The 72,089-nt window shown below is 37.7% G+C and overlaps 1 protein-coding gene and 1 long non-coding RNA gene across 2 annotated transcripts; both read right to left on the bottom strand.

The window, feature by feature from the left end:
- Positions 1–15,005: 15,005 nt before the first annotated feature.
- LOC135327378 (uncharacterized) lies at positions 15,006–22,012 on the bottom strand. The gene is made up of 2 exons (XM_064505501.1): positions 19,566–22,012; positions 15,006–16,516 (listed from the first exon to the last, which is right to left on the bottom strand). The coding sequence occupies exons 1-2, from the start codon at positions 21,708–21,710 to the stop codon at positions 15,173–15,175; spliced, it is 3,489 nt and encodes a 1,162-aa protein (XP_064361571.1). The 5' UTR covers positions 21,711–22,012; the 3' UTR covers positions 15,006–15,172.
- A 15,447-nt stretch (positions 22,013–37,459) lies between these two features.
- On the bottom strand, positions 37,460–68,048 carry LOC112991981 (uncharacterized). The gene is made up of 3 exons (XR_003261405.2): positions 67,703–68,048; positions 63,316–63,457; positions 37,460–39,643 (listed from the first exon to the last, which is right to left on the bottom strand). It is a non-coding gene; the product is annotated as an uncharacterized LOC112991981 (long non-coding RNA).
- Between the last annotated feature and the right edge of the window lie 4,041 nt (positions 68,049–72,089).

The following is a 72,089-nucleotide window of genomic DNA, read 5'->3' as shown; positions in this document are numbered from 1 at the left end:
TATGGAATATTCATCATTAAATAGCTCCTAGTCATCTGTATTGATATTCTCACCATTAGTCTTTGTCAGAAGACTCATGCTAAGTAATGTGACAGGAACTCATGTTAAGAAGAAGGACATTTTACAAATGATGTGGCAAGGACAGGTTAAGGCTTAATAGGGTTCTAAACATTGATATAATCTCAATGTCTCGACAACTTTGCTTATAACAGGCAACCTCTGGCTTCTGCTGGCTTGATAGGCATTTGATATTCCTGAGCAAGAGTGAGGTTAATGTGGAGTGTGACTCTGCTGACTCCTCAGTTGAGCTATTGTATCAATTAACAGGGCTATCCATCACATATGCACAATCACACAAAGGTGTACGGTATGTCCTGCTTTAAAGAGCACATCAATTTTTGAGTTGTAGAAAAATGTCTAATGCCACAGCTCACAGGCAGGAAAGAGTACTAAAACTGGCTCATCCCTATTTGTGATAGTGATGAATGTGCTTTGGAAACAAACTGATATCCACGGCAGGCGTATCCTTAGTTTCTCAACTGCTTGAAGGGTTATCCGTTCCATTTTGAAAAGTTACTTTTCCAGCCTCTATATTCAATGGCATGGCCAAAACATACCCAGAACTTTTAAGCACCATGTTAAATCTCCAACACAGTCACTATGCTGAGATCTGCCTACAGCTGCCTACTCAGCAGGAACTCTGTCAGTGCTGTCTTTATTAATGGCTTCAAGAACTGTGCAGAGATAAATACAGAGCAAGGGCATGACCTAGCTTTTTTTCAAGCTATGCTGCCACACATTTTATGTATGTCATTGTCAAATGGGGGAAAAATCTTTCCAACTCTTCCCTTCCACAAAGTAAGGCAGATGGCACCTGTAGTTTTCTGAAACTCTCTGTATTCCATCAAGCTGTTCTAATAATGTGCACCACGGAAAAACAGTGCTGCATTCTGGGGTGCAGTCATCATTAGTAATATGACTTTATTGAGGAAAGATAAGTGTGGATAAAATTTCCTTCTCCAGATGTAGAATATTTTCCAGAGTTTATCAGCCTAAATCATGGGTGGGTGTTGTTAAGCAATGAGGCCAATAATACAAATATGAAGTCCTAACTATAGACATATCCTTTTCTTCAGAGATTGCTTTACTTACAAAAATAAGCAAACAAGCAAATAACTCCAATACAGAGGTAACATTGACACACCTCAAGACATCACAACACATTTTACTTTACTCTCACTTCAGCCATCTGAGAGGGGAGTTTTGCCCATAGCTTCTTACCAACTCTTCATGTCATTTTTGGACCTTAGCAATGATGCAGATATGCTGGAAGAACATTTCTATTTTACCGCAAGGACATGAACAGCCTTTTGAGAGAAAATATCCCCAGTAAATTCCATCTGCAAAACTAACCTAGTGAAACCTGCTGACTCAAAAATACATAAACACCTTTGTATTCATGATAGTCATTGTATAGCAAAGAATTGAAAAGGGAATTAATCACTTAAGGAGAGGTGAACACAATTCTGGAGCATTTTCAATGGATTTTTTTTCCCCCCAACAGAGACAATCTGCTCACTTACAGCCCAAAGTGGTCTATATGAACAAGATCTAATATCCAGATACTGTAGCTAAACAGAGTAAGTCCAGGAGTAAGGTGTCTTCTGAATAATTAGCTTAATTAAAAAATTAGGGAAAAAATATAAATGGATGCAATGGAATCTCTGCCATTTGAAGTCTTTCTCAACACATGTGCTCCATGCCAAAATGAAGTTATGTTCCTCATGTAAGAACTATACTCCATCTTAAGCAGGACTGTAGTTACTAACCTCAGGCTATATAAGTAACTTTAAAATCTTTACTTTTGGCATTCCACTGGTAGATAAAACTTGTACTGCCCTTAACAATCTTTTTTTTTTCCTCAGTAACTATAACCAAAGACAACTTTCCTTCTGCTTTTAAAAGAGGTGCATATGAAAAAGAAATGTAGGTTTAAACAATAAAAAGTCTATTTGATTCTTTAGAAAAAATTCTGATGAGTAACAAACTCAATTATTTAATCTAAATTTAATTTCCATATATTTGAATGAGACTTTTTCAAAAGCTATTTCACCAAATACAGGTTCAGTGTTCTGCCTAATTAGATGCCAGATTTATATTCTTGCTCCCCTGAAGATGCAACTAGATTCAGATTTCCAGGATAAAGAGTCCTTGGAAGGTGGCAAGTGGACAGTTTCACAGAATAAGGTGTTCCACTTAATCTTCTCCTACCTCAATCTTACTCCCAGGGAACCTATTCAATATTCTTTGTATGGAGATGGTGACAAAAGCAGTCTATGAGTTTTAATGAGTAAAAAAGAAAATCACGGTATTGTTTTGTTATTAAATTTGAGAGAAGTAGCTTGTGTTGTTCTTTAAGAAATTTCATGGGAGCTTTCAAATCATGTTTAGAAAGTCACTGTGACATCTCAACTGATTTGAGAACAATTTTAAAAGGTTTGTGTGAATATCAAATGACATAATAACTTCACTCCAAAGTGAGTTAATAAAACTTCAAAATAATTACAGAATAAGCAAGAGCAGCAAAAGCAAGAATGTTTGAATACTAACCAGATAGAAAGTTGTGAAATATATTTTAGGAAACGCTGACATAAATAAAATAATTCTGGATCGAATAAACTAGGAAAAAAAAATCCATAATTCTGGATCAAGAAAACTGAGCCAGTATCACAGCCTTCTGCAATATATTCTTTGTAAAAGTGGATCAAAGTGCTCGATCATCTTTTTTCATTGCAGATGACAATGAAGGCTATTTGAACTATCAGAAAAATTACCTGCTTCCATGCCTAATCCATACATGAATTCCAAAAGCAAAGAGATATCTCAATCACCGATAATTAGCATTTCTAAGGGATTAATTGAGTCCCTCAACAAAGTAGAGGTACTCGAGACATAAATATAGTGAATCTTTGCTATTCACATTACTTAAGCCAGCACACAAACAAACAGTTAAAACCTTTTAAAGCTTCAAATGGATTACACAGAAGAAGAACTGATAGCAAAAATATCAATAGATGAAATAATAAAAATTGTTGAAAGGTATTGAGGAAGATCATCACATAAAAATTCACATGGATAAATATATACATGTTTATTTATCAAAATCTCTTTTCCTAGAAACATAAATGCAAAACTAGCCTAAGATAAAGTTTTCAGGAGTAATATTTGAAAGGCTTTGATTAAAAAATATTTAGAAACTATTCTGAGAATACTTATTGTGGAAGGAAGGGATAAAGTACAAATACATATGATGCATTAACTTATTTTTGTGAATCACAAAGTTGTGACTCAAATGATTCTATAAAAATAACGATTTATATTTATATTTATACAGGAGAAACTCTGAACTAGGTCAGGATTGTGGACAATTTGTGTGTCAATGTTCATCACCATATTCTTTCTTGTACTTCAGGAAGATCTGCCCTGAGCTATTTTCCTGTGCAGAATTCTTCCACTAATGATGATTTTGTTTTTACTCAGTATTGCCCTATCCCTTGCTAAAAGCCTCGCTTCTCTGCTCTTGCAGAATCCTTTATCACCTCTGCCAGTTACACGCTGCCTACTTCTATCTGCACATAATTCCATGCCTTCTTTCTCTCTTCTCTCTTCACATTGGGCCCAAATAACTAAGTACACGTGTATACAAACATATATTAATTACTGTAGCCTTCCTTTTTCCCCACCTCCCTTTCCTTTTTGTCTCCACCCTACAACAATAATGATTCTGTAACTACTTTTCAGCCAGGATCAGCTGTAGATATAGGCAAGATAAGTAGTTGCCTTGATCAATTTGCTGCTGGGGTGACAAAATGTCTATGACACTACCCAGTTTGCTCTGGAGTACTGGAAAGCTCTTTTTTTTTTTTTTTTTTTTTTTTTTTTCTGAAGCAAATACTGAGGGAAAGGTCAGAAGCTGTGAATAATGGCCACTGCTGCTACAGGAGAACTCTCACTTTTCTCAGCAGCAGTAGGAGTAAGCCTGGCACTCCCCATTTATTTGGCTTCATATCTCCAATGTATATTTTGCATCCTTATGTGAACGCTAAGGATGATGTTCTTGGGAACAAACAAATCCGAAAAGCAACCCTTTTATTTTGTGAAGACTTCATCCAAAGGTATGAGATCACTGGTGTTTGAGTAACCTGTTTTTATTCATATTGATGTAAACTGGGCATCCACAGTGTTTAGGCAGATTTGAAATCCTCACAGTAGGACTACTTCTTTCACCCTGTTGCACTGCGTGAAAGCTGGAAAATATCAGATGTTTCTAAGGCATCCATATGAATAATAATGAAAACTAAGACCAATTCAGTGTTGTATCTGTTTGATCTTTATAGACTGCCATTATCTACAGTAAATGTTATTCTGTATAATCGTTCTCCAGCACTGCCTCCAGCATTTTAATTGGTTTCAATTTTCTATCTCTCTATCACATATGATGCTGCAAGATTTCAGCAGGAGTTTTCTCAAATGATCTCAAGCTTCTTGTGAATCACACCTTTTTTCACTGAAAGTTTATGCCAGCATATCTTTGACTTGATCAGATCTCACAGGGGATTTGAGGGGGGTTTGATTGCATAAATGTCCATAAGTACATCAGACAAACTTGCATAGAACATGAACTTCTAAGTACATTACAGCTACTAGAAGCAAACAAGTGCCTTTTGACAAAGTTGTTGTACTGTCTTCAAAATTTCGCAAGACTAAGGACAGCTAAAAATTCAAAAAAATGGCCTAGTCTAGTCTACACTTTCAAAGTCTGCAAGGTAATTAACAATTAGTGACTTCCGATGCACAAAAATAATTATTTTTAGTTACACTACTTGATTCCTGAGCACTGAATCATCACAGAATTTTATATCTACAACTCGAAGTGCCCAAGAACATAAATTATACTTATACAAATTGGCCCATAATCTGACTTCAGTACAATTGTACTCTCTTGTTTTGACAGTTACCAAGGATCATTTAAACATGAAATATTTTATTTCGAGAAATAGGCATTAGTACATCTCATAATTACTTTCTTGAAATTGTGATTCACAGATTTGTTATTGAGATAATAACCAAGTTCTTCAAGGTTCTCAGGCCTAATCGTGTAGCATTAATTAAGATTGTTAGATTATTGTTTTATTGTTAAAGATAGAGATAAATCTAATTTCTCCTAATAGCCAACAGACAAAACCACACCAAGAGTGATTCATCTGACCTATCTTAAACATGGGGTTTAGAATGAGAGGAGCCATCTCCTAGAGAGGCTTTTTAATCTCTACTGAGTAACTGATTAGCAGAGCACTAATGATGATTTGCCCTGACTTTGACATCTAATTTTGAAACCCATGAATCTGAGCAGGTGAAAGCTGTTTTCTGTTTTAGGTGCAGGTTCCAAATTCTTTTTCAAAGAGTACTTCCTTATAATCCAGTTCATGAGCGATTCCATTGAATGACCTGCTCGGACAGGTCTGAAGCCTCTGCAATGATCCCATGGTTACTATCATTTTTTCCTCAGGGAGCCTCTAAGATTGACAGTCACTGAGAAAGATTTTAAAACACAATTCAATTCCATCCAAAGACTCACAGTGCTGAATGACAATAAAAATTGTGCTTTTTGTTTATTATTATATTTTTATTTATTTTTAAGTCAGCCTCCAATATTGGGGACTGAGCTAATCATCCTTTTAAAGCAAACAAAACTCTTTAGCCTTGTTTATGAGCCATGAAGAAACATAAACCAATACAAATTCCTTTGTCCCTGGAGATAATCTTTAGACTGTGGTGATGGGAAGGTTTCCTGACTGAAGCGTCTCAAAACTGAAATAATTTCTCTCTAGAGTCTTTGTGTCTTTGCTTCATGGCTTTGAAAAAGAAAAAGCAGTAAATGTTGTGCTTTTTACCTAGGGTGAGATGATATATCACCTGGTGTAGTACTTGAGGTTAAGCTCAAAGCAAAACTATCATGCCTTATCTTCACTGTGTTTTTACCTTAGGAAGACTAATACGCATTAGCTGAGCTGAGATCAAACCAGATTAAAAATAAACAGCTTTTAGAGCACCAAAACGAAGTTGTCATAGGTTTAAGCTTTGTAGCAGAACAAGAGCAGTGGACACATCAGAGACTTCCTCCCTGGGGATATGAATTGAATGTTCTTCTTTAGGAAGCCAGAGGAACCCTGTAGTGAATGTAGGCCATTTTCCATAGTAGTTTGTCGGGTTCTGTGAAAATTTCATTTAGCAAAATCAACATTGTTTAAATATCTACAATGGGGCTACACACCTGGTCCCTTGGCTTTGGTAGTACACTCCTAGATTCAATTATATCCATCTGATAATGCATCCTTAAGGAAAATTCACTAGTGATAGGGTACTGAAATTGTTGTATTTTCCTTCTCAGAGGACCTAGTCGTTATGTCTCGGCTCACTTGGTTGTTCAAGGATGAACACCCCCAGAGGTCTAAAAAACAGAATTTTATAAAATAGATCCCAGTTTGTTATTAGTTTACTAATGTGTGTAAAGTGATTTCTAACCAGGGAATAGAACACATTAGGAGAAATTCAGCCTTTCTAGTCTGACATACAAATGCCATTAAATGACACTTGCTCATGCATGCACAGGTAATTTACAGCAGAGTGAAATTCATTATGGTGGATTTGGTGAATTCTGTAACCTAATACTATACACAAATAAGGAAGTTCATGAGCTGCTGAGAGTTATTGATAGGCAGAATTTTCTGCAGACCTCAGCCATGAAATCACGCAGCTGCAACCAGCCATAACTCTGAATAATATTACAAGAAACACCAAATACACAGAAGGGAATTGAAAAGATTCAGCAGACAAAGAAGTCATTGAATAGTGTGCATGACTAAAACCACATTAAATAAGGCAAGTCACATCCCCAAGAACAAAAACTCTAACCTCATTAAGCAAGTATAAAACTGTCCGGAATGATGGAAAACTGCTTTGTACTCCACCTAATAACACAACTGAAATCCACTTTGAAGGAAAATTGAGGCAAAAGCTCCTGTACAAATCAGGAAAAGACTGAAAACAAAGAAAGCATTAAAGTAAAATTGCCCAGAAAAAGACAACAATAAGAATCTGTAATACCCTGAGCAGAACACAAGAAGGCACTTAAAGAGGCAATCAGAACTAATGGTGACATTAACTCGATAAAGGAATATACATCCAAAGCATCCCTGAAGCAATTTATATCCAGTGAGTATGACATCAAGGAAGCTGTATTTGAAAAATTAACACCCCATTACTGTGCAATGAGGACAATGAGCTGAAGCTTTATAAAAGCAAGACACAAATCGTGGCAGTTGAACTGAAATGAGTACCCGCATGATAAAAGTTCAGTGGGAAGAATGAAAAGTGAGAATAGGTTGAAATCTGTTCCTTGGCACTGTCAGTAAACTTGTACAAATAGCTGTGGAACTATTCAAATTCATTCCTTGAAACAGATGCAGAAGTAATTCTCTTTTGGTGTTTTTGTCCTAAAGATCTGATCTTCAGACAGCTATAACCCTTTAAACACTCACAGCTTTCACCATGTGCAAGGGGTACCAGAATCTTCATGTGTTTGCAGTGGAAAGAGTGCTGGAGATAGAAATTTATTTTTCGTAAAATTCAGTGGGTGTTGCAAATAATTTTGATGCCTGTCTTATTTTCTGCTAGAAAATAAATCTCAAATTTCTTTCTGAGGTACTTTATTCCTTCCTGAGGACATATGTGATATGTTCTGAGAACTATAGATCAATATTTATTCATTTAAAGCATACATCCAATCCTGTTCAGTAACTGAAGATAACTGAAGGCTGAGTAGCAGACTCTTAATATGTTAATAGAGGTCTGCTTTCCAAAACTTTGGTCCACGCTCAGGCATGTGGTATGCCTTTGTATAATTTTTACTTTTAATAAAGGTCTTATCTGTCCCACTAAGTTCCATTAGTATTTCTTCCCTAAATGACAGTATGTCCATGGCCTATTACAACTAGAACTAGCATTGTTGAATGTGTCATATATAGATTATCATTGCTATGTTCTTAGTAAATGTATATTTTTTCTTATGACCATAGTTATTTTTAGCTCAAATTATATATTTACTAAGAACATAGCAATTGATTTTAATTTCTGATAAAACTTGAGGATGATGATACTTGTTTAGAAATTTAGTTCTTATTCTACTAGCTATGATCCTCCCCATAGAAACAAACAGAATTCTCTGAGCACCAGCAGTGCAAGACAGATATCCGCATGAAAATCATTCTTTTCAGAAAGCTTAAAATTGTATCAAAATCACCACCTCAAGGAGTACCTCCTTGTTTTCTTCTAATTTATTCTGTGACATTTCATAGACATTCTAACAGTTTGGGGGGTTCATAGGAAAAAAAATGCTTTCCATGTAGGTCTGTTTTTCAAATGCAGATAGAAAATAACTGTTCCTCAAGCATTCACTTGTCACTGTACACATATGGTTGATAGGACACTGTTAAATTTTTAATTAAAAGTCCTTCAAGATAGGAAAATGACATAAGTTTCAGTATTGACACTTCAGAGGAGTCTTTTCTTGTCTTTCTCCTTTTTGCTTAATAGAAAGTCATGATTTGTCTTTTAATTTCATGATATCACCAGTATGGAACCCAATGTTATTTCACCTAAGCTGAGGTTTGAAAGAGAAGTTAGCCAAAGACCTCTCATCTCATTTTAGTGCATCAAGTCTAAAAGGATTTTTTCATGAGATAAATCAGACAGTCACCTTGTTGCATCATGCCTTTGGATTTAGTCTGATGAGAAAACCTCCTAAGGAACTAATAAGATGTTATGGGGCATGCAAAACACATTTCTGTTATTTACATTGTGTAAAGTAACTTTTGTTTCTCCCAAATACAGCATTTCTCGCTCCAGCTTGATGCTGATTATGAATACTGGGACATAGACATGGGGGATATTAATGTACTACAGTTCTGGTATGTATTTCCCTTGTAGTAGATTAAGAGCCACTTAAACACAGTAAATCGTACATAAAAAGATCTACTAATATCCGCCTCTTTATTGCCCTTTCTGAAAGTTAGCATCTGGTAGTTTGAATTAGTATGCCTGTTGCATTCTCTTTTTTTTCAATAAAACTCTGCCCAAAATAATCTTTCCATGAACATATCCATTATATTTTGTCTTTCAATTTACATATTTAATATTACATGTTATCCACATCTTTGGCCTACTTTTGACAGAATGAATGAGGAAGCAGAAAGGCTGCTATAGAACAGATTTAATTACTTTATAAAGTCAAAACTTGGGTGTAGTTGTAGCCCACATTAAATTGCACCTATGGACTGGGCCTGTCCTGTTTAACTGTGCTGAAATTCATGACCTTATGACCGTTAACACCATCACAAGACTTGATCCTGCCTTCTCTTCCTTCTCACCTGTCTCCTTGACAAGTGCTCCGTTGCTATCCCTGTTCTGACCTTCTGTTCTAGAGTCTGGACTCACTGACATCCATGGGCTTTTTTCTCTAAGCCCTCTAATACTCTAGCTATGGATAATTTTAACAATTCAGAGTACCCCAGTGTTAACATTGTATAGCTTTGCCTCTCAGCAGATTACAGTGTTAATACTATATGAAGAAGTTCTAATGCTTCACTGAATTCTGCTTACTTGAATTCACCCTAATTTAAGAGATCACACTGGTATTCTTCAGCATTGGTGTTGTGTGGTATTGGGAGATAAGATTTATCTATATGTGTACATCTACATCTTTCTCTCTCTCTCTCTATATATATATAACTATATATATATACATCCATACATATACAGTAAGATGGCTATTTTTCTCCTAAGCATCTAAAAATTTTGGCCCATTTAAAACTAGCTCTTCATGTTGAGCATATGCACCATCTCTCAGGTTCATGTGGACTAGTAATATTCAACTTATTCTCTGGAGAGTGGCCCCAGTTTTACAGTTGATTTGTATGCTGGTTTCCCATTGTCCTCATGCAGAACAGAAACAAAACCAGTTCCTAAGGGCATAGTTGTTTTAAAGGACTGACACAATGTTTGAGTTTAACACCTATTATGCAGCATAGTCCCATTTTCATAGAATCTCTCTGCATATTAAATAGCATAGGTCATAGGTCAGATTAAAAGAAAAAAGAAAAAAAAAAGACCTCAAACCTCATCTTTTGCCTATATCTGCTCTTATTAAAGTCACTGTTAAATTTTAGGGGAGGGCTGACCTTTTTTGGCAGACGTTAATTATGTTAGAATAAGAGTCATGTGAGTGTTACCTCTGCCTCCTCTGCCGGGACTCGAATATTAGTCCTTCTCGCAGCTCCACCCAAAAATCAGATATACTACCAGATATACTACCAGATATACTACTATATCAGCTGTATTCAGAGCTTTCATGACAAAAAACGTTACTCATGACACTCTGTGACTTACTCTATGACTTATGAGTTGTAGAAGAGCGAATGAAACATGAGTGAACTACAACACCGATAAATACAACTGCAATCAGAAACTATTTTCCAGATAGGTTGTCTCTCTGTGATACCAACAAAATCGAGGAGGGATTTGTCAGGTCCTAGATGAAGGCCAGGATTTTCTACTACAGCAGAGCTGATAGCTAATGGGGGGAAAAAAAACCACAGATGAACTATCTTGCTTTAATTTTCAGATATTTTATTTTTTTTTAATTGTATTTCCAGGTGTAGGTAATTTAAGAAAGTGTTATTGAAATGAAGCACTGAAAAGTTTGTCCAAAAACAAGCATTTCAATATTTTTGAAAAGTTATTTTAGAAAATGTCACAATAAAATATTTATTAAAAATAAATCCCTGTCTTTGGTAAATACTAAAACTAATAACAAAATTTGCTCTACCACAGGTTATCCAGGTGATGTAGTTTCCAGAAGCTTTTGAGCTACTGGGGGTTTATGTGTCCTGGGTGGGCAACAACATTCCCTCAGGAGTTAATAGTCAGAAAAAGTAAGGCTGATGTCCTGGGAGACAAATGAAAGCCAATAAAAACAAAACAAAACAAAACAAGACTGGACCTTAAACAGAATCAGCAAGTTGAGGAAATATTAAATTGAAAAAAACTGAAGACACTTGCACTGATCAGAGGTAAGTTAATACTGACTGGGGTCTCCAGGAGCTTCCATAGTATGAAGGGTGTAATGTTGGGCAAGCAAAGAAACAGCACAGAACGAATACTAAGGGCTCTGTGTTACCACAAAGAGGCTAAAACAGGATTTGAACATGTTTTGTTACTTGTGACTAGAAATGTGTGAGATTTTGTATTATGTCTTTCTGACTACTCTAGGATTTTGACTGACATATGTTGATTGAGATTTCATTGAACTAGCTGTGAGTGTTTCATACCCATACGTGTGACAAGTTGTTTTGACAGATATATTTGTCTATTTTCTCAGGTCCTAGGTTTATTTTTCTGAAATATACTTGAGTTTCTAGCACTTCAGAGACACTTTAATGAAAGATTTCTGGCAGTGTGGGTAAAAATCCTAGGTTTTCCTCAATTCAATTTCGAGTCTAGAAGACAAATTTTTGAATGTGAAAGTTTAATCTTCATAGTGTTGCCACCAAAGAGTGCTTTCAGCAGGAAAAGAGGAAAAAAATTCCCTGTTAGTTATCACTCACTTGGGAAAAGTAAAGCCTCTGCGGATAAAATATATTTTCTGTTTCATACAAGCAGAACAGAACTGGGGGAAGGGAGTGGGAAAGGAGCAGCATTAGCAAGGGAATCTCAACTGCAGTTCACTGAGAGCACCATCTTAAAGTCTATATGGTTAAAAACAAAGTTTCCAGGGAAATTGATACTTGGAAAAGAGGTCACTAAAAGTTATGTGTTTAGTATTTCAAAATAAAGTACACTATGTATTTTAAATTACATGCCTAATTCAGTGCTGACACTAGAAAATACTAATATTTCAGATGTCTGAAAATAGAGAATTAAAAAAAAAAAAAAGCCCACTGTTCCTTACATAGTTGTTTTTCCTGTGAAACTCATTATTTCTGGAGCTAATAAAACATTAGGCTAACACTTTTTGTTTGCACTTCCACATCTGGTAAAGACATAAGTAAAGAACTGAGAGTGTTCTTCTGTTTTTTGGTGTGTGTGTGTGTGTGTGTGTGTGTGTGTGTGTGTGTGTGTTTCTTTTTCCTCAGAATAGCTACAGTTAGAATTGGGAGCTCTCTACTGATATATTTATTGACCTCCTTAATGATGGCCTGAGTTGGTTTCCTGCTTTAACTTTTATTTCTAAAGTTCAGACTGGCACATTTTAAGAAGGTGAATAATAAGGTGAAGTGATACACAGTATGAAAAGTGAGTATAACGTTACTATATATTGACCTTGCTTGATGCAAAAGAAATGCTAGCAATAACTCCTACAAAGTCTCTTTTATGGAACCAAATGATTCAAAGAAAATTTCTCTTCATGAAGAGGAATGCAACATGGTAAATAACGTGAAAGCAAATTTACCTAGTAGAGGTCTTGGCCTCATCCCGATTTAGTTACTGAGAGAAAATAAAAACTTAAGTATTTAAAAATAAAATGAAGAACTCTGTAAAGTATTCGCTCAGAATTTTTGTGATATCCGTGTATTAAGATAAGACTGTTAAACATTGTCTGCTGAATTTGTGTGAATGCTATCTCTTTTGGCCTAAATGGCTAGCCAGAAATTGTGGGTTTTGCCTGCCTTCTCATTAAAAGCAGAGACTGATGGCAGTAAAGTCAGATAACAATGATATTTTTAACTAATAGAGAAGGAATCAAATAATTAGGAACATATTCCATGCTTTCTTTCCCAGGCTTTACTAAACATTCTACCCCCAAAATCCCATATCTTGGCTCTTATCACAATGCATTCAGGTTGTGCTGAGGCCTGCTCCTCTTCTTCTTCCAGATTTAACTTTCCATCTTTCACTCCCTGCTTGACCCCTACCGCTAGCCCTACATTTCATACACTCCATTCTAAAACTATTCTCAGCAAAGACTCCAGAACACATCACATAATTTTTCAAGCAGTCTTGTATATCAGCTGGGAATGGAACATTTCTTAAATGTCACTGACCTCGACCTGAATCTGGAAATGTGAGTTAAGCCTACTAGTTTCAGTAATCTATATAGCACATAGCAAATAATATATACCATGATGTGCATAATATAGTTTTAGTTGTTCTGAAAATACGATGCTGAATATTGTTTGATGATGCAGGGTTTCAAAGATTTACAAATTTGTATTTTCTTTCAGTATCTCTCCTTCAGCTTTTCATCTTGGCTTTACAGTTACAGTTTCTCTTTATACATACCTGTTGTTTTTATTTTCCCTCCTCATCTAAACCAAGACATTGCTTGATATGGGAAATTACTGGCACTTTGCAATTTCAGTTGGTCTTTACTGATTAAAAAATTGTTCCATGTGCTATTTGTGCCATAATTGTTTAAGTAAGGGAAGACAGTAAAAAAGGGAAAGAAAATTGTGTGTATATATCTAATTGTGTATATATTTATATACACACACACATACATATACATATATCTATATATACACATATACACACATATATATAATATATATATATGCATATATAATTTGCGGGTGTGTGCGCAAGTGTGTATTTAGTCTAGGAGTCACTGATTTCTTTTAGCTAATAACAATGCTTGAGTACTAGTATTTACTCACCTAGAATGATGGATTTTTCAGTAAGGTGTAAGATAAACCTGAGTTCGTTGTAGTCAATACAAAATACACTCTCAAATAAATTCAGCCAGTTCCACTTCAATAATGTAAACACTAATTATCAGGCTCTCAGAAGAGCTAAATTATGTTTTACTGATGACCTTGTTCTTGCTTATAGAATCAGTGGCCTGGAAGCAGAAACTGGAAGGGGAGGAGGGCTATGAGAAAGAAGTGGACAGAATGATATAGCAAACAAGAAACTCAGCTTCCCCCAAGCTAGATGAATCCATTAACATTTGTTGCATTTCCATATGTCTTCTAGAAAGGTTTGCTACAATCTTCCATAACAGGGATGTTTGCAATAACTTGACATTTTAGTTGTGGGGCCTGGCTCCTGGCAGGGAATTACTGCGACCTACCTCTACCCTGGTCAAGTTCTCTTCCCATCTTTGCGACTATCCATATTTTTCAGCAGGTGGCTTGTTTTGGATGATGTTCAATCTTTTCTACTAGCAGACTTTTCACTATAGGGACACTTGCCAGGGGCAGCATCTGGTAGATTTCTGATATCTGTCTTAATTATCTTTTTTCTTGAGAAACAATTCTTCAAAATACTTCAAACTTTCTGAGACATAAATAGAGCGCTATGCTGAAGCAGGCAGAGAAAGAAATAATAAGAGTTCCTTCATATATTGGCTTAGTCCTGTGGAATTGGGATTCCCAGGAAAGGAAAAGATCAGGGGCCGCTTATTGACAAGTCCGTCCTTCCTTCTCCTTGTACCATTCAGCTGGGAATGGGGAAAGGGAATTCTGCCTGTGCAACAGTACACAGGATGCATAGGCTCCAAACTGAAAAAGGTGAATTGTGTCTGCCTTCCCAGTGCTTTGCACAAGCAAATGACTGTGACTTTCAGAAAAGAGCAGCTAATTTATTCCTCATCCCTTTCCAGGGACAGTATAACTATGAACTGTTCCTTACCAATTACTAATTGTGATATAAAACCATGCAAGTGCATACCTTGCTGACTGCATTCATTCCTTAATTAAAATAATATAGCTTTTGATCTGGATCCACTTCTGAGGTGTTAACTGAGGGAGAGTTCTTTAGAAAAACTTTGTGACTTCTAAGCAGTTCTAACATTACAGTATGTTGCCTTTTAATGCGCAATCTCCCGTCCGTCTGAGACGGCACGGAGGCTCCTCCTGCCTCCGGGCCAATGAGCACTGACACCAATATGAGGATGCTACAAATGGCGTTTATTGGACGTATGCATTCGCTTATATACCTACAAGCATACTGCTATCTCTGCGTCATATCCTTCCTCTTTCCGTGCCATCGCGAGATCTTCCGATCGCCGTTCCCTACATCTCCCCCTCCCCATGCTTTGGCTATGCTATTTGCTTTAAATTGCCGTGTCGCGGGTTAAGTGTTCATAATGTGGGTGTGGGCGGGACCACCCCTTTTCTAGCAGTTGTCTTACCAAGCATCTAAACACTAGTTTACATACTAATATGCCTAGCACGAGCATCAGCAGCAGGCGCAACCCTTCTATTAGTAACTGTCTGGCCCATGGTCCTAGCCCAAGCCAATTACCAAACCAACTATCTAGCGGGTTAGTCATTACAGTAATTTTATGCGTGTGCTCCTTTAGCCATTCTAACTCACTGTGTATTGACCGGCTGTGCTCCGTCGGATTAAAGCAGCACATGCCTTCCACATCTTTACACCCATGACCCTGGGCTAACAGCAGAAAGTCTATGGCTGCTCTATTCTGCAGGACAGCATGTCGTAAGCTATCCATATCTTGTGCCATTTCATACAGTACTTTGGTTGTTATGTTGCTCTGCTTCACCGCCCAACAAGCTAGCTTTCCCAAGGATGCCAAGGCGTGCGCTGTACCAATCTGCGGGATGATTGATGCTCCGATTCGAGACGCCGCTCCCCAGATCTCAACCTTATCATCACACTCGGGACCCAAGCTCGTCAGACTGCGGCGCCTTCGACTCGTTTGATTTGCCATGGTTATCATAGCCGTTAGATTGGGCGCAAAGATAGTTAAGCTACCTAAGTAACAAGGCCCCCCTACAGCACGTCTTGGGATCCCGGGCCACACCCGGTCCCCACATATCAGGAACATTCCATCAGGGAGGGCCCTAGCCGTCTCATTTACCCAATGGGTTGGCCCTCTTCCTTTTGTTTCCACCCCCAAAGAGCCGTTACAATATGATTTTGCGGTATAATCAAACCCCGGTGTGCTTGAGGACACATTGGTCCACCTGGTCCAGTTAAGGTTTCTATAGACATTTATCCCTTGTTGATTATTCCCAAAGTGCACGCATGCCGCACCGGTGTAGTTAATTGGTGCTACCGAACCCAGAAGGTCAAGCTCTTGCGGGTCCCAGGGCAATGATGCATTCAGCGTGTTCAAGCAGTTACTAATATTGCTTGTGTTTGTGCAATGCTCTCTCAGTTTTGGTAGGTCTACGGTCAAATTCAATGGGACCCCTATTAAGCATGTCTTAAAAGGCTGCCCCGCACCCGCCAGCGTCAGGCAAAATTGCTTATTTCCTGTCCGGTTTGCCCAGGTGAGCCATAGATTGTTACTACCCCATTTCGCTAACGTTGGTTCGCCTTTCACCCCTTGGAGTCCCAGTCCCAGCATCGCTACGAGGAGAGCTACTTGGGTTGCTCCCCCTGCCATCTTCTCGGGTTTTCTGGTCATGCGTTCTTCTTGTGGTTTCACGCGCCTTTTCTAATCTGTTCTTCTTCTCCTGTCTGCTGTCTTTGCTGCTAGGAGGGATCATCGGCCATTCAGGGTGGTCCTCCCCTGCAATAAAGCTCAGACATTCATTAATTCATCTGACTCTCTGCTTCCTGTCTTGTCCTTGCCCTGAGGTCTGGGCGCACCCACTTTGCAGGGACCCATCTTACCACTTCTCCCTGCCTGACCGCTGCATACCCTCGTCCTTGGGTTACCAGCTGCCACCCCTCTTCCCATTCCCCTTTTTCCGGGATTCGGACCTTTACGTCTGGTCCCTCGTGCATCGCTCGGACCGCCCAATGCTTTTCCGCTGGCGTCTTGTTCTCCTCCCCCCTGGTGAACTGGTTCAGACCGAATAAGGCCCGCATAATTATTTCTGATTGTGCGCGGGGATCCTTTGTGTATATCCTTCCCCCTCCCCAAGAATCTCGATCCTTTGCTTTAAAGTGCGGTTTGCTCGCTCGACAATAGCCTGACCTGTGCTATTATAGGCAATACCGTGCACTAACTTAATTCCCCACCGTACTGCCCATTCTCTCGTGCTTTGCGCTGTGAAACACGTGCCGTTGTCTGTTTTAATAGTTTCTGGGGCACCCAGCCAGGCCATTGCCATGTGCCAATGCAACTGTGCCGCCCGCGCTGTGACTCGTTTATGTTGGGTCGCCACGATGATACCGCTGTGTGTGTCCACTGTGACAGCCAGCCAGGGCCGTGGTCGAAGTCGCTGGCACATTGTGAAGTCCGTTTGCCATATTTGGTTTCCTTTCAGCCCCCTGGGGTTGATGCCGGCGCCCCACAGGGGGTTTTTTTGGCAATACGGGCAAGCCGCAACCACTTCACGAGCCGTGGTGAGGGGGATGTTGCAGCTTTTTGCCAGTGCCTTTTTGCCAGTGCCTTTGCACCAACATGGAGAAGGTCGTGCACCTGCCTTGCTTCTGCGACTGTCCACACACCTTTGGCCGCTTGATCGGCTTTATTGTTGCCCTCTTGGTACACTCCTTGGATTGCCTCATGACTCCGAACATGAATAACGGAGGCAGTGGCCCGCCGCTGTTGTAGGGCTTCTTCTAGCATTAGCGCAATGGGCGATCCGGCCCATCCAGGATACGACATGTTGTGTAACAATTTAAAGACGAACATGGAGTCTGTCACTACATTCAAATACTCTTCTGGCCACATTTGCAATGCCTGCACCACAGCTCAGGCCTCTAGATGCTGTACGCTACTGTCCAGCTCGCTGATCTTCACTCGGTGCCATTGGGCCTTTTGATCTTGCCACACAACGACCGCTGCCCTGGTCACCGATGACGCGTCGGTGAACACTGTGCGCCCTGGTGCAGGTCGCTGTAGCACTCGGGCTTTCAGATGGGGCCGAAGGACGGAGAGGTGTGTATACATCTCCAGCACAGGCGATAATCTGATTGTTCCCGGGAATCCTTCTAAAGCTATTGCTATGCTATCTTGTTTCTGGATCACGCTGTCCCATTGACTCCTTTTTACTGGCAGGTAAATGGACTCAGGCTCCTTCGCGAAGTGCCGAACAGCGGCGGTTCGTCCCTTCTGTATCATCTGTGCCAACGCTGTTACAATTGTGACGTATGCCGTACTTATTTGGTTCGACACTATCCACCATACGACTTCCGGACGCTCCGGTGTCCCTTGTCCTAGAACGCCTATGGCTCCTGTTCTTGTAACTGCCACGTACAGATTGATTGGTCTGGCCGGGTCGTATCTCGTTACTCCGCCCCTTGCCATGAGATCTTCTATTTTTCGGAGGGCTTCTAACACATTCGGCGTCATCTGCCTCGGTTCCCATGGTTTGCGGCCCTTGAGCAACTCGAACAGTGGCTCCATCCACTCCTTGGGAATACCTATCAGCCCTCGCAGCCATTGGAGAGCTCCAACCAATTGCTGTACATCATGTAACGTCCGTATCTCTCTATTGAGCTTTATCGGCTGTGGGACCACAGCTCTGGGGAGGATGGTGGTTCCCAGATAGTCGACAGATTCTCCCCTTTGCGTCTTCGCTTTCTGGACGTACAACCCTGCTTCATTTAGGCAGTTAATTACTGCCTGTTCTGCCTGATCGGTTTCTTGCTGGGTCTCTGCGGCTATTAGGAGGTCGTCCATGTAATGGATGATAAGCACGCGCGGGAGCTGCATCCTTACCAGCTGCAATACCTTAGCCACTGCCGCCTGACAGATCGTAGGTGAATTCTTCATGCCCTGCGGGAGGACTGTCCATTGATATCGCGCTGCTGGCTCCTGCAGATTCTCTGAGGGCAGTGTGAAGGCAAATCGAGCTTTGTCCTGAGGGGCTAATGGTATAGAGAAAAAGCAATCTTGGATATCCATCACCACCACTGGCCAATTCTTTGGTATTGCTGATGGTAGTGGCAACCCTGGCTGGAGGGCACCCATCGCTTCCATCTGCTGATTTACCGCTAGTAGGTCGTGCAGTAATCGAAATTTAGACTTGTCCTTTTTGTGTATCACAAATATAGGAGTGTTCCAGGGACTGTGGCTTTCCTCCAGGTGTCCCTGCTCTAGTTCTCTACTTACTATTTGTCGGGCAGCCACCAATTTGTCCCCTGTCAATGGCCACTGCTCTACCCACACAGGCTCATTGGAGCACCATGTCAGCGGGACAGTGAAATGAGCCCCGAGGAGGTAGGCAGTGGCCCTTGCCCTAAATTTGTCAGGTGAAAGCCGCTTTGCGATAAGGCATCTCGCCCTAACAATGGTTCCCCTATGGCAGTTATGTACGGCTGCACACGGATGATCTGAGCAGGCCTATCCGGGTCCTCCAATACAATTGTGATATCGGTTTCAGAAATCATAGCCTCCGCCCTGCCTCCCACTCCATCTAACGAGCTTGCCACTTTTGCTGGCCAACTCGATGGCCACAACCACGAGGGCACACATGTAACATCTGCCCCCGTATCTAGCATCATTATTAAGGGGATGCTAGGAGGACCCGCCCCTGGTGGGCCTATCAGATGCGCTTTCACTCGGGGTCTCTTCTCACACCCTAAGACCAGGGCCACACGGGGTTTCCCTTCGGAGTTTGGTCGCTGGAGCTGTCCATCAGCGGTGTGTTGTTGTTGACGGGGGCTACTTGAGGCCGGCTCACCGGGGAGGGGTGGCCCCTTATTTGCCCTCCCCGCTTCTCGTTTCCCGGCCGCCGACAATCTTGTGCTCTGTGTCCTGGTTTTCCACAGGCCCAGCATGTAAGGCTCCCCATACCACCTGTTGGGTGCGCGTAACTTCCCTTATTCGTGCACTGTGCTCTCAAATGGCCCATTTGCCCGCAGCCGAAGCATGGGCCTCCTTTTGGACCTCCTCTAGCTCTAACCTCCGGCATTGCCATAACTGCTGCAGCAACCTGTAGGGCTGTGGTCTTGTCCCGGTGTTCTAATACGTACTTGATCGTCTGCCCTAGACTTGCTCCCTTAGGCGCTGTTCTTAGGATTTCTTTTGTCAACTCGTTGCCCTGCTGTTTGATACATTCCAACATCACCGCTCCTTTTGCAGCGTCTGGTAAAGATGCAAGTTCTACTGCTGCCTGTAGTCTGTCACAAAACTTGTCAAACGGCTCTCCCATTCCCTGCTTCACAGTCGTCCATGGGTCTGCCTGTTGCATCAGTGGCCCAATGTCATCAAAGGCCTTTCGAGATGCTTCTGTTGCCGCCAGTATCTCCCGAGGTCTCAGGCCCGCTGCCTGCTGCTGGGGCGTAGCCATGGCTGCATCATTTCCTCTTAACCGCGCTAGGGTGGATTGGCCCAGTGGGTTCTGCGGGTCTGCCTGCGCGGCCATCAACGCCTGCTGCAGGCGCAAGGTCCACGCCTCTTTCCACATAAGGACCATCGTGGGCGATAAGACCAGTCGCGCGAGGGTGCGACAATCCCACGGCACTAGGCCTCCCGCGTGCGCCGCGTCCAGCAACGTCTGTGTCACCGGGTGTCGCAGGCCCTGTTCTTGCACTGCTTTCAATAGCTGTTGTACCGTCTTTGGGTCGAGGGGCACCCATTCCACTGCCCCCCCCCCGGGGGCAACTCGTACTGGGAAGGCCCCTATTGGCGCACGAAACTTGAGGCCACTCAGGGCACATTCCGTCGCTATCAATTTCCAGTCCGTTAGGGGAATTTCTTTTCCCCCTCCCGCTTGGGCGGAACCTGCTGCCTTTAATAGCCCTCTTTGTTTAGCTATTTCCTCTTCCAGAGCTGTAAGCAGCATAAACATCTGCTCCATATCTCTTGTGACTTTCTTCCCCTTTTTTTCTTCCGCATCTGACTGCGGCGGGGAACTCCGCCCTAGTTGCTGCATCTTCGTCGTTATTCCTTCTAAGGAGTCAGAGTCTGTGCCTGAGTCTTCAGTCCCCTCCTTCCGCAATGCTGGTCGACGCCCACTCCTCTCTCGGCCAGCGCCATCTTTCCCCGGGCGCGGCACCCTCGGTCTTTCCCCTGCTTCCTCTCTTCTTTCGTCTTCCCACTGCACCCGAATCATGGCCCCCGGCAGCCAGTCTCGGGGATCATCCACTGTAAGCGGTCTTTCCTTTTCTTCTGCCTCCTCCACTTTCACCTTGCCTTCTTTTCCACTACCTGCCACTGGCTTTCTCATATCTCGGTCCCCATAAAGGTCCCCTGATTCTCCCCCTTCCATCGCCCTCATCTCTTTCCACGGGTACCGTGGGGGTGGTGGGGAAGAGGGTATTACTGGGTATGCCTCTGGTGTTTCCCCCTCTCCCCGCTCTGGTTCCTGATAAACCGCCTCCTCCGTTTCCACATTCTCCGTTCTCACTTCATCCCCTACTATCGTCTCTCCCTCTATCACCTCCGTTTGCTCCTCTGCGTTCGCTGCTGTCTGTGTCACCATTTCCGCGGACATGTGCAGCGCCGCGCGAGCAGCCTGCCAAGTCTCACGCTCCTCCCTAGTCCTTTGTAAAATGGTCATTACGTCTCCCCATGTCTTGAGCTCTGCGGCCTTCTTCGTGGCCATGGCTCTCTGAGCGAGCGTTCGAGTGCATTTCTCCCAGTTAGAAGGGGAAGGAATGTCCCCTGGTCTAACTATCGCTCCTTCTTTCAGGAGCCGCCCGACGCAGTTCGCAACTGCATCCGCTCTCATAGAGAGCCCCCATTCCCGGGCACCCACACGTACAACCTTGACTACCGCGTCCATGATCCAGATCCTCTCGACCGCCTGCGGTCCGCCGTCTCAGCTATCACGTCGGGGTCACCACTTGTTGCCTTTTAATGCGCAATCTCCCGTCCGTCTGAGACGGCACGGAGGCTCCTCCTGCCTCCGGGCCAATGAGCACTGACACCAATATGAGGATGCTACAAATGGCGTTTATTGGACGTATGCATTCGCTTATATACCTACAAGCATACTGCTATCTCTGCGTCATATCCTTCCTCTTTCTGTGCCATCGCGAGATCTTCCGATCGCCGTTCCCTACAACAGTATATGGTTGCAATGTTTAGCAGGTATGCCTCATTGCTTATTACAGAATTATACCAAAGAATTTGTTTTATTCACAGGAAGGGCTAAATTATGCCTTCCTCTACACAGGTTGGCTACGAGAAATAGAAAACACAAGGGAGATGTTCTTCCCTTATACCTTTAATAGCTTACCATCTTCCCGCCCCCCTCCTGCCCCCCATATTAAAAAAGGGATTTGGGTTGGGGGTTACATCTGGTTTTTAACTCATTTTCAGAATGATATATAAAGTGTTAAATGTAACCTTTTTTTTTTTTTTAATTGTTATTCTGTAGATTTAATGCCTGTATATCTTTTAGCTTCCGTGTTGCTTTTCCATCTCAAATAACAAGCAAAACCTCCTGTGGTTAAACAGCATTTTGGCTGCTCCTCCTATCAATCTAATAGAATGGGCCATATACTTCTCTCAATCTGCAGCAAAACTCCCACTGATACCAATAGCCTTGAGTCTTCAAATATAATCTCAAAGATAAACTCTGCTTGTGCATTTAGTTTCCTCACACATTTTGTTAGATATTGGAAAGCTATATTTTTACATTAATTTTGGCTTTTTCTAATCCAAACTAGTAATGAATGAAGCACTAACACAAAAGGAATCTGACACGAAGAAATAATTTTGGAACTTCCTGATATACATTTACCAATGTTTTAATTTTGTATATGGATGATCGCTCCCTTCTTTTTCAGTCTTCTTGTCTCTTTGACACAAATACCAAAGGTATAAGTCTATTCCTATCTTCCTTTTTTTTTACAACTATTACAGGTTATATGTTTCTGTATAGGTGAAAAAATACAGCATTTATAAAGTATTTCATTTGCCACCCATTCACCTGATCACAACAGCCAACCTGTATTTATAAGAAATAAATAAAAATCCAAAATCTTCACTTTCAAGCATAATAGAAAGTTACTTATGATTAGCATTACCAGAATGCCAATGTTAGGCACAAAAATAGTTTGTGTCAAAATGATCAAGAAGTTAATTTTTTTATGAACAAATAAATATTTGGACTTTTTCCAGAGCACCTCTGAGAATAAATGAAGTAACTTTGCAGGAAACTTGATAGAAAAATCCACATAAAAAATACCCAGCTGTCCCTGATAAGAAGTGAAATGCAGTAAGATTACTGCATTGCCATATTCCCACATTGTTTCATTTTAGTGTTAGGACAATCCTAGCATTAAATATTTTAATTCCTAGTTTCTTAAAAAAAATGAGCTTTTTAATTTATCTTATTTATTTATTTTAATTCCAGAGGGATCTTGTTTCAGATCCTTACCTTAGATGTAGTGGCAAAACTGTACTGGCAAAACAGAGGTACTGTGATTTGCACAAATTGCATATTGCACAAGTTGCATATCTGGCCTTTACTTGGCTTTAGGCATTACTCAGATACTCTTTTACATGACACTGGTTCAGCTAAGTACTTTGATTTCTACATCTCTGAGAAGCAAACCTTTCACGTAACTGTATCTACTAAAAGTAGAATTTTCAAGAATACTAAAAAAGCTACTTAAAAACTTTTTGAGATTTTTTCCCAAACTTATCTCTATTCACATGAAATAGTCTTGTTTCTAGAATTGTCTCATTTAGATTCTTTTTTAAATGAGAAGTAACTTCTGCTTTAGCTTGGTATTTCTTATTTTAGGTATTATGACATCACCCAATATCTTTCCCACATTTTTAAATGCTTTTGATATTTCATAAGGGTTTTTTGGGGGGATACAAAACAAAGTCTGAAATGATTGGACTTTTTTTCTCTCTGAAAATTCTGAATATTTTTAGATTCTCTAAAGAGATTGTCTAAATCTGTTTAGATTCTTTAAATCATTTCTAAGTAGAATTATAAGTGTCAGGAAAAAATCTAAAGATTAGATTGCTTAATCATGTTATGATGTTCTCTGAAGTTCCTTTTGCCATATGAATAATTAATTTGGCTATAAGCATACAGGGATGTAGAAGGAATACCATGACATTAATTTTCTTTCTTTGGACTCTGAGTGCAGGAGCTGGTGGAGATCAAGAACTGTTTATTTGGAAGCTCTTCTTTTTCATTTCTCTTGGGAAGAAGTGTATGTTCAACAATGAGAATGGGAGAATGTATAACCAGTATTAAACCTTTGTCCAGCACTTTAACTAGTGCTGAATTGGAAAATAATTTTCCTCTGGCTGAAACTGTAACAGAATTTTTTTCCCTAGATAAGTGCAAGAGGGAATAGAGCAATACTGCAATAGGGAAAATCTCCCTTGTTTGGGACGCTCTTCATGGGCAGTGTTGCAATATGCTGCCTTCAATGATATTTAAGACTCTATTAAAAGAATTAAAGGACTACATAAAAGTTATTTCTCTCACTGAACAGGTGCAGCACATCCCCTTGCTCCTTCCAGCCTACTTCCCTGACCGAAAGGGTTGTTGCAATGTGGGATGAGAGAATAATTCTTTCTCTGTGTCCATTCATTCCTTGGCTTCTCTGCAGGGACTTCCAATAAAAGAATTAAATTATTGTAGTGTTCTCCATGATGTGCAAACTTGCCTTATGCCTACCTACAGAGGGGCAGCAATCAATTTAGCCCACTAAGATGGGCTAGTAGAATTAGCAGCTCTCCAATGGCCAATGGTGAACTTAAAATAAACTCAAACAAGAAGGGGGAGGTTCCACAGACTGCTGCTACTTCTAATGTTTTGTCTCTCTTGTCCCTTTGTATCCCTCTAGTCATGTTTTACAGAAAGCTCTAAAACCTATGTAAGGGGCTGTGACTCTTCTTTTCTTATTCCCTTCAACCAACAGCAATGTTACTATAGTTAAAAATAATGCATGCCTATATCTACCTAAAGCAATATCTACAATTCCTGTGGTAGCCAAGCATCTTTGTGAAATTAGCAAGCCCCAGGAGTAAGTGATGGGTGATGGTGGTTAGAGATGAAGTTCTGCAGGGATTAGAAACACAGCTGCCTGAACAGATTTGCTGTCTTGGCACGTTTTTCACTTGCCAGTGGTTCAGATCTGGAATGTTACAGAAAAACTGCTGAAGCTCATCTAGTCCCAAACTATTATCCCTTGTTGGTCAGCCCTGCAGAGACAAATCATACTGCTAGGGCAGACCTTTAGTGTATTTAGAGTGATATCAAGGCTCTTGAGGTGGTGATGAAGGGCATCAGAGTACAGGTGGTGTTTGTCTTGATCTTGCTGGTAAAGGGGCAAAGTCCTGCAGGTAAATCCTGGCTGCATGGTGGGTGCTGAAGCAAGCCTTTGGCTTGGGGCCATCTTTGAAAAATAAAGCTACTGGGGAGAAAGAGGGATGGGAAGATGTAAAGTAGGACAAAGTCTACTTTGCCAACAGGCTTGATAGTCTATTGAGGAGGGCTTTAAACTAGATTCATCTGGGCATGGTAATTGTAGCCTGAAAGCCTGAAGAGACAGAGAGAAATAAGAGGCAGCAAGAAAGTGCTCTAGGAGAAAGAGGAGTAAGTTCTCCAAATCCTCCTGGGCAAGCAGCATGACTAAGGGCCCATCACAAGTTCCTGTACAGAAATGCATGCAGCCTGAGAAACAAAAGAAGGAAGTAGAAGTCTGTGCACCATTGCAGAGCTATGATCTCTTTGGGATTAAAGAGTGATGGTGAGACAGCATGACTGATGCATTGCATGAATGGATACAGGCTCCTTAGGAAAGATAAGCTGAGGTGGTGAGGAAGAGCAGTTACACTCTCTGCAAAGGAATGGCTCGAATGTATGGAGATTTGCCTTGGGACAGGTGAAGAGTCAGCTGAGAACTTACGGACAAGGATCAAAGAGCAGACAAACAGCTGACATTATGGCAGGTGTCTGTTATGGTCTGTCTGATCAAGAAGAAGTAGATAAACTTCTTTTGACAGTTGGAGGAAAGCTCAAAAATGTAGACACTGGTACTGATGGGAGACTTTAACCACCCTGCAATTCATTGGAAGAGCAACATGGTGGGACATTTCAGATTTCTGGAGTGTATTGATGAAGCAATGGATCGACAAGTCCACCAAGGGAGGTGCCCTGCTAGTTACTTACAAAATAGGGAGAGCTGGTCAGGGCTGTGAAGACTGAGGGCAGCCTTGGCAGCAGCAACCATGAGAGTTTAAAATCCTGACAGAAGTGAGAAAGGCTAATAGTAGAATTACAGACCTGGACTTGAGGATTTTGGATTGTTAAGGATCTGCTTGGCAGATGTCTGTTACATCCTCTGTTAAGGATCTCCTATAGGAGACTGCCCTGAAGGGCAAAGAGGCCCAGGACTTGATCCTCAAGAATGACCTTCTAAAATCACAAGAGCAGACTGTTTCAGCTTGTAGAGTTAAGCAGTTATGACAGAGGGCCAGCGTGGATGAACATGGAGCTTCTGACTGAGCTCAAATACAAAAAGTAAGTAATCAAAAAGCAGAAGCAGGGATGAGCTACATGGAAGTATAGAGACATTGCCTGAGCATGCAGGGATAGAATTAGGAAAGGCAAAGATCAGTCAGAGTTGAAACTCGTATGGATTGTGAAAGGCAAAGAGGATTTCTGTAAGCAAGCAGAAGGAAGGCTAAGGAAAATGTAGTCCTATTGTTCGACAGGGCCAGAGACCTAATGACAAAGGACATGGAAAAGTCTGATGTACACAATGCCTTTTTTCCTCCTTTTATATCGGTAAGTTCTTCCCTCTAGCTTCCTAGGTCCCCGTGACTAGCGGCAAAGTCTGTGGGAGTGAACCATTAATCACAGTAGAGGAAGATGAAGTTAGCGGTCACTCAAGCAAATTTCACATACAGAGATCCATGGGAACAGATGGGATATATCTGGAGGTGCTGTTGAAGCTGGCCAGTGTCACTGCCACACCACTCTCTTTTATCTTTGAAAGATGATGGTAATCAAGGGAGGTTCCTGACATCTCGAGTAAGGCAAATGTCATGCTCATCTTCAAGAAGGGCAAGAAGGAGGATACAGGGAACTACAATCTGGTCAGTTTCATCTCAGTCCCTAGAAAGACTATGAGACAAATCCTCCTGGAAGCCACAATCCAGCATATGAGTGATAAGAAGGTGTCAGGGGACAACCAGCATGATTTATCAAGGGAATCTTGTGTCTCACCAGCCTGATAGTTTTGATGATAAGACAATCACATGATTGGTGGACAGAGGAAGAACAATGCATGTTTTCCACTTGACTTTCACACTGCTGCCAAAATACACGATAATACAAAATACACATAATATAATAATAAAATAATACAAATAATACAATAATACAGAATACATGAAAAAATACATATGACTTCCCAAACTGTTGTTATAGTTGAACTGGTGAGATATAGACCAGATATGTGAACTATAAGGTAGGCAGAAATTGGCTGGGAAGCCAGTTCCTAAGAACATCCTTCAAGGGTCTCTACCAGGGCCAATACTGTTCGATGTCTTTATTACCAGTCTGGGTGACTGGACAGACTGCATTCTCAGCAAGTTCAAAATTACAGTGAAAGTCAATGTGCCAGAGGGCAGGGCTGCTATTCAGAAGGACCTGAGCAAGCTCCAGAAATGAGATGACAAGAACTTCATGAAGTTCAACAAAAGCAGATGCAATGTCCTGCATCTGGGATGGCATAACCCTATGCAACTGTAAAGGCCATGCACTGAACTGAGACTAGCTAGAAAGCAGCTTTGCAGAAAAGGATGTAGCAGCTTTCGTGGACAAGCTGAACATGAGTTGGCTGTGCAAGGAAGGCCAACTGCATGCTGCATTATGTCTGCCAGCATAGCCAGTGGCTCTTCCTCTCTATTTGGCACTTAAGAAAGACTGCATCTAGAGTACTGTGACTAATTTTGAGCTCTACAATACTGAAAGACATTGGCATGCTCAAATCCAGTGGAGGGCCACCAAGAAGGTCTAGGGTACATGATGCATAAGGAGGGTCTGAGAGAGTTTGTTTGCTCAGCCTGAAGAAAAGGTAAGATCTTGCTGCTGTCTATATCCAGTGGAAAGTTATACAGGGCAAAGCCAGACTTTTCTCAGGTGCACAGCGAAAGGACACATTGCAGAAGGGGAGGTTCCAGTTAGACTTTTTTTTTTTTTTTTTTTTTTTTTTAATGATGAAGATGGCCAAACAGTGGAACAGAGTTACAGAGTTGTGGAGTGTCCATCATTGGAGATACTCAAAACTGACTGGATACAGGCCTAACAACCTGCACAAAGTTGCTCTTTTGAGTGAGAGGTGAACTAAGTGATTTCCAGAGGTGCTTTCTAAAGTAAATTATTCTATGATTCTCTGATAGCAAAGAATAAAATAAAACTGAATGCTCTTCTGATGTTAACAGCAACTGTATACTTAAATGTAATGGTTTTTGTACAGCTCTGGACTGGGATTCCATAAAAATAGTGTGCAATATATTGGACATTAACGTCTTTAGACACCTCTTCCAGGAAAGTTATTTTGGTCTCCCTAAAACTCAATGAAAAAAGTAGCTGCCTAGAGAAAGATATTTTTATTAATGCTTAACTTCACTTCTGGAACTGATTCTGGTCTCCAAAATAGATGGTGAATAAATTCCTAGTGTAAGAAATCTGACCCTTTTTGTGTCTATTCATCTGATTCATCTTAGACATTGATATAGAACCTACAATTAATTTCCATGGAATATATATTTTTGTCAGACCATATCTATGTTAAACAGTAGTAATTTTAAATTAATTATATAAAAATAAATAGATAGATAAATTAAAGTTACAGCAATAGGTATATACTTAAGTCCTGTAGAGAAGACAGAGAATGAGTGTATACGTCATTTTTTCATCTTCATTAGAACGTTATTTCCCTGGTCAGTGTTGAAGCAGATTGGCAGCAGCAAGACATACACATGAATATACATTTTATCAATTTCTGTAAAAATATAAATTTAAATGAATATATAAATAAAATAAGTGTATAAATTATATTCAATAACTGTATAAATTGATAAAAGTGAACATATTAGCTAAAATGCTATGCTGCCAGTACAGTACTTCTTTTGTACGTGCAGCTCCATAATCTGCAACTGAATAGTTTTTACCTGCAAAGAAAGGCTTGCATTTTATATTAGCTCTATTAGTTGACAACTTTTTAGCTATTAGAATATCATTTATAGGCAACATTTTCTGATTCCTAAAGGAGTAAATAGAACTAGCTCAAATTTAGTGCAAACAATGTTACAATTTGATACATAGAACCCCGTCAAGTTACAGAAGACTCCAAATTTGGATATTCATCTATAAAAACAAAGCTTAGGGTTTTTTTACCACTTGAAGATATTGAGGATTAAGGGTTCCGTCTCATCCTCTGTCTTGCTAAGACTTAATGCTGCCTATGCTCTTTAATTAAATCTGTTCTCATCCTTAGGTAACAGATATTCACATTTCTACTGGCTACTGGTAATAAACTCTACAATTAATCATACTGAAATGTAGCTTTTGTATATAAAGATTTATGAACAACTATTAATTTTCAATCATTTACATAAAAGCTCTGGTAGGTATGACTGAACACTGCAGAAGAAACTGACATAAGTAACATTTCTTCAAAAACACTCCATGAAGGGTGATATTCAAATGTAGATGAAACAGCTGATAAAGTAAAAATTCTGGAATAAGTATATTAAGCAAAATGCTGACCACTTTAGAATGTACTGAGTCATTAATAGTTATCTGTGTAAATCAATGCAGAAGTTTAATGGAGCAGAGAAACTGATCAGCCAGTTTTATGAGCCTCACTTTTAGCTTCATCCAAGATATTAATGATTTCCCGACTTAAAATGCTGTTCCTCTTGAAATCAAGTAGTATAATGGGTTGCCCAAATTTTTATCTGAAGGTAAGGAAGGATGGAATTGACTGTCTTCTAGCCATCTGATGCTGATATGATTTTATATTTCTGTTCTAATTTCAAAGATCTCATGAGCTATGATGATGCATGATTGCCCAGCCTACAAAAAACTTCTCCCAAGGAGACTCAGGCATAGTTGCCAACCCATTTTTAGAATAAGAAAGGAATAGTGGTCTCTGTGGCTGTTTATCCATCTATAGTTGATTAATAACTCTTTTGAACTGTGAAATCTTTCTGTGTCATTCATTAACAGGCACTCGGATAGTAAGGCCAGGAGAGATCATTAGCTAATCTAGTTTGGTTGCTGCATAACATAAGCTATATTTTGCTACTAATTTGTCATGTCATTGAATCTTCCAACATGTGTTTGGATAAAACAGATCACGCAGACAGCTCCAAAAACTGACCTGAAGGCATCAAAAATCTGCCACGTGCTCTCATATTTTTCTCTAATTGTCTTCCCTGTTGAAAAAGAATGTTTTCTGTCTCATAAAAAGTTTTGAACTTCATAAGAAAGCTAACGTCTTTTGAGGCATTTGGACTTTCTCTCTTCTTCCTCAGAAAAAGCTTGATTAATACTGTATTGCAAAACTGTGAAGGTCAAACTTTTATTTATAAATCGTGTTTTAAATGTCAGTGCAATTGTCAACATCTTGCAAAGTGTCAGATCGACCTCCTTATTCAATAAGTCTGCATTATCTGGAGAAAATCTCATCAAGCACACTTCCATCAGTGATATGAGGGTTTTGTTTTGTTTTGTTTTTCTATATTATTCTCAGCTGATCTCTCTTCAGCCTGCCTCTCCCTTCTAAACAGTAAAATATGACAACATGCAAAAAAACTGACTATTTTCACCTGTTTCTGTTTTACTCACTAAGCACCCAGTACATCCTCCATTAGCATCTGTTAGGGAGCAGTTTCTGGCTGGAAGTTGAAACACTCATCTTATTTGCAGTAGTGAAATGGAAATAATTATGGATTGGAGTTTTTTTATCACTACACATGCAGTTTCAGTGAGAATGGGAGCTTCCCCTTGTTGTTTGATGGATGTGCCCTCTTTGATAAAATTGTGTCACTTCAGAACTGCTAAGCAACCAAGGACGGAGACCCACCGGGCCTTTTCTTCTCCAGCTGTCAGAAATGTCAGCCAGTAGCACGGCTAGGATGAGACTGCATTGCAGGTTGCATTAGTTGTCGTTTACATTACTTTATAGACAGTTCTTTTACGAGCCAATGGTGGGATTTTTTTTTTCTTCTTCTTTTTGAGGGCAGAGATTAGTTTACATCTCTGTACTAGGGTCTGATTTTGTTGAGTTTATCCGTTAAGAAATTATATTAGGTTAGGGCTTACTTTTAGTTATACAATTGAATCTGTAACATTTTATGTAATGTAGAAAATTATCAAGTATAAATTAAGATTTATACATTTTTATTGCCTTCATTTGCAGTATCAATAAACTCATGTTATCTAATAAGTTTTTGTATCTTTTTCCTAGCAAAATGATTCCCTTGGCTCATGTGTTCCCAAATAGATGTCACTTCTTGGTGAAACACCTGCTTCCGAGAAGAGGTGTTCAAGCTGTTCTGTTGCTATTAGACTGCAAAAATGCTTATTGCAACTTGTCCTTGTTATGAATTATAATTTTACTTCTTTCTAGAACTTTTTGCTCATATTCTTTTCAACTAAATTCACAACGATTTTAGGTGGCTGCAATTAAATCTAGATCAGTACATTTACTACATCACTTTAGCAATGGTGTCAGAGCAAAAGATAACAAAACCTGCTGCTCCTAAAAAAGAAAAAAAAACCCTATAATTTTTCACACTGTTACACACAAAGTAAAAGTAATAGTTTCTGCTTCAAAAATGCTACAGCATAAACTATCTGGATCAACTGGGATCAAACTGTATGTTTAGTTCCTGAGATGGACAATATTATCTTCCTGCCTTTCCTTCCAGACTTCTATTCCATTTAAAGGAAAAGTTTCTGTGTTTTAAGGAATAGCAATATGCGTAAGGACTTCAGTAAGTCAGAGTTTTTGAAAACTCATATGTTCCTAATTGCTTTTTTAATCGTTGTAATATACTTATGCTTACTGTCAACATTTGGCAGATGTAGACAAAGGCAATATGATGGTAAGCATGCTTTCAGCAGCAGTTGAGAAGGCAGAATCATCATTGGTACTGACATTTTGGAGTTATAGAGATTTTGAATGAATTATTATTGTGTTATTGTGAATTGTGTTATTATTGGCAATGATTATTGTCCTACTCAAAAGAAAATAACAACAACAACAACAAAAAGATATAGAGAGTCCCCTATGGGCAGAAAACTAGCCGAAACATTTGCATTATTTTTTACTGAATTGACAGACTCTTTTGGGGGGGTCTGCTTTGCATCTGGATTGCACAAGAAAATTATGAAAATGCAGAGAATTGTACTAATGCCCAGAAAAGATTTTAGCCTTTGAAAAAGGATTCTGCTTTGTCTTACCCAGTTGCACTTAGCTCCCTCTCACTGTTTTTAAAATTCTGGGCACATTCATCTTCTCCTGAAACTAGTTTATTTATTAACTCACTGACTCCAGTTCCAGATGCTGAGATTAGATGGATTTTGAGTATCTACTGTGTTCTCTTCCATGAGCTACCTGTTTGTCATTATAGTTGTTGGAACTGGATGAGGTTTTGGAGGTGAATTAGGACTCCGTTTATATGTTTAATTTGTATATAGTTCTGTTTAATATATAACATGCACCTAATCTGTATACAGTTCAGCTTTTTATATAGTAGGTTTGCATATTTTATGAGGCAAAATCTACAAATTATTCTTACTCACTTTCAATAAATCTTTTCCTAAAGCAGCTACAATGACCACAAAAAGATAATATATTTTCTTAAGCAAATGTAACAACAGTATTTCATATGCCTTCTATGACATATAGAGCTGTGTATGCGAGTGTATGGGTGCACAGCAAATCGTGAGAATATTCTATTTGAAAATGCATTCAGTCTTCCACAACATATTAAAGTTTGCTGTTTTCTGTGTTTAGCATTATCTGATTTTTTTTTTTTTTTTTTTTTTTTTTTTTTTTGATAAGAAGTAAGGTTTGAGAAGGGAGAATGCTTTGGATTCCAAAGTACATGACTTTGCCTCAGAGATGCTCTGGTTCAGCTTCATGTAGAACTTATTTTAAGTCTAGTATTTATGTATTGGGTTGTACTGATAATTTCTCTCTCTCTCTCTCTCTCACATCCTCTCTCTCTCTTTGTTGCCTTTGGGTTTTGGTGATTAATTCCTTTTATTCTTTGATGCATAAATGAAATTACTAACAAAATAGCCAAACACTTGTACTGATTCTACAGAACTTTGGGTCAAAGCATCTCGTTTGAAAAATATGTGGTTTCATTAGAAAAGACACTTAGAAAAAAGATTCACCTTTCCCTGACTAATGTTTCACACCCAGATTTTGTCCAGAATTTTCTTCTTTTTAAACATTTTACCTTTTTTTAAAACACCAGTTAACTAGTGCATTTAAACAATTCACAGGAGATTAAATCTCAGGAAAAGTGGGTTACTTCCCTCAAAAAATCAAAATGCTCTACATTGAGTTATACCAATTGGGAAGAGTTATCTCAAAATATTTCTCTTATTTTTTTTATTTTTTCAAAAATATTTTACAGCTTTTTTTCTTCATTCCTCTGTCCTATCAGTGATTTACCAGAAGAACATACTATGTGGCAATAATGAGAATTAGTGCTAAGTGCTAGGTTTCTTAATATTTTTAGCACTCACAAACATTTTCCAAAAAAGAAAAATAAAATCAATAAATTTAAAGCTATTACACCAGGAAAATACATTTGCAAAGGACTGGAGCCAGTGGGTTGGCTCTTTTTATATGAGATGTCTGAATTATGTTGACAATCTAATAATGCGCCTGAGTAGCTAAAGGCTGATACAGGCCTGCAGGAGCCGGTAATGTTGCTGTAACATCTTATAACATTAAAGACATCATGGAGATAGATAAATGAAACTAATGTAGTCTGAAAATGATTGTATTCCTTGGTTTAAAAGAGAAGGTAACTATATAAATAAATATTGTGCATTTACTATTTATATCTAGAATCTTGTGTGCAATGTATACATATTTCTATACAAAAGTTATTGAGCTAAATGTTATATGAAACATTCCTGTCTGTTTTCAAAGCAAAAAACATAATTAGCAGAGCTGGAAACCACCATTTTCTGTTGTTATCCGACCATAGCTATTACTTTAAGCAAAATCAAAAAAAATGACATTATATGGCAGAAGTAATGAACTGTGGGTGGAAAATCAGCTCAGTTGACATGCAAAATGAGACACTTCATGACTGTCTGTGCTTGTAAACGAAATACACTCAAATTATTGCTCTATATGGAATTTCAGAAAGCAGCTGAAAAACTTATTTTATCTGATTTTGAACTGTAACATTTATTAATCACAATGATTATTAGTAAGTATTGCTATTTCATGTTTACTTTGTCTTTTTCCAGCTACAGAGGACTGTTATTTGAGGAAAAATATTTATTATGAATAACTCACAGACTTATTTATGAGACTACAATTTCATTTTTTTTAATCTCCAAACTACAAATTATGACTTCGTTTGTCAGGATGCTGCATAAACACTGTTAGAAACTCACTAGTAAAATAGAGATTATTTATATTATGTCAGTTATCCCATTAAATATAATTATAAATATAATATCACATGCCACAAGATTTACACTTGCTTTCAAAATTTCATGCCAACTATTATGCTTCATTAGCAAAAGTGACAGACAGGAAAAATAATAATTAGAGCACATAAAATACAGATGCAGGGCTTGCTTGACAGTTTTTACCTGTTCAGGCACATGCAAAACAATCCTGAACACAGAATCACAGGGTCACAGAATAGTTGGAAGGGACCTCTGGAAACGAGCTGGTCCAAACCCCTACTCAAGGAGGGGGCGGCTAGAGCAAGTTGCCCAGGACCCTGTCCAGTCAAGTTTTGAATATCTCCAAGGATATTCAAACTCCACGACTTCTCTGGGCAGCCTGTTCAATAACTGTCACCGGGGGGGGGGAAGTGTTTTCTTCTGTTTAAGTATAATTTTCTGTATTTCAGTTTGTACCCATTGCTTCTTGTCCTGTCTCTGGGCAACACTAAGAAGAGTCTACCTCTATCTTCTTTATTCTCTAAAAACTCCTATGATAACATGTCTGTTTTCATACTTATATTATTCTTGTTTCAATGAGAACCAATCAGAGATAGACTGGGACACAAAGACAAATCAGAAAAATAGGGGGGAAAAAACCTAATGACTCAATTTTTCAAATTAAAAAAAAAAGAAAAAAGAAAAGGAGAGTGAAAATCATATATCACTTGAAGATACCCAACCTCTCATTGCCTCATTAGATTTTTCCTTCAACACCTTTGGAAGGGGGAGGGATAATGAAGAAAAAAATATTAAGGTTCCTGTTCCATTAATTACTATTGCATATCATATGGTATTAATAGTTAGCTGTCCCAAGGAAGGTGAGAGCCCTAAAATACTAAGCTTTGTTTGATCAGTGCAAAAAGTTAGCTTCCTACTGCCTGAGGTTTCACCATAAATAATTTCCACTGCATGCAGTCATACACAAACTACATTGGAATTATTTTTGTGACTGTGTGTGGAATTGCTTACACATACAGCACTAGGGTTAGTATGCCATGGAAGAAGTGCTATATTTGCTGGTCTTGCCAAGAATATGAAATCATTGAGCTGAATTGAAAGCTATGAAAGTGAATAATGAGAGAGATAACATTGAGAGAGTTGCTATTCTTGATTAATGTTGTATTGGATTGCATGTCATTTATTGTTATAGAAGGGAGCTGAAGACAAAAATTAACAATTCATCAGTGGAGACCAAAACTGGCAAAACTGTAGGAATACTATTAGTATGACAAGAAAGTATTAGTAGGATGTAGCCTGCAGCTAGGAAGAAGGGAATTATGTACTGGTTCACTGACACGTCCCTAAAATCAGCTCTGTTTTCTAGCAGCCTGAAACAAAGAGATAAATGAGGACTATTTCAGTGTATTCAAAAGTCAGTAAAAATGCACTTTGATTCCTTACACAGAAAACATACTAAAGGTTATCACATCATACTCCATATCCCATACCTAAGCCAGATGATATATATTATTGAACTACTGAACTGTACCATGTAAAGGCACCCATTATGTGATCAAGTGATATACCCAATCTATAGCCTGTTCTAAGAAATAAGCCCATAGCACAGATTTGTGCTGTTAGTTGCAAATACATGACCTTAAATTTTGTATTATTGAACTTTCATCTTATGTTTTTATATCTTAAATCTTCTGTATTTTAACAATATCCCAAAAATATATATGTATCATCAGCTAATTTCCTTGGCATACTCACATTTTATGCATCCAGCTCACTGACTAAAACATTAAACAAGGTCTATCTTAACACAGATTGCTGTGAAACTCAGCTTGTAACCTTTTTCTCTCTTGATTATTTCTCTTTCCAGCATATTCCAGAAACACTGCTGTTTCTTCTTTAACCAGTTCCCCATCCTTTATCTAATGCCTCCACTAAATCACAGCTTCTCCTGCGTCATGTCCTTTGTGACATTCTTTTCTTTGATTCTGTGCAAATTTAGAGATTAAATTTGCCTGCTATCACATTCAGCACTATTTTTATTAGTAGAATTTCCTCTGGAGCATGTATCTAAGATGCTAAAGTCTACCGTAATAGGGAGGACTCTCTGGGCTATTAGTCTTCCTCATAATATTTCAGTTTTCTGTCACCTATTGGAGCCTATAGACTATTCCCATAACTATACGTCTTTACTATCCTTCCCTAAAGAGATTTAAAACCACCTCCTGTTTTATTCATGCTGTGTGGTTGTGCTTTATTAATCCTTAATATGTCATAGGAACCTACCACTATTACCTTCACTTCTCTCTTCCCTGAACAGGATATATGCATTACTACTACATATTTCATTCATATTTATTTTTCTTTCCTTTCATCTGTTATCCCCTAAAATATCTGGGTGCTCTATTTAAAACTAGTAATTCAGATTCCAACATTTTGTATATTATTTGGCTAATGTTACCTGTTTCTGACTGACTGCGGTCTTTAATCAACAAAGCCTTAAATGCCCCACACCCACATCCCTTTGCTTTACCCATGCTTTGGTTAAGATCTGACTTGCTAATAGTTTTGAATGAATCTTACAAATCTTCTGTAAAGACTCCAACTCTGGGAAAATACAATTGCTTTACACAATTCAAATGCTTTTAAAATCAATTTGCACAATTCCTTTACACTTCTTTTTTTCACAATAATTTCTTTACAGGATTACTAGGCAGCTTAACTGAAAACCTTGTACCTGACACTTCCACTGGTGAAAATATGTGCTGAAATAGTCCCCTGAAGGGTGAGTATATTTGATGATTTTTCTCTCAAGTTTAACAGGACTGTTCATGATTCTATGAGCAAGAGTATGACTACAGAAGACAGTATGTGTTTAGATTTCCTTTATTGTTATTTTCATAGATTTCAAATTTCATAATGGCAGAATGGATTTGCAGACCTTGATGAAAAGCACAGACTATAAGCACTTATCAAAAGCAATGTCCTAAAGACACTTTAAGCTGTCACATAGCAGTTCTGAACAGTACAGTTTTCAAATATACATTTTAAGGAGGATACCAATTTTAGTACTACTATTACATTAGCTTCAAATGTACATAATGTCAGGTTGTATCTTGTCTTTCTACATCCAGTTAACTTCTTCCGAGTGTACAAAATAAAATTAAAGTTGCTTTGGTAGAGGGTTGTTATGATGGAGAACAACCTACTCTTTCCTTTATTACACTGTTAAAGTGATTTTGATATTTTTAGCAATGACACAGTGTAACAGAAGAAAGTACACAATAGTGCACTTCTGGAAAGAAACATGGTGTACTTTTTTCTCCTGATTATTTGCTCTTCTTATTTCACACATAGATATCTTGATAGATATCAATGCCTAGGCAGGCAGTCTTTTCCAGCCAGGTACAAAGAAGTCTTTAGAGAAGTTATGTTTGCTTTCTGGTAACAATCTTAGGACAACATCTCTCCATAATGAGTATGCATCCAATTCTGGGTGTCATATATAAGAACAAAGCAAAACTTTAAGTGAAAAAGTATGAAAAGATAGCAATGAATACCTTATTTTGAAAAAAAAATTAAAAAGTTATGCTATTTCTATTATCTTCTTATCTGAGGCCTCTCTTCAACACAGGCTAGTACAGAAAGTCTCAGAAGGACAGGTGTGGCACACTAACCTGACTCCAACTTGCTCCTAGTATTAGCCTGAGAAACTGTGGCCATAGCATTGTTCACTAGCATAGAAGTTCTCTGGTCCTCCATTGCTCTGGCTCGCCTCCTTCGTCTAGCTTTAAGCAACAGGTACAGCAGCAGACTGCAATATCTCACATCAACAGAGAGTTTCCAAAAGTTATAGGAAATTTATGGTGACTTTTTTTCCTGAAAGAACCAATAAAGTCTAAGCCTTAGTGCTGGAGAGTTGGGTTTTTTGTGTGTTTCTCATTTATCTGTTTGTTTATTTTAAAGCCAACCACCTGATTAAAAAGACCTGTTATATATTCAGCCTTTCTTCTATTCAACTGTTTTCCACATTGCTAAAACTCATGTTATAGATTTCTTAACTGATAACTGCAACATGGTCAGGTCCCAGATCCAGAGAGGTTAAAGTCTACCTATTTCAAAAGACCTTTCCCACCCCTGCCACCACAGGCTGGCACTGGGCCTTCAGAAGCATCCGCCTAGGACATCCAGTGTTTTAAGTGGACTACTGGACCCCCAAAAGCAGAAACATTGTAGACTTTCAGTTGTTGTAACAACTTTTAACAATTATCATAAACAAAAGTGACTGCAAGAAAGAAAATGCTTTGATGAAACAACAGATCAGATATGGAGATTTTATTCTGTTTTTGTTTTATATGCTGAAAACAAGTCCTGGGTGTAAAACTGCCAAAGTATCACTGAATACTGAATTGGCCTGAGTATTGAGTTCTACCATTTCATACCAGCTTAGAATCTGGCCTAAAATGTATTAATTATACCTGTTTGTCAGTTTAATGACACATTTGGATCACATTACTTTTTAAATAAAGGCTGTTTTGCTTTAACATGCGTATATTTTTTCCTGTAAAATATTTGATAGACCAGACAGGAATAAAATTGCTAGTCGTTTGAACTGAAGATATTTGCCTGCCCAGAATTTGCATGTAGATGATATATATCCCCACTACTCTACCTACCCACTAACACCAGAAAATAATTTGTAGGTACAAGGCCAACTTGTTCCCTTTTAAAAGTCTAAATCATGCAGATGTTGTTTGATGAGGCAGCTTGTGTGCTGGTGTTAGGATCCTATTCTGCTAGCATAATCCTTTTCTCATTGTGCTTGTCTGCAAAATCAACACTTTTTTTTTCTTTTTAAGCTGGCATGCTAAAGATGTGCAGGATGCTATAGACTTCTTAGCTTCTCCAATTTATGTAGCTGTAGCACTGCAAAATCCCCCACAAAACTGAGCTGTTGTTGTGCCAGACGCTGTACAAACAAACCTCTCAGTAAGGCTTTTTCCAGACGACTTGAAGAGAAGCCCAGTGACAGCACTTATAGTGACAGCACTCATCTGCAAGTGACAAAAGAAAGGTGAAGCACGATTAAAGGAACAACAGACCCATGCCACCTGCCTAGCCCCCCCCCCCCCCACAAGACATCAGTGTTTTCCAGGCACTGTGGCAGAGATAATAAACTGGTTAATCCATATTGTTTGCATATGGTGTCTGCACAGAGAGTTTCCTCTTGAGAATAGTTTTTCAGTTTCTTTACAGCTCAGATAGCTCAGATCCAGGCGGAACTGACAGCTTGCGCGGTAGCAGAGTCATGCCCTGGAGGGACAAGATGTGGCTGTTCCTTTCCTGAGTTTTAGGTGATGTCACTCTGGTTGGAGGCAGCGGCAGGTATTCAGGCTATGGCACGTAGGGCAGAGCTAGGCCTGCTTACTTAGGAGAGGCTGTCTGACTGCCAGCATACCCAGCTGGCAGCAATGCCAGCATTTCTGAGTATTTTTTATTATAGTAAAGCTTTTAAAAATATATATATACATATTTTTAATATATATAAGCTTGTAACTTTTATTGTTCTCTTATGCAGTATTTTGGTAAGGAGGAGGAGGGACCTCTCTGGGGGCAGGGAATTAGTTCAAAACTGATGATTTATAGGGAAAAATGTAAGTAACCTCGGGGCGGGGGAGGGGGAGCAGTGGAAAGGGCAAGTTAGAGTGATGACTCTCAGAGGCTTTGCAGCAGAGCTCCTCTGTACTGCTACTATAATTTGCTACTCCTGCTGTGGTACAACTGCAGGTAAAAGTTGCTTTTTGATCAGGTAATTGGGCTCAGAGAACATCCAGTCATGAACATACAATTATTTCTTGTGTTTTTTGTGTCTGCCTACACCCCCTGAGAAAAGGCATCTGGCTTAAATGTGCCATTATATATAAATTGTGCATTTTAAATGCCCCCTGTTGCTGCTGCTGTTGCTGCTGAGTCTTCCTGACCAAAGGCAAACAAGCAGCACTTCTCCTGGGAGGGCACAGAGCACCAGCGGGCGGTCTTTACAGCTATGTAAATTAAAAAGAATGCAATGAGGTTTCAAGCCGAACAGGAGCTGCTCTGCTGCCCCCTCACCCTGCGCTGAAGCAACAGAGAGAGCTCCTTGGCCCACGTTGGATGCTCTCGAGCTTTCAGCCCCCAGGAGCTGCAGCTTCCATGAGGACCTGCAATTGTCTCTTTTGGATTGGTGTGAGCATCCCAATATAGTCATCTGAAAGCTCTGAGTACATATGTGGTCCTTCCACCGTGAAGTCTGGCTCTGCCATGCAAGTTCTGCTTGACAAGAAACATGTAAAGGAAAGCAGGATGTTTTCTTTCCTAACAAGCCAGTGTTAAGTCTTAATAGTCAGTAATGCCTTTACTCATTTTAACTGTCCTAAAAACAAAACTGAGCAATCCCACATTAATATTTTGAATCGTCAAACAGCATTAAGCCAAATAGGTTTTGTTTATTGTTTTGTACTCTAGTAAATGACGTGGATTTATCAGTATTTTAATGCCATGATTTTAAAACTTTCCTAAAACACACATCCTTACTGTTTATGAAAGATGGTCTTTAAAAAGAATCTCTGTGGTTTAAAGAAGCTATTGGAGCAGTTGAAACCTGGAATATCACCCCACCTGGAGTGATTACTCATAGAATAGGATTATCTGCATACAATATTAGTCTTTGAAATGTGTACAGATTAAATAACACCTTTGGGCTGAATCCTTTACCAATTTGTGTAAATTCATAGTGCTGTGAAAATTTCTTCCAGGAGCAAAGAAATGTAAAAGGAAGTAAGTAGAGCAAAATGCTGTAAACACTGGATAGCTTTTCCAGTATTTTTCTGATGTCCATGGATTCCTTCCTTAGGGGCTTACTCAGGTTCTGTCACTAAGGGCAATCCAATGCAGTGTCTGAGTGTAAACTGACTTTGGCCTCAGCACAGATAGCGTGAGGTATTATCAAGATTAGCAATGTCTCCCTGTGGAAGACAGGCTTCCTACGAAGTAAAGCTGCTTCTTCCTGCAAAGCAAAATAGGAAGGGCTGTATGTCCCTTTTTCTAGAAAGGAGCAAGATTACTATTGCAAACTAAGGAACAGAGTCTTGAACTGCAAATTTTTTACTTCTTGACCTATGAAAGGGTCAATCCCTTCATTGAGCTATTTTCTCTAAAAAGCTGTGCATTGTAGAAAGTATTATTTCTAATAATGGATTTCATGAATGCAAAACAATATAGGTAAGAAAAAAAATCTACATTTGCTTCACACACTTCTAGGATGATGCCCTGAGAATAGTGCAAGCAATGGCAAAGGATTCATCACCTCCTCACCAGTGTGCTTTAGCATCCTTAGATGGAAATATATCCCCTGTTGGATAATTGCACCTTGTTCCGGCTGGGCGCTATGGTAAGTAAGAGATCGTTGATTTTGCCTTTTGCTCCGCTTCCCTTATGATTTCTTTTCAGCTTGTGTATCTTCCATTTTTTTGTCAAAGACGACTTCTATTTCCATTTTAGTGATGAAAAACTATGAATTTCATTCTGTTTGATTTTTACTGAAATCTTTTATTTTCTATTGAAAAATAAAATTTGGATGGAGAAATTTATCCCTATGCAGCAGTAACTATTTCCAGTCACTCAAGTTCAAAAAATTTAATGAACATATATTTGGAGATCATTCATTTTGAATGTATTCATATAATGAAACAGATATCTGATATCCCAGATATCAGGCAGTTTTATGGCAGATTTTTACTTAATCTTTATTTAGTCTTCCTATCGTATGTCAAGAATGTTCTAATTTTATTTTACAATTAATTACTTCAGTTGGATGTAGAGGTCGTAGTTCTTAATGATTTCATTGAAAACAAGAGCAGAAGCAATGCAGAACAGTAATACTGCCAAATTTTTGAAGGGATCTTAGGGTTAGGATAAAAAAACTCAAAAAACAAACAAACAAAAATGATGATAGCTGACTGTGAGTTTTCCAGACCAATGAAATTACTAATGGAACATGTTGGTGTATGAAAAAAGAAGTATGACAGATAATTCAGTAACAAAATATGTGTTAATATATACCACTGTATTCATAAATTTTAATAGAACTATTTATCAAAGCAAGAACTGTTAAAGAATTCTGTGGGCTTTCTGCCACTGTGGTAAGATGAATGATGAATCTGATGCAACGCAGGGCTTTTTAATAATTTATTGGGTCATGAGTTATGGTTTTATTCAATTGAAAATTATTAGATGGGTTTGCCCCAGGCAGAGAGCATGGTATATGAAAAAGGAAAATAGATTAAGCAAACACTCAATGAGTTTAATCATTTCAAACAGGGCACTGGATTAAGGCACTGACAGATTCGTCATTAATTCAGCAGACGTTTTTACCTCCACGCAACATAATCACAAGATGGGAGTTGTCAGTGAAGCCCTGAAAGTGTGATGTTCATAATGAATAGTCTGCATAATCTATTATTTTCACACAAATGATTTGTTTTCTCCATGAAAAAGAACAAGGGACAGAACAGAGAGCAGAAGGTCCCTTTCCAGAATGGTGGCATAAAAGTAGCTTTCTTCATCCCAGAATCCGATATCCGTTCCTGATTGTATAGTGCCATTCAGCATAGTGTTACCTAAGGGAAACGGGAATGAGTGACTGTTTCTGCAGCTTTCCTAGATTCAGATGATGCCTTCACCACAAAGAGAATTCACTGAACTTTTTGAAGACCATTAGCACTGGCCTCCCACTCAAAGCCCCATCTATAACATGCAACTGAATCCATTCTTGTCACAATAAATACTCACCTTCTTTGAGAGTAAAAAAGGGATTTGCACCATAATGTAAAAAGCTGTATTTCTTCTACAGTTTTACAAAAAATTATGATCTCTCAAAGCAAATAAATGTAGGCAGAGATCAAAGAAATAAATTTTGCATGATGTCAGACTGATCTTGATATCTAGGGACACCTTTAGAAATTCCCTATAAATCACCACTAAATCATGAAGTCAATTGGCAAATCCTCTGTTTATTGAGAGTACTTAAAATGTGGGAAGTTGCCATTTTCTTTGAGTGTTATTACCATGTAGTGTATATGAATATAATTTTACTTAACTATTGGTTAAGTAACTTAACTATTGGTCAACAGTCATTAAGCAGTGGTGTGCCCCACTGAAATGAAAACTGTTTCTATTATTACTGCTGTTATAAGAAAATATCAGTCAGAAAACTAGTCAAAGCAGGAATCTTTGAGTGTAAGATGGTAGTCTAATCATAATTCACATTCACTTCAACATTGCATTCAAAATTCTGTAAGGAAACAACGTTATTAAGCTTGCAAAGTCAATCACTGACAAGTTCGGAGGTACCAAAACTAGGACTGCCCGCTTCTGCATCTGCAATTTCAGTTCCAGATTCTAAGAGGATAAAAGCTGGTGTACCTCCATCAGAAGTACCATATTGAATATTTGTTCAAAATAGTCTTTAATTGTTTGTTTTCAGAAATCATTTCTATAGGGTCCCTACTGCATTCCAGATGAAGATTAAACAGTGCTTAGGGTGTCTAGTGGCTACTGCAGTGCACATCTTTTCACCATTCTGTGTATGACCCAGTCTTTCATGTACTATACATCATCTGTTCTGTTCTAGAGGTATGAATTTCCAGGGGACTGTGTAAATGACGCCAGTGTTATCATATATAAGCTTTACAAATTTTAAATTTGTAGTAATAATAATAATAATCATCACAGATTTATTTTGATCAGTTGATTTATTCGTTTATATGTTCTTATGCTGCTTGACTTTCCACAGAACTGCTTTTTCACCAAAAGAACAGTTGTGTGTGTCTGCTAAGTCTGATTTTCTGTTTCTCTTGATGATGCCTCCAGCCACAGAAATGTTAAGCATTGTCACTGATTTCACTCATAGCTGCAATTGTTTAATACTTAATCAAAAGTCTCTAAGCACAAGAAATTGCTTTTATAGAAAGCATCAAGCATATAGTTCATAAAAAAAAAAAAAAAGTTTGCCTTTGGTGACTTGCCTGAAGTTGCATAGAAAGGATCTGATGGAGCCAAGGGTAGTAACAAATTCTTCTAGGTGCTACTTAGCCGCCAAAACTGCAAATTATCTTTTTTTTCTCTCAGTTTCCTGTGGTAAATTCCAGCAGTTTTGCTAATAACTCAGTCTGAGTACAATCCTGACATTTCCTCGATTCTGTTTCACTCCCTAGAGTTCAGCAGAGAATCCAAATCTGAGTGGATCACAGAAGTAGAAATTCTAGGCATAAGCATTAGGAACAGGATCATACCAAAGACAGGGAAAAAACTTTTGACCTTTTTTATCACCAGAAAAATATACTTTATTTTTTTCTAAACAGTGTCATTGCTAAACCTCCAATGCCTGACTAAGCACTTTTTTCCTAAGGAAAGAGAAAGGAAAAGAAGACTTTAATAAGGTCAACCTGGAATTTTATTTTCTGCATGTAGTTATTCTGTGGATGAGCAGCCATTATCACCATTTCAGTACATACTTTTCCCATAAGAAATGTTTATAGGATTTAAGGTTAGGAATATTTTGCTTTCAAATATTGCTTCATTGAATGATTTAATTTGGCTCTTTTTTTTAAGTGGTCAAAGAAAGGAATGTTAAATTATTAACTCTTCTCTTCTCCTCCCACCACACTTAATGGTAGCTTAGACAGATCTATGAAATAGCATTTGAGCTCCTTTGCATCTTTAGAGTCTTCCTTTCTTTCTGAAGTGTTGCAATAAAAATGGCAAGGAATAAGCAGCAGGAAAATGAGTTATTCATCAAGAATGGATGTAAGGTTTCCATACTCTGTACTGCACAACTGCTAGTGAACATTTCAAAAATATGTAAGCTACTTAATGACTCTGTAAATCACATCTTCCATTCCAAATCAGCTGTAGTTTCTGCAAGAGTGGGTGGGCATAAAAAAAGGGAACATACCTGTCACAATGAGAAAAGACATCAGTATTCATCTAAATTAAAACAGCTCTGGAGGGAGATGTATACTTTCAACATGCTAGACAACAACAATGGCAGCAGTAATAGTAATAATAGCAATGCCTGCATGCAAGTTTTGTTCAGAACTTTGTAATATAACTTTTATATTTGCTCTCTTATTGGCATTTCCTTGGTGTTTTTTGTTTACTTTTTTCTTAAGAATACTGCTGCCAAGAACAACACTTTCATAATAGTATTGATTTTGATGCTCATTTTTTGTAACATTTGATGCTATTTTAATTTCATATGAAACCATGTAAATGTTAGTCTACATTCTGTTACCTTTTTCCATGTATATGTTATAGTAAACATATTTTTGACTAAAAGAGGAGGGAGGGGAAAAGGACAAAAATGCCCAGAGCTAGTGAGCAGAGGAGATAGGATAGAATGCGAGATGGCAGCCTAGAGTTTGCTGCTGCTGTGCATGAAGTAGAATGGTCATTAATGTTATTCAGTAAGGAGACTTGTATAAAATAATTAAATGAACCCTAAGGAGGCCTGTCAAACTGTCATATACTCACAAGCAATGAAGTCACCATGTAAAGCTGTCAGTCAGTGTCTGACATTCTAAAATCCTTCAAAAATTGTTAAGCATTCAAAACTCTGCTAGTAAAAAACCTGGCAGCAGTAAGATAAGCTGGCCTGCCACAGCCTTGGGATTCTTTTGCAAATGACTCCATGATATGACTCATTGGAAGAATCTAATTTGTTTTTTTATTATTATTATTATTTGTTCAAGAAAGAATCAAAAGCATGCTTTACTCTTGCCTGCAGCAAAGACACTTATTTTCCAATTTTAAAATAAGTGAATATTGCCTTTCAGTGAACTGAAGTTCATATTGACCAGTTAGTGTAAAACAACTTAAGAGTCAAGTAAGCTATGACAATTTACATCAGATAAAGATGTATCTGATGCTTTTCTTTTCCTGTTCAATTTAATGTGATAACACCAACAGGTCTATGAGACACTTTGGCTGTTGGTGTTATATCAGCAGACCAAGTCTTCACTGGAATTAGGGGCACTTGTAATTACTTTAAACAGAAAGCTAATGACGATCAAAAAATGGTCATTGCCTAATCTAGCATATTATCCCTTTCATTTCTAAAGTGCTTAAGAACACAGCATCTTTGCACTGACTATGCAGTTTAGAATTGTTAAATCTCAGAAAACTACTGCTCCTGGCTTTTCTTAAGTTTGTATACATCTACTAGATGGGCTTTTCTTCCTCCTCCTCCTCCTCCTCTGCTTCTTTCTTCTTTCTCTTTCTTCTTTCTTTGTGCTTTCTTCTTACTACTTACTACTTTCTTTTTCCTTCCTCCTCCTTTCTTCTTTTCTGTCTCCTCTGGTTCTTTATTCCATTACTTTCTCTTACCTCCAATCTTTTTTTTTCACTTCTTAGCGTTGTTAATTAGGCAGGGCTATTGAAAGAAATTTGTTGTACCTCATGCACTAGCTGGGAATCTTTGTTTCCAATTAGGTAGTCTTCCTTCAAATAACAATTCTTTTAAAGGAGGAGCTTGCAGGAGATCAAACTATTCTAGATATTTGAAGAAAGCCAGAGGTCAACCAGTGCCAAGACACTTTATCTCAGATGGCTTATATATGTAAAAGATAGAAGGTCAGTGTCTAAGTTGGAATTATTCACCTACTCTCTTTTGGTTAGACTGAGAGAAAGCAGCATGTCTAGACCTTCAGTCAATTCATCCTAATCAGGTTGTCTAATATAGGTCAAAAAAACATTTTTGGAAGACATCTCTTTCTTTCCATTGTGTGTGAAGAAGCCTAGGATGTCTAGCATAATTTAGACATCTGTACATCATTTACACATCTGAAACTAGATGATTTTAAATACACCTTTCATGAGTCCTCTCTGTTCAGTGGGGTAGAATAGTAATAAAATCTGTGCTCCTTTCTCGTTCTTATGCAGCAATAGCGTAACTCTGCTTATAACTAAAAATGCTGACTTGATTTTCTTCAGTTGTAGCTTCTCATCATTTGAGATGTCTAACTTTAAGTTACTACTTAAGTAATGAAGCTGTATAATTTAATCAATCATTGCTATTTAATTAATGAAAATATATAGCACCCTTTATACGAAATCCTTAAAGGTTTCTGATTAATGGATTTGTTCTTTCCTGCAGATAAGTGTAGACAAAGAAATTCAAGCATGGGGATAAAAGGACAGTCTCAAAATATTGATAGTCCCGATTTTTAATATGAAATTTGAGTTAACACTCATGATCCCAAATTTCTTGTGCTCAACTTCAGAAATTTGTAACTGGGGACCCAATAAATAAAGGCCACTTCTGAAAATCTGGATCTCAGTGATTTCCCAGAATGAGAGAGGAACTGTACCAAACCAAAGATTAGAATCCAGATTTCTTAACTATCGGAGATTTGGACTAGTGATACACAGATTATACGAAGCATTTGCTTTCAGGTCTTGCTGAGTTAAACCTCTAAAGGTGAGTTGTATACTCACAATGAGTAAAAAGATACATATTGCTGCTTAGTCTGTGTAGTTTTCTATAATATTTGCATAAATAATATCTCATCATAAAATCATATTTATCAGAGGGAAGGGTAAAGACCTTAATAAGACAGTGCTAACAAAACATCAGTGCATATTAGATAAATAGAGTGGTGACTGGTGCATTTAATTCTAATCTATCGCCACATAATTCACTAATATTTTGTGACATGGAAGATGAAAGTGATCTGGCACTGGTAGTCATTGTTTCCATCCACGTCATATTGCTTACTGCTGAATTAGAAAACTGATCACAATCACTCCCCCTTTCTCACTTTCTGAAATTATCTTAGCTTCTAACATACATGTTTAGCCTATCATCACTTTGAAAAGGTACTAAATTGTTTTCTGAAGCTCTACATCTCATCTACACAGAAATTTGATTAAGTTTCTATATCAGTAATGTTTCATGGTAAGCTTTTTGCATTCCTTTACAATCTTATATATGCTTTTTAGTTCACATTGATCTCCATAGGGTTTTTTTAACGTCTATCTTCACTATAAATACATGTTTCCTAGCCAGTAAACAAGAACTGCAATGTTTTCTTGCTGAAATAATCACTTTTGGGGAATGAGATTTCAGTTTATTGTAAACCTTTTAGCCTGTGGCTATTTTTCCTTAGTCATTATAACTCTAGCTTAAGTTTACTTTAAGCAGTTATTTATGCACATGTATCTTTCTAGTCCAATCCATTTCCACCCCATTTTTCACCAGCAGTCAAGCTTAGCTCATAGAAAACAATGAAAAAGATGTTGCTTTAAGCACTGCTGAGTTTTCTATTACATCCCTCATTAAAACAGAATCAAAAATAGATAACATTATAGATATATGTGTTGGCATTTTCAAAGGGTTTATATTTGTCCTACAAATATATTCTTCAAACACTTGAGCTGGCAATCCTTGTAGTCTTGACTTAGTTGTCATTGGCTGTCTAGATTTTTAGGAAATGATAGTGCGTGACCTCACTTTACTTATGATGAGCAGATATAAACAGATTTTTCTGCCAAGGATCCTGTACACCTGCCAACTGATTAGGATAAAAGAGCAGAGAGACTCCGATGAGAACACGCGATCCCACTTGGCAGTTGGACAATTCCAGTAAATCTCCCTGCAGTCATCATTACCTTGCATCTTTCCTTGATTCTTTTTGTAATTGATTTTGAACATTACAATGGAAGTAAAATTCCACTACCTGAACAAATGCCATGCTGCAATATGCTCATCTGCTCAAAAAGTTGTCTTTGTATTTCTAACCTGCTTTTTGGTCAAGTTCCAGCAGATTACAACACTGAAATACAAAGCCAAACTCAGATGTCTTTTAACCTTCAATGTTGAAATGACTGAATGTCACTTAGCACAAGAATTGTGTCAAATAGTTTCAGTTTCTTTGTTTTGGATGTGTGTGCTGGTAATGTTCAAAATGCTTATCACTAAGATCTGATGGATATGATATCACCTGACTGAGAGGAATGTTATACTGACCAGTACAGGACTCTACCCTAAAGAAATCAAAGGCAGTTTGACACATATTTCGACAGCAGCGGGCCTGCAGTTTAAAAGCCAGCTCTGAACTAGTTTAGAAACCCCACAAAATAGGGCTAATGACAACAGGGAAACAGGCAAGACGTCTCAGAGTGGTGCCACCTTAGCATTGGATTCAGGGCCTGCTTTAAGGATCTTTTTCTTTATTAGTACTAAGGCTAATATCATAACTTAATTTTATCCTTCCAAAAAATTTAAATAGTGATTTAGTATTTTTGGAAACATGTTTATTTTTCCCAGATGAAGGCAACATCTGAAGTATATAGAACAAAAGAATTCTGTGCTTCATCTCTACTCACACAGACTTAAGCCGGCAGTAGTATAAGACCTGAAGAGTGTGTTTCTTTTGTTTTTCATTAAGATTTTAATCTCATTCATTCATTTTCATTTCTCTCTCTTTTCAGCTTTTATCATAGTTCCTTGTCTACCTATTTCTTATCTTTCCCTCACTTTGTATAACTTTTCATGTTTTTTTCCATCATCCTCCCCCCCTTCTCTTTTACCCTCCCATTCTCACTCTCTTTTTTGGAATCTCTCTCTGTATATATAGTTCATTTTTCTCTAGTCTGAACCCAAGTACAGCCTCTGGATGTCACAAAGTAGAATATAATCTGCTGCACTGAGAAAACTCTAAAAATTTTGAAGGTACGAGACCTAAGAGAAGATTTTATGTCATTATTTAGGGAACCGACATAAGTGACTTCATTTCAGAACGTTTCAAATGGCTGCAATAGTCTTTCAGCTCTTTGCCTACTTATTGAGTTCATTGGAAAATTAAATCACCATTTTAGAAAACATGTATGAACAAATAAATAAGTAGACAGATAAACACGTATTTTTTAAAAATTCCATGATGTACATCTAATAAGTTATTATCATTCTCATTATCACCCTTTTCTGGAAGCAGAATTCTTTGTTTGGTAGTAAAAACACTTTGAACTTATCTGCAACCTTCAGCTTCTAAAATCAAAGTTATCTCAAATTTTGATTAATTGTTTTATTGACATTCATTTATGGAAGGATTCAAAACATTTTACATATGTACATACTTCAGCATAGAATAGTCAAAAACTTGGGGTCAATAAGAAGATCTAGGATTAAAGTAATTACACTTCCAAACCTCTCTTTTTGTTATTGCTCCTTTGAAAGCTATAGCATTGCAGAATATCAGGATTTCTGAGAATTTATGCTTGGAAAGAAAAGGCTGGTATCCAACTACCTCCACAAAATGTCAGTGGGAGGACAGAAAGAGGTAGATGGTTTCACCTCCATGTACATACTAGCCAGCAGAAATGATGACCACAGAGGGAAAAGCAAATGGCACCCTTTGAAAACCAGTGTCTTCTCCACTGAGAGAATTAGAGAAATGTTGTATGTTTCGGTGGTGATAAACTGATGAGGAACCTTTGAGAGAAATGCAAAAGTACTAAAACAAATTTCAGAACAAATGGCAGAATCCCTGTATAGAGCACTGGGTTTGCCATAAATTCCCAGTATTTTCTACAGAAAATGTGTTTCCTATATTTCTGTACTCCTCTATCTCAGTCTATCTTGTATTGGCTCACAACACTTTTTGCTAAGGAAGCAGGGTGCAATAATTTAGTGGCCTAAATAATGAAAGGGAAAGAGGAAGGAAAGAAGAAAGAGGAGAAAAAAGTAAGGGAAAAAAATCAAACATGAGATGAAAGATGAATAGAAATGAAAGAAATGATGAAAGAAATAGGGAAATTACCTAGAGCTTCTCCTACTGAAAATATTTTAGTAACCCACTGTTATATAGAGTTCAAAGAGCCAACAATCTTTCTGCAACAGACATAAACCTGAGGGGTAAGGGGAGAAGAGGGTATTTTTCTTTTCTTCTTCCTCACTTTTTTTTTTTTTTTTTTTTTAATATTAGTTCAGGATCTCTTGTGGTCTATAAAGACTTCTGAAGACATCAAACTTAATTTCCTGTGAAGGGAATAATGTGTGTCTCTATTTGCTATGAAGGCAAAATTAAACAGATGGGACATGCATCTTAAATGGTCGGTAAGGATAGAAGGAAAGAATATAATTCCTAAGAGATTTCAGTTAAAACCAGTTAAATTAGGTCTTTCACTTGGACAAACCTGAACAGACATGACTCTGATTTCAGGAGTATTTTAAATAATAAAGAGTATGGGAAAAAAAAGCCCCAAATCATCATTTTCCCCGCCAGGAAAGTCCCCAGAGAGTCTGAACTGCAGTCTTTTAAAAATGACTTATGTTTACTGGGAAACTATCATGGGAGATAGTAACCTTTACATCCTTGAGGCTGTCTGTATAGAGAGACTTTAAAGTTTTACACAATCTAATAACCATGTGAAGACTTTTGGACAGAAAACAATGACTTCTACCAACCTCAGAGAGGTGAAAATGATCTGCAAAGTCAAATTTACACAGTGGGCTAAAGAAAGTCCTGAAGACTTGCTGTTACTGAACCTTAGGAACTGTAACAAAGCATGTCCTGAAGAAAAGTAGTTCTTGTCTGTCACATAGCAAATTTGATTTCCAAAGTCTCAAAGAGGATAGGGAAGCCAGTTTTCAGATAGGCAACAACATGCCATTCACATAGGCAAGGGACAACAATGGACAAGTGACCTCTGGGACAACACTACTGTTAGTATATACTGAAAAATAAACAGCGAAAGCAATAAAGTTGCTTCAATTTATACCCAAGAAGTTTTTAAAAATCACATAAATGTATTTTTTGTTTTATTTTTCATACATGCTCCAAATGGACAAGAAATTGGACAATTTACTCCCTTGATACGTTGAAGAGGAGAGATAAGAAGGAATATCAGAAGCAATGTTGTAATCAAGATGATCTATTGGTATAAACTAGATAAGTGAAGGCAACTGGGAGGTTGTATCTCTTGTGCCACTGCAATTTGGAAACAAAGACAAGTTTTTGAGCACCTAGGACTTACTCAATAAAATCAATTAATCAAACAAAACCCTCCAAAACAAAAAAGGTCCCTAGGCTGAAAGGTATAATTTGAAAGGTATCTCCTGAAAATTAAATAAAGGAAAGAAGCAAAAAGAAAAAATGTTCATCCAACTTATAAAATAAAATCTTGTGGATTTTAATACAGTTTGGACTTCACTCTTGAAATGACTGGAAGAGAGAAAATAAGAGGAGTCACACATATTAAGCTACCCTTTCAGCATCTGTTATCACCCTTATGAGGTATATGGGGAGAATTAGGCATCTTAAATAGAATAGAATCCTAGAAACAGTGGATTCACTAAAATCAGTGCTCATTTAATAATGCTGAAGCTTGGCCTTTAAAGTTACTTGTCTCTCCAAGGGACTTTATATTTCTATCCTGTCAGGATCATAAGCTTTTCAATTATTTATCTGTGATCAAGTACCTACTTTTAATATTTCAGATTGGATGAGCCCTGTCTTTTTGAAAGGATAGTCTGCACAGATGTTATTGATGCCCAAGCTTAGCAGGTAGGAAAGCTAAGTTTTAGCAGTTACACCACAAAATACTTCATGTACGTGATATAAAAGGTCTGACCTGAATGAATGATTCAGTTCATATTAGAAAAGACATGAACACACTCCTCTGAAGAGGTAGGAGTAGGTCATTTTTGTGGGAAGGGTGACATTCCTCCAAAAACAGTAAATTTTTGCATATATCACTTAAAATACTTGTTTTAAAGTAGGTACAAGAAGGTAACTAATTAGAGCCTGATTTTTGTCCCAGTTTGAAGTCAAGCTGGGGAACACTCCAAACACAGCAGGGAAGTACTCATGAGGTCTTTCTCAGAGTGAAATAAAGCATTTAGGTCCTTCTATGGAATCTAACTTATAACTATTGAAGGCAGAATACTTTTAGTCCACTAATTAGCCCTGCAGTGAGTGAGAAAACATATTTAGCTATATAAAATATTTTTGTGTAACCTACTGATGTACTCTTTCCTCTTGTGTTTGCATGCAGTTTCCACTGACCTCAGTAATGGGGAAAAGTCCAAATGTAGTAATAAAATTTAGACAGTTCTAGAGACAATAGAATACCAACCAAACAATGGAAAAAGCAAAAGCAGGTTTTTCAAAATCATAGTAAAATATAGTGCAATAAAACTGCAGCATTTTTAAAAGCAGCTGTCATTGAATATTTGCTCATATAATCACCATAGTGCTAGATGGTAGATTTTCTTTCTCTAAAATCTGAATATACATATTTAAGCAAATGACTGTTACTACCTGCCATCTCCTCCATAAAAACAATTGAACATATGTGCACTATTATAAAATGTTATATCTGCTAGCAGAATGCTAAAGACATTTGGCTCAATTTGAAGCTTCCAGCGGGGAAGAAAAATAATTACTTCTATTTAAACAATAAACACATTTACAAGAATAACATGAAAGTTTCACAAGTTTCTGGTTACAGATGGGCTGGATCACAAATACCTTCTGCTCTTTTGTATCCATAGAGAACAAAAAGACAATGCACCTTTCTCTGATCTTCTATATTCTATTGTAAACTAAGTTAATTTCAGAGACAAAATTGTCAGCTGCTTAGAGACAAAGGACTGCGAGAAGGCACAAAGAACTGCATAGATCATGAACTATTTTACATAGCTCAGGATTTGGGAATACTTCTGAGCTCTCAAACCTGGATAAGATTTCTTTCTGAGCCCCAGTTCCTTACCAAAGTGAAACACTGATGCACCCACAGCTTGCCTTGTTATTTTAAAGAAATTTAGCCATATGGGCAAAAGGGATGTAAGGCAAGCTCTAGGTAAATTCTCAGTCCAAGCAACTGAGAGACCGACTCTAGGCTGCAGAGCTGCTGTGAAGTCTGGAATTAGCAACCAAATTCAGGAGAACGTAATGACCTGTAAGACAGAAAAGCATTTGAATGCATTTATCTCTATTCACATGTCCTTGTTTCAGCATGATTGGAGACACTGCATTTGGGGGCTCGTATGCTTCTACAGCTAGAAATTCTCAGAGGTGTCACTATACCAGGCATTATTTTGTAGTGGCTTCCAGCATCACCAAGCCCAAATATGCAAAAATTGTGCTGTTACAATCATTTTCCCCATTTCTGCATTCTTCATTTGGAAAAAAAGGAACTTCTTAACAAGGGTTTATCCCAAAGGGTAAGGTTTACATTTAGCTTCTTTATATATCAAAGATCACATCCTACAAAGCAGAATAAGACATTTTCTTTTTCTTTTGGAGGGCAAAGAGGAGGCAATACGACTTCACGTTATACTATTGAATTTTGTAGGCATTGTAACTATTGCACATTTGTTTTCCATGTATTTATTAGTCTAAAGATTCTTCAAGTTTACATGGTTTTTTTACTTTTAAAACTCAGAATGATGCCTTTAAAACTTAGAATAAAAGTTAATATTCTATGCCAAAATATTTGTTGATGTTAAATACTTCCCTAAATTGGACAAAATTCCACAAAAGTGAGAACAGAAAACAATTTACTGTGATTATCAATATATTTTCTCTGGAAGACTTTAATCAGAGCATTGACAATACAATTTGCGACAAGTAGTGAGACTGAGAAAAATGAAAAAGTTTTGAAAAACTCATTTTGCTGACTTCCAAAAGGTACGTTATTTTACATAGAGAAACTTGTCTTCAATAGACATCTAATAAAGAAAATAACGGTGTGTTTCCAAGTCTGAGATAGGATTTTAGTTTGAGTTATAAATATAGTTTTCTCCAACACTTAGTTTCCACAACCTTAGTGGGATAGCAGGCAATGGAGAGAAAATAAAAAGCTATTTAACAATAATCTGCAAAAACTGACAGAGGAAAATAAATTATTTTGGTTATCCTATAAACCATGTGAGCCTGCTTATCTTTCCAACACCAAACTCTTTTTCCTTCACCAGTGCCTTCATGGAACTGTGGGACTTTATGAGACTATTTATGACATATGCCATGATTCACTAGCATTAACGGTATTGCATCTTGGCCCCAATTTAAAAAATTCATGGTCTTCCATTGTCTCTTACTATGGATGGGGAAAAAAACACACACATAAGAAAAAGAGATGAGGGGCAAATTATGGCCTTTTCTTGGCCAAGCTCTTTTTTTCTACAAATAGTCCTTCACTTGAAGACAATGTACCTTTGTTTGCTCTTTTTTATACACAGCATTTCTATATTTTAGATTTCTTGTTAAGGAAATTTATTAAAGGTTGTAAGTCAGATAATAAAACATTGGGTGCAGACCCGTATGCGCACAAGATAAAAAGCAAAATATAAGCCAGTGTTTTGAAGTGGTGGAAGGGACCATATTGCATATTTACACACTTCTTCACTTGTTGAAAACAAGTGTGAAATTTCAAGGAAGAACTATCTTTGCTACTTTCTACCATATATTTTATGAACAGCAATGATCATTTATTTTTATGTGAAACTAGTTACCCTGTGCAAAAAGTTTCCAACCTTGTTTTTTTTTCCCCTAAATATAGGAATTATATCTATGCATGTGTGTGCATAATATATATGTATAATAATATATATATAAATCTGAAGAAGATGAAGTTGTCTGACTGAAATGCAGAATACCAAACTGAGCTAAGTAATATGGTTAACACAGATTTGTCTTCTCCTTTTTGATCTTGTATACATACAGACTAATTTAATATTTCTGTAGCAAACTCAAAATCTATTCATTCTGATTATGAAAATAGGGTGTGGAACTGCAACATTGTGCAGGAAAGATATTAAATATGATATGATTTTGCAGTTACAAGTTTAATAGAATTCATTAGGGTTAAATATAGGGTTGTGAAATCCTAGAAAAACTGCCAGACTAGTGAGAAGACCCTCTCCAATTTTTTTTATTGTTTTTAAAGGCTTAATTTTATAATCCATGCATAATTAGAGAGAAAACATTAAACTATTATGTTTTATACTGACTCACACACCTTCTCATCTTCTCAGTGCCTGATCTCATATGGAAAACAACATACAGTAGAATTATTTAGGAATCCTTTCAAAAGTATACAGATGAACACGCTACAGAATCCAGACTTTTATGCTTTGAAGCTCAAACCAACTGTACTGACATTAACTCCTACTGATTTTAATTGGGTTGAGCTCTGAGATGATACTTTCAGAGTGTGAAACAGGAATGGTGGGACAGAGACAGCTCTATGAAACGTTCACATCCTTGTCTGCTGAGCGTGTCACAGGTATCACAAGCAGCATGTATTTCATTTAAATTGAGCACAGCTATGAAGAAGCTTATTAGCACATCTGATGTGACCTTATCAAGCACAGTATCATGCATATTGCCAGCTAAAAACTGATCTCAGTAATTTTAAACTTCATTCACCAGTACAATAATGAGCAAAACATAAGCAGTTATGTGGACTTAAGAGCTAGCAAATCGAGAGGAAGCCTCACTCTTTAATCTCCTGTGTATAAAGTCTGGTTTATAGATTCTCCCTCAAGCTTTTAATGAAAGATACATTTTAAGCCTAATTTAAGTAACCATTGTAATTGACAGAAGTTGATATTTATACCATATTTAAAGCCAGTAGCTTTCTTCTCACCGACTGTATTTATGCCTCATTCTCCAGAATATGTTTATAGAAATCTTAATTAAGAAATTTATAATAAAGCAAAATTAAGCAGCAGAAGCCAGACATCTGGAAGGGTAATATTTCTGAAAACAGATAAAATAAAATGAGAATAAAAGGCAAATATAAATAGCTGACTTCAATACTTTACCAGTGTTTACATGACTTCCTCTTTAACTCTTTCCTCAAAGATATATCTTGAACAACATAAATAACTGCTTATAGAATAACAATTTCAGTATATGAAAACAATCTTAGCAGAACCTAGGTCTTAACATCTATGATTTAAATTTAAATATAAAAAATTAAACTATAAATGTAATACAATATTAAGTTCTTTTATAAAAGCTATATTTTCAGAAAGGAAGTAGGTTGGGGGTGTTCTTCCCTCCCAATACATTTTTTAAGGAAAGTAACAGACATAAATTTATTAATTTCCTTCTATATGTTTTTCTTATAACAAGATTTAAGAGAATTTACTTGTGCTACTTTTCTTACAGCTCAGTGGCAGAGGAGAGTGGTTTTGGTGCTAGGTTTTGGCAGTTTCTTTGAAGGAAGACGACTTTCAGCAGTGATTACACTTCTTCGTAGCTACATATACAGGTAAAATTTTTTACAAAATATTTCAGAGCCTCTTGTTTAAAAAAGCCAGAAGGGGAGAAGAAAGAAGAAGTGCTGGATGGAGGAATACACCTTTGAAAGCCTTGAGACCTTTTAAGATTCAGGAATCATAAACTCTTCCAATATAGATACACAGTTGATATGCTAAAAATTTTCAACTAGATTAGGTTATATTAATAGTTAAATAAATACTTTATCTTATGCATGTTTGGATTTTACCACTTGTTATAATGTGAGTATTAAAAAGTCTTTATAATTCTGAAATGACACTTTTATTATGAGGTATGTTCCATTGTGAAATATATGAAATTGCAATTCTTATGTTCCGCATGATATATTCAAAGATAAATGTTCCAGTCTTTTCTTAATGAACATATAGAATTAATATACATAAGAGGTGTCTTGTGTCACTTTCCTAAATACGCAGTGTTTGTAGGCACTTTGTCAGTTTACTTTTGCAATGGAGATCAGATTGACATGAAGGTTGGTAGACAAGAATTGCAACTTCTTCTGAAAACTTCACTTCTCAAATATCTTCTGAACTAGGTTTTTAGACAAACTGTTACCATAACCAACACTGATCAAAACCTATATTATAATGCAGAAAATACTGATGATCTTGAAACCGTGAAACAAGCAGGTTAAAGGACTCCTAATATTTCTTTTCATTTTCAGTATCTAATCTATAAAGAGGGCAAGGTGAGAAAAAGACTTGAAGTTGTATAAGAGAAAGTATAATTATATTGGAATAACACAGATTTCCAATATCTGCTCCCTGAGTCCTGACTAAGGGGGTCTAATCTTTTTTCTGTCACATTTGATGTATTTTGACATCACCTCAGCGAACTTACAATCAGATCAATACACTTGATCAGAAAATAAACAGGGTGTTAACTGCCAAACTGATTTGGAATTCCAACATAAAGAGATGACTGCCGTAAAATCATAAGGTAAAGGTACAAGTCACAAAGTTTTAGTCTTTTCAATTTTGGTTAAAACCAATATATTTTTTTTCAAATTAAGATTTTTTTTTTTTTTTTGTCAGTGAATCAGTACTAAGCAGGTAAGGAAACCACAATAAAAACGCAAATCCAACCAACATCACCCCTTATGCAGATGATAAATTTTAAAATCATAAACACAGCATATATGATTGCTGCAAACTCCACAGACTTTAGCTATCTTGTTTAGCAATAGTTTTGATTAAAAATTTGAGCTAGGCAGTAAGAAAATCAGTCTTTAAGCTATGACAGTTCAAAGTCCAATCAGTAGAATGAAAATTTCATATTATTATAAATTTTATTGAAAAAAAATCAAATACATGTATCATTATCTATCATTTCACAGGGAATGTTGAGGCTGGACAACTGGACAACTGACCTAACTTTCTTCTTTCAGTTACACTATATCTTTCTTGGATTAAAAAAAAAATAGTATGAATAGACACAAAGTATATATATATATGTATATATACACACAAGTGTATACATAAAAAAATTGTGTACAAACTATAGAACAATGTGTTTACCTGGTACAATAAAGAGACTTGTCCTTTAATTTGGGGACGTTCCACCTTTGCAATCTGCCCTAGGTGCAGTGGTCTGACATGCTGATGGACCATGATGTCATATTGCAGGCTGACTGCCTTGCCGTTGAAGTCTGCATACTGAAGGCACAGCTATGAAGGGCTGTGCACAGAGTTGGGAAGGACACAATAGAGTGTCCAAGCAATTTCTACCCAATGATTTGCACTGAGGCGAGTGAAAGTGAAATTACTCCAAAAACACATCTGAAAAACCCAGTTAATTGAATGTAACTAACTTGCTGATTAAGTCTTCTGAGCTGTTAGTTGCAAGGAGGTAGCAGAGGAGTCTGACTTTGAGGAAAGATTTCTCTGACAAGAAATGACATGCTCTGGGGCAGGAAGAGGATGCGAGGTGAAGCATTTATCAGTAACAGACTGGCTATCACGCTGAATAGACTATGCGTTGTGCCACAGAAAGTACAAATCACACATAAAACTTGCCTGGACCTTCACCAAGTCAAGCACTCCTATCACCAGTGTCATCTCGCTTTCTAGTGAATTATAACAACAAATAACACAATTTCCTTTAAAACTGAACTGATTTCTGATTATTTCCATTTTTTTGTGTGTGCACTTTGTACAACAACTTGTATCTATTCCTGCAAATCATTGCGGGGAATGTTGTTAGCTCTTTTATTGATGTATTGGCTTCCATGGCTTATACGTTATTGTCATGTCTCAGGATTTTCTCAGTCAAGACAGAATATCAAAGTGACACGGTACATATTCAAGACCCTTGAGTTAGAAGTGATGACTATTAAGCTTTGGTGAGCGTATAGCCTGCAATCCAGAATTGTTTTATAAGTGTATTATGGAATGCAGGGTGTCCAGGCAGGTGTACATGTCGCAACTAAGAGACAAAGCAATGTAGGTGATATTCCTCCTACATATTTTTGCATTAAAGAAAGAAGGGTACCACCATTCTAATACCAACTTCTGCAAATATAGAGGAGAAATACACCGATCTGTCTCCTCTCTTCATGCTGACTGGACCTCAGACTGACTGTGGATATTACAAAGATAAAATGAGATCAACAGCAGGCAGCTCAGAATTTAATGCTTGAACCCTAAGATTTCACTGTGATTTCTTGCCGTGACTGCTAGAAGTCATTTCAATTTACCTCCTGACTATGAAATATCACTTTGTGTATAGTGCTCCTTTGAAAGCTAAAATATAAAAGTGAAATGATGGCAGAGGCAGGTAACAGGTAGGAGATGTAGTCAAGGAATGCATTTTAAAGAAGAATCTAAATGTATCCAAAATGGAATTCATGTTAACTTTTAGGTGCCTAACACAGGTGCTTAACTTATGAGCCCAGATATTCTGTGTAGCCAGTGAAGAGAGGTAGTAGTTAGAAGCCTAAGCTAGAAACGCATCACTCTTTACCAAAGACATTGGACTAGTCTAACGAGACTAAGGGTAAAATGCTGTCAGACCTTTATCAGGTAAATTATGATATAGTATGCATATAATAGTATATACATATGATATAGTGTTAATGTAAAGTATGAATATCTGCACGAAGGATATTCCCAGTGGCAGACAATGCAGAGAAAACAGTCCTTCCTCCCAAAAAGGCAAGTAGAAAGAGATGTGACTGGAAGATAAGGACCATAATTTTCTCCACTGATGTGGATGAAAGCTTCTCTACTGTCTCCAACAGAACAGATTTAGTCAGCATGTACCTAACCATGGGGAATCTTAACTGCTAAGTCAGTTTTAAATAAGATTCTGGAAATATGGAAGAATTTTTGCAAAGGATTGCAAAGTGAATATATAGTAGCATTAGGAAGCTTTGCATTACCGCACATGCAGGAAACCTAAAACTTTAGTGACAAATGAGAAAGGCATTGTAATAAACTGTTATAAGCTACATAGTCTTATTGTTGATAATTTTCTGAGAAAGAATGAGGAGGTGATGGCAGTGGAAGGAAACAGGACCAAAGAGCTCTATATATTTGTAGTCTTTGACACAACAGTATTTGAATATCTTACATTCATTTAATTTAATTTTAATTAAATAGATATAAAGCCTATTCCTCATTTACAAGTGAGGAAGGCACCGAGAAGGTATAGTGATTAGCATAAGATTAGAAAGGAAGTCTGACCTAAAGCCAAAGTTTCAAAGGTTAATACAGCACTCAATCCCCTGGGTCATGCAGACCAGGGTTTCTCAACCCTGGTTTTACAACAAGGCAGCACCTTTTTTAACTCTCTCTATATATTTTTTTAATAAAAAATATAGATTTTCTCTTATATCCCAGTCCTGTTTGGCAATGAGATGCAGAAGACAGTAAATGAAAAAAGTATTTTCAAGTAAATAAAATGTTAGTGTTATATTTTTTCTATTATAATTACATCCATTTTAATGCAAATATTAAGAATAAACAAAATAAATGTGTCCCTAAGGCTTTTGCCTCACTACTGAAAGGTTCTGGCAGTCTTTTGTTTGTCATCTCCTGATATATCAAGTATCATCATTTATTCAGGCACCACAGCTTGAATAACATTGATCTGCACTAGTCTACTGAGCCAAAGGAAAACTTATATAAAAAAGAAATTATTTCTGAAGAGTGCAGGGAGAGGTATAAAGTTTATTTGCTATATTAGCTTTAATGATTTGTAATGGGGTTAACTTTAAGGCCTGTGTCCTCAAATGAACTTTGGTGCTGAAGCCTGTTGAAACCAATAGGAGTACAATGTCTAAATATTATAAATGAAGATTTAGAGTAATATTTTTCATTTTATTTTTTGGTGCACTACAGTATGTGATGCATATAGTCTCTTCAGGAAGCTGAGGCAAAACAGGACTTTTATATTAGTTCTCGTACGTCATTTACAGCTTGCACTTACATGGTCCTATACAGTCAGCAGCTATTTTATTAACATAAACTGAATGAAGAAGGAACATTATTTGGCATACTAGTTTGAAGGTTTTATGGCATTTCAGTGCATACAAGCACACTGACAGCATGATGCCATATGAGTTTTCTTATACTGCTATGCATTTTTTTTTCATATCACATGCATGTAAGTGAGAAACAAGAAGCAAAACAAGAAAATCATTTTTCTTTCTGCTAAAAAGCCATTGCAGCATCCAAACTCATCACTTTCTTGATCGCCTAGGCCTGCCCTGTATATGACAAGACACTCCAATTAAGAATCATTCATTACTAATAAATAAAAGGAATTATCTGCAGATCTCTAATAGGACATTATTGTAAGATGCATCACTATATGAAACAATAGAAATCTTGCACACAAGCTGCAGTTGATTTACTGACATCATTGGACCTGTTGCTTCTGTCATTCAGTGTGTTGCCATGTGTGAATCAATAGTATCTGAGATCAGCTGAACCTCCCAGTGTCTTCTATGCAGTAACTGCCTGAGTGCTACCATCAAAAAGGTGTGTAGTGGTGCTACATTAGAATAAGTATTTTCATTACTTGAAGCCAAAAGGAAAATAAATAAATTAATCAAAAATTTGCAGAGTAACTTCTGCATTTGAATTAAAAACAAAAAAACAGAAAAAGAAAGTTTTATGATTTTACTATCCTGTAGAACAGTCAGAGGTAGCAAAGACAGGCTTGCCTGCCTGAACAAGTAAGCTCCCAAGTCATCTTTCTCTTGACTGACTGAGGGCACAGACAAAGCAATAATGACAGAAAACTGATCTTCTAATAATTCCTTTATAGCTGCAAAGCATTGTACAAATATTTAGGAAAGAAATGACAAAATCATATTAAGGATAATAAATATGCTTTCATTCCATTTCACAGTTGATAAATTATTAACAGCTTACCTTTCCCAGACAATGTGCCTGTGCAGGGAAGCTTCACTAGTTTTCAAGACTCTCCAGACTCACTTTCTGGCAGAGGCCTCCAGTTACCATCCCCTGGTATCTGAGAACCATAACTCAACAGGATGACTGTCACAGCAGAGGACTAAAGGACAATTTAAAATATGTCATTAATTAATGAGTCCATGTGTGGTGGAGTAAATGTGTTCTGTGCAGTGACTGGAGGAAAAATTTATCTTTGTTTCAGTTGAGCCTTTGCTCTGTGTAGTTACAAGACGGTTTAATATTCAGGCCAGTCAGACTCTTGTATGGGACCTAAAGACTATTATCTGTGTAAAATAAATAGCTCATGACTGGTCAGACCAAAGGCTTTATTCACGTGAGTAGAAGAGTACCCTCTGCTAATTTCCAAAACTTGTAACTGTCTAATTAAAATAACTAATGCTTTTATTAGCCCACAAGATGCTAATGAAAATAGAAGTAGTCCACAAAATAGTAAATATACTGGAAGTTGGATTTTACATATTTCTACTTTGCTTTTCTTTGGATTTAAGAATCTTCATTTATATTATCAGTAATCACTAGCCATCACATATGTAATGATGAGAAGCAACAAGACTATATTTAATGCTTCGAGAAGTAGTTTGTCACAGAGATCAGATAGCAGCTTTCTTTCCCATGTGCAGCACTATGAAGTTCAGTGAACGGTATCCATATTTCTCTTTAATAGCTGTGCTGACATCATTTACCAAAAAGGAATGTGAAATCATTTGCAGAATATTCAAGGACTTTTTTCTTTCTTATAATTGTACTTGCTGTGTATTTCATATGACAGACAGTACTAGTACTGCATTTTCATGAAGAAAACATTCTTTCTCTTAATCTTCCATGTGCAATATTTCAGCTCTCTATTTTTCACAGATAAGTAGGGCCTTTGGAAGAATTGGTGAATGATTCTCATTGACATGTTCTCAGATTCAAAATCAAACTGTTAGGCCAGATTAAATGAAGACAGACATCCGGGTGCCATCAATGCACTAAATACTCTATAATCCAGTCTCCTAACAGATCTTCCCTAGCAGCCCACCTCTTAAATAAAGGAGCAGGCTAGATAGAGATGTAAAGAAAGTTACTAGAAAATAACTTCTGGGAGAAAGACTACCTGCTTGCAGTTATACTTTCCAACCACTCAAGAATTAAACTAACCAAAATCAAGAGTAGTAACAAACTAACTTTTGTACTGTGCAGAAGATCCCATGGCTAGTGATAAATAAGTAATATCTGAATTGACTTCTGGTCTTCATAGAACTGTTCTTCAACAAGATGAGCATTTGCCAGCATAATCAATGCAGTCAGCATGTCATAGGTGTACCAATATTTAATAGCTAAAGTTACAAAAGTATGAAATTAAGAGGAACATTTTTGAAAGAGGACATTGAAACTACTTGCAGTGCTATCTTAACCAAAAAAAGACTGTCCGTATCACAAAGATAGATTCTCTTTTTAATATGTTTGATTTTTGTCGGCAGTGTTCACCACCTCTGTCTTTCCCCATCACTTCTGCCTGACCCAAGAGTCAGCCTCAGAATTGGAAAATGTATATTCAATTTTGTGATCAGTAAATTAGAAGGGGTGCACTGAGAGAGACCAGTAATAAATCAGAAATGAACATAGTTTTTTTTTCTATACTACTGGGCGTACTAGAGTAAATGACAGGCCAGGATGCTCTACATTTTACAGGATTTCTCTGATTAAATTGCAGAGTAATGTAAGCATATTATGAGTTATTTCTCAGTTATTGTAATGTAAACTTTTGTTTAAGTATTTGTTGTATCAGAGTTTCATTTACTAACTAGTTATCTGCTGTTATCAGTAACAGAACTCCTGCAATGATCAATAGGCGTAGGCTGCTAGCTAGAGAGAATATCAATGGACTTGCAGTTCTGATGGTGGTGAGTAAACAGAACAAAAATAAAAAATCAAAATAGAAACCAATATTCCATAACAAACAAAAAAGTAAGATAGGAAACAAAGGCCTCATGCTCCACAAAGCTCTTCAGTTGACCAATAGCAATTTTATCTGACACCATCAGATATAGCATGTAAGTATGGTTTTTCAGGAGTTCATACAGCCTGAACATTAAATCTTTAAAGGCCCTGTAAATTTCTTTGACTACCCTGCAAACGGTGTATGCGCATAATTCAAAATCATAACTGAATTTCAGTTGTACACTGCCTGCATGCATTTTCCATGTGTCGTGAATTATTTTGATTGCTTTGGGTAAATTAAGACACAAACTTTTACTAGCTGAGTTAGCTATCACAGACTGGCTGAAAATGGCAGTGAATAAGACAAGGAAAACTAAGAAATTAGGCATATGAGAATGGCTCTTTACAAATTTCTTTCTAACCACTTTGTGTCACAGCAGCCTTTCTTGTCAATGTGAGCTTTATTAATCAGCCTAGACGTAAAGACACATCCTTAATAAATGAAGATCATGGAAGCTACCTTTTCCTCCAGAGCCCTGCAGGCTTGTTAGAAGGTAAAAGGAAGAATCAAATCTGTACTTTTCATTTTAAATGAGAGCAGACATACTGTATTTCAACACTGAAGTGCAGTTAGGAGTCATGTCAGTAAAATACCAACACCCTCTTTGCTTACTATTTCTTCCCTATTCTGCTTAAAATTGGTTGAAACTACCAACTGATGTGAAAAGACACTCTGGAGTTCTCGCATTTCAAAGCCTCCTATGTTCTTGTTATCAGCTGACGAGAGGAATTTCAGATGCATTGATCCTCTATGTAGTTCTTTCAGATGAAGATGAAGTAAGATCATGTAAGGAGAAAAAATGATGTGGTTCCTTTGTAAGCTACTTTCATTACTCATCACAATGTAGAAGGGACAGCAAATAGCGTAAGGGTATCTATTTGATCTTCTTCCACTGCTCATCCCCTTCCCATCTCTAGTGAGGTGGGTAGAAATATGATTTTTTTCCCCCTAACACCAGCACTTGCAAATACCATCCAGCTGAGGTGGACCAAAACAAAAAGCTAGCTGCTATCCACCAAGACTGGTATGCAGACTGAGGAGGAATATTTATTACAGTGAGAGATTTAAGGAGATCAAATGAATTAGTTTATTCAAGAGAATCTTAAATTAATCAAGCATATTCTCTAATTGCGTACATATGAAAAGATATGAGTTTAATCCAGCAGAAAAAAATCCTTTCTATGGTTGATGTGTGAAAGCTGATGCTGGACAAATATTCTCATTTTTTTAGTAAGAATTTTAACCACAGGAACAGCATACCAAGGGTGGTGTATTTCCCTTCACTGGACATCTTTAAGCTGTGGCTGAATATCTCATTTAAAAACACTTACTACTAGCTTATCTCTAAGTTGTTATGCTTGCTGCAGGAACCACGGTGTTTGGCTTTTGCACTGCAATGATTCTGTTTGGTTAACTGAGTTCCTTAAATGAACTAACCTTAGTACATGAAAATGCACCATTCCAGGGCAAAAGAAACCAACCAAACAAAAAACTTTCAGGACTCAAATTTGAATTCACTGTACAGTAAAAGTGTATACTGCTATGTAATATATTTGTAATTTTCAACAGCATACTAAATAAATGGTTCCCAACACCTATATCAACACTCCACCACACTTTTTTCACAGAAAATTGGCGTCTTGCATGTGGTAAAATAAGAGCCAAATGAATGGTGTCATTGAGCCCAGAATATCCACTCTCAGATGTCTCTGACTGGATGGCATTAGTCTGTCTGAGGAGTCCTAGGAGCAGTGACAACAGAGGAATGGAGAACAGTTTAGGAGTGCGGTGAGTAGGCAATGCAATCTTCTTTAACCACACGCTGAGTCTGCTGCTGATGGGTGATGGCAGGTCTTGAAGCTAACTACTGGAATGGATGAACAGTTCTCTGAATGGCATTTGTTTTGAATGAGCTCATCGACCTCAGGATATATTATCAAGCTTTCTATAACAAAATTGATTAAAACTTTTGTCTTTCCTAAAGAAACCTGAGATATTGGGCAGCATCTTATCACTGAAGCTTGATGTCTAACATAATAGGCATCTATCTAATTCTTATCCTGACACCATCTGCTCTCTTTCTATTAGAGGAGAATATGGTGCCTGGCGGTTTGAAATAGAAGCCTTCCTGAGCTTCCTTTGTGCTCTGAGAAGCTCTGAGTGCCAACTTTGAATAACTTGAGCAAAGAGAAGGATGGCCTGCAAACACAAACCTTGTTTAGAGGAATGCTGCTCAGACTTGTCATTTGACTTGGGTGCTAATAATGGCTACTAGTACCTAATGGCTATTCTAGTTTCTGTTACAGTCTGTGATAGAAAGAATAGAAAGTTGACACTTACCAGTAAAAGGTCTCATCATTTTCCTGAAAGACGTTTCCAAGGCTTATATTTGAAAGGGATAGAAGACCACTTCATTATTTTCTGCAACTCTTGTGCTCTTATAGCAAAAGAGAAAAGGGGAGTAAAGAATGCCACCCTACTGTGGTATTATCACTATTCTTTGCATGCACATACAGTCTCCCATGAGCTCAGACTGGCAATTCCGCTTTTCAGATGCAAATGCTGCTGTCATTGAACTGCTATAGTCACAGGGGCCAGGCATTTGAGTCAAGTCCGGTCAGAGCCTAAACAGAAGACTGGGTGAGCAAGAGGTAAAGTGCTAAATGCAGCAGCCTGCTTGTCTGCAGTGAAAACAGAAGGCTGTGTATAATCATTTAGCAGGTCAAATTACATGCAGGCCCGCTTGGCTGCCGAGAAGACAGAGGAGCCTTGTTTAAATCATTTGGGGGCAGTGAGGTAGGTGACATAGCACTCATGGAGCTGCTTAGCCACAACAAAGCCTCTTAGTGTTAACATTAAATCACTCACTATGTATTTTACTGGGAGGCTGAGAATTGCCCTGCTGCTCAGTGACTTGGAATGTTAATAGATTCTTGGGAACTGATTTCAAGTGCAGACCTGTTACCAGTCTGTTGAAAAGTTGCTCTAAAATTTGTTTTCTCCACAGGTGGAGGAGGGTGATGCATAGGGCTACATGTGTAATATTTATCACATAACAAGCAGAGGCAATATGTGTGCAAGGAGTCACAGAGGCCTGTTATATTTATCATGTTCCTCTGCCCTACCTGCCTTTGCCCTGTAATTCCTTTCCTTAGCATCTGTTCCCACACTCTAAATCTCAAAGCAGCAAAGACAAAGGATAGCAGGGCTCTCAGCTTGCCGCAAAATAGGAGTACACAGAAAGTTCTTCTTTGTTTAGCAGATTCCTCATATATCATGGAAAACTCTCTCAGTCCTACCTACTGATATTTCAAATGTGTCCAATTAAAATTTTCTGTTATGAATCCCAGATGGAGGACTCTCAGGATAATTTTTTTGAAGATGCTTAGCTCATACAAGTCCATTTAAAGATTTTGTGAACTATATCATTGACATCTAAGCCTGAGTTTAGGTGGATGAAGAGCCTGCTTCTAATTTAACTAAGTAGTAATGATAGCAGGAATTAGGATGGCAGTGATACATTGATGTAGTGCAAGATCTAAAATGGAAAGAGGAGAACTGTTTGAGTGTGGTTCCGCAGTAGGATTTTTTAATGCAATATGGAAACGTGCTCATGCATACAAAGACACATCTCTGTTCAGCACTATTCTCTGTAGATGTACCAGAACTCTCCAGGGTATCTCTGTCAGTGAACTGCATTGTGCTATATATATGGGTTGAAATTATTTAAGCACTCATACAAATGTCAAACACTAAATCTTACAGGTAAAGGGGTAAAAAGAAACTAAATTATTTTTTGCAAATGTCATGGGATGCAGGGAATTATGGTGTAAACAATGGATACGGGTTTTATTGGCCATGTTTTGAATGACTTGAAGAAATAATATATGGCTTGGAAATAATTCAGCCGTCTGTAACTCATGCTTGCAAAAACTGAGGGATACTTCTCGTTATCACTTTTACTTGAGTAAAATAACCACATTCCTACTCTGTATTGCCATTTTACATTTTAAGTTGAGTAACAGTCTCAGAGCCAAGTGAGTTCAGCCACCAGCTGTGGGAAGAGGACTTGAGTCCTCTTTTTTCTCCTTTACCAACATGTGGACAGGAAGGTGTAGCTAGCAGCCACTGGTATATTCAGCTAGGAATGAACCCAGAGCCCTTCTTCTCTACCAAGCCAGGGGACTTCCACCCCAGGGCAGTAAGGAGGTCAAAAGAAAGCTTTTCCAGGGACCTAAATTTATCTGTGGGAAAGGTAGAACCGTTTGTTGTTTTGATTGCTGGCCAAAATCCAATGCCAGTCCCCTTCTTTGATTACTGCAAATTCAACTCTTTTTTTTCCTTGAGTAAATAGATGCTCCTTTTCCCCTTCGACTTAGGCTTATTTCCTTTAATCCTGTCCCTTCAATGCCTGGCCTTATCTCCTCCTTTACTGGTCGCAGGAACCATAGGACTCTGTTAACTCAATTTTTCTCTCCTACTGTCTCTTTGGGAAATAGGGTCACTTCTACATCCCTTTCTGAGGAGGATGAGGTGAGAATGCTTTTCTCCATAAGAATTTGGAAAATCTTTTTGTGTGTATGTAGCACTTACTTTTTTCAGCTTGAAAATGCCTCTTCTCCTCTCACTAGTGTAGAAACAACTTTGGTGCTGTAACGGTAAAATAACTGAGGAGATTAGAGGAATACTTATTTTATAATAATTTTCTTCTGTAATAAAAAAAAATAGATTCAAGGGTTTCTTCTATTCTAGATCACTTTATTAAGTCTTTATAAAAGATTAATAAGGTATTATTTAGAAGGCAATAGAATCTACATTGCAATCCTGAAGTGCTAGGTACTTTATTCCTACTAGTGAAGCGCAATTCCCTACTCAAAATTTTTAAACAACGAACAGGAAACAGACACAAATATGAAAGAAAAACTTCCCAGTGAGAAGCAACTCACACAAGATCATACAGCACGTCAGTTTTATATTACACCAAATCATAAACACAGTAGCATTATAGCAAAATCACCAGGAGCAGAAGTCACCTGCCTGAGTTTCCAGCCACTATATTAGACTAGACTTTCTCATTATCAAAGTTCTTTATAATGAGCTGGACATTGTTTCTAAACGAAAATTTAATCTTGTTTCTTTTAAGTCAACAGCAAAATTCTCATTCACTTAAGCAATGCACATATCAGGCTTGATAGTTCTAGTTAAATTAATAGTTATAACACCAGGGTGGCACAATCTGGCTCACATGTAATGTGAATGAATACGGACTTTGCACATCTCTATTAATTAGAAAAATGGTTGACAGGAAAAATATACTTGCTGTAGTTACCTCACCTCTGCATTATGCTATAGTTAATATTTCAGCAGCAGAAGAAAGCTTACCTATTGTACTTACATCACCCCTGCATTATGCTAATACTTCATTCTACAGCAATATCAATCTGATGATGCATTAACATACTCTATCACTGGAGTGATGTACAGTAGCACCGATGATATCATAGTTTAAATCATTATCAAAGTGATATTGCTGCAGTGCTACTGTGTTGATGACTTGATATATTTCTGAAGAAACACCACGCAGATTACATGCTAATGTGATATATCATTATTTTCTTGTCACCATAAGAATATTGTAGAATAATCTATGGAACAAGAAAGAAGAAAATCTGACAATAAAGAATCTCTTTGCAGCTAACTTCTCTAAGTATTTAGTAAAATTACATCTACTGACTTAGCCACAGAGGGTGTAAGGAAAACAATAACGTAATTTTGACATAATCAAGGATGGAGAGATCTTAGTTTAGGCTTCCTAAGTTCTTTTTGCAAATAAAACAAAAATAAATTGGAGAAGTGGTGTAAGGAAATAAATGGCTCTGAGATAGTCATAGCTGCTTTTGTTGGTTTATATTTTTATTGGTGTACAAAGCAACCTAACAGGAAAATTGAGACCAGACTAGATTTAAAGAAGCTGACGTGTTTAAATAGTGACCTCCTGAAGACCCCTAAACACATTAGTTCTTTGGAAAATGCAGACCATATGTCTTTTGGATGTCTTTGTTATGCAGATGGATAGCTAAGGATGGGAATGAGATATTTCCCTTCATTGAATCTCCAATAAAACTCTAATCCATTTTCTCTCACTCTGTATCTCTCCCTTTCTCAATTCTTAACAGAACAGAGCAGCCATATGCTGTGATTGTTCAGAGGTGTGCATATGTATGTGGGAGGAGGATTAGCCCAAAGTATTCTCCAGGTCTTTGTTTAGCATAAATAAATTGAGCAGAAGGACTTTCCAGGATTCAAAAATCTCCCACTTTGAGGGATTCAGAAATGCTTTGAATTTCCATAAGAATTCTGACTTAAAAAAACGCAAAAGCTTTGGGATTCCCATTTCCTGCCAAGAATCCAAGGGCTTCATAGTCTTTGGCAAAGGAAGTCTAGAAACCTTGAATGGCCTTTTTCTGAAATGAGAGTCACAGAAGTTTCCAGTTTTGGATGTTAAAATTCCCTGGGGAATCAAACATTGGAAGCCCTGAAATTCCTGACCCACTGCATGTCTGTATTTTTTAAAAAAATTGTCTATCATGAACCATTTTTGTAATGCCTAATGTTTTCACCATTACTGTCTGATGAAAAAGAAAAAAACAAAATCCTCGTTTTCAGCTGTTTCTTCCCCAGCTGAGCTCTCATTGAGTGTTCAGTCTGCAAAAATCATTAAAAGTAT

Source organism: Dromaius novaehollandiae, chromosome 2, assembly GCF_036370855.1.
Source record: "Dromaius novaehollandiae isolate bDroNov1 chromosome 2, bDroNov1.hap1, whole genome shotgun sequence".
Classification (NCBI taxonomy): domain Eukaryota; kingdom Metazoa; phylum Chordata; class Aves; order Casuariiformes; family Dromaiidae; genus Dromaius; species Dromaius novaehollandiae.
Note: the sequence above shows the minus strand (reverse complement) of the source record. Positions and strands in the feature narration are given on the sequence as shown.

Excerpts from the sequence above, each read along its gene's own strand:
- LOC135327378 (XM_064505501.1), bottom strand. The coding sequence starts at position 21,710 with ATGGACGCGGTAGTCAAGGTTGTACGTGTGGGTGCCCGGGAATGGGGG. Across the intron at positions 16,517-19,565 it reads ACCCCGTGTGGCCCTGGTCT|CGCGTGAAACCACAAGAAGA; the intron begins TAGGGTGTGAGA and ends GATTAGAAAAGG.